We start from the raw sequence: 70,944 nt of genomic DNA, 5'->3' as shown, positions 1-70,944 counted from the left end.
GGGGCTTCGGGATTTTTTCAAAAAAAATCTTTTTATACCGGTTAAGTTGTCGAGGGCTGATTTCTTTTCCTGAGATAAAAATCCTTCTGTTTCAACCGCCAAACCTCTCAGGGGAGCATTTGCAACCGTATGGCACCATTTTTGAGTGAATGGCCGAAAGTCAGATTTTTGATGAAATTGTGACCCCGGGGCTTAGGGATTTTTTCAAAAAAAACTTTTTATACCGGTTAAGTTGTCGAGGGCTGATTTCTTTTCCTGAGATAAAAACCCTTCTGTTTCGACCGCCAAACTTCGCAGTGGAGCATTTGCAACCGTTTGGCACCATTTTTGAGTGAATGGCCCAAAGTCAGATTTTGATGAAATTGTGACCCCGGGGCTTCGGGATTTTTTCAAAAAAAAATCTTTTTATACCGGTTAAGTTGTCGAGGGCTGGTTTCTTTTCCTGAGATAAAAATCCTTCTGTTTCGACCGCCAAATCTCTCAGAGGAGCATTTGCAACCGTTTGGCACTATTTTTGAGTGAATGGCCGAAAGTCAGATTTTTGATGAAATTGTGACCCCGGGGCTTAGGGATTTTTTTCAAAAAAATCTTTTCCTTCCGGTTAAGTTGTCGTGGGCTGATTTTGTTCCCTGAAATAAAAAGCCTTCTGTTTTGACGGCCAAACCTCTCAGGGGAGCATTTTCAAGCTTTTGGCACCATTTTTAAGTGAATTGCCAAAAGACAGATTTTTAATGAAATTGTGATCCCGGGGCTTAGGGATTTTTTCAAAAAAAATCTTTTCCTCCGGTTAAGTTTTCGAGGACTGATTTCTTGCCCTGGGATAAAAAGCCTTCTGTTTCGACTGCTAAAGCTTTCAGGGGAGCATTTGCAACCGGTTGGCACCATTTTCGAGTGAATTGCCAAAAGTCACATTTTTGCTGAAATTGTGACCCCGGGGCTTAGGGATTTTTTCAAAAAATCTTTTCCGCCGGTTATGTTATTTAGGGCTGATTTCTTTTCTTGAGATAAAAAGCCTTCCTTTTTCGACCGCCAAACCTCTCAGAGGAGTATTTGCAACCCTTTGGCACCATTTTTTAGTGAATGGCCGAAAGTCAGATTTTTGATGAAATTTTGACCCCGGGACTTAGGTATTTTTTCAAAAAAATCTTTTTCTGCCAGTTAAGTTGTCGAGGGCTGATTTCTTTTCCTGAGATAAAAACCCTTCTGTTTCGACCGCCAAACTTCGCAGGGGAGCATTTGCAACCGTTTGGCACCATTTTTGAGTGAATAGCAAAAAGTCAGATTTTTGATGAAATTGTGTCCCCGGGGCTTAGGGATTTTTCAAAAAAAATCTTTTCCTCCGGTTAAGTTTTCGAGGACTGATTTCTTGCCCTGGGATAAAAAGCCTTCTGTTTCGACCGCCAAACCTCTCAGGGGAGCATTTGCAACCGTTTGGCACCATTTTTGAGTGAATGGCCGAAAGTCAGATTTTTGATGAAATTGTGACCCCGGGGCTTAGGGATTTTTTCAAAAAAATCTTTTTCTGCCGGTTAAGTTGTCGAGGGCTGATTTCTTTCCCTGAGATAAAAAGCCTTCTGTTTTGACCGCCAACCCTCTCAGGGGAGCATTTGCAACAGTTTGGCACCATTTTTAAGTGAATTGCCAAAAGACAGATTTTTGCTGAAATCGTGATCCCGGGGCTTAGGGATTTTTTTAAAAAAAATCTTTTTCTGCCAGTTAAGTTGTCGAGGGCTGATTTCTTTTCCTGAGATAAAAACCCTTCTGTTTCGACCGCCAAACTTCGCAGGGGAGCATTTGCAACCGTTTGGCACCATTTTTGAGTGAATGGCCCAAAGTCAGATTTTGATGAAATTGTGACCCCGGGGCTTAGGTATTTTTTCAAAAAAATCTTTTTCTGCCAGTTAAGTTGTCGAGGGCTGATTTCTTTTCCTGAGATAAAAAGCCTTCTGTTTTGACCGCCAAACCTCTCAGGGGAGGATTTGCAACCGTTTGGCACCATTTTTGAGTGAATGGCCGAAAGTCAGATTTTTGATGAAAGTGTGACCCCGGGGCTTAGGGATTTTTTTCAAAAAAATCTTTTTCTGCCGGTTAAGTTGTTGAAGGCTGATTTCTTTTCCTGAGATAAAAAGCCTTCTGTTTCCATCGCCAAAGCTTTAAGGAGAGCATTTTCAAGCTTTTGGCACCATTTTTAAGTGAATTGCCAAAAGACAGATTTTTGCTGAAATTGTGACCCCGGGGCTTAGCGATTTTTTCAAAAAAAATCTTTTCCTCAGGTTAAGTTTTCGAGGACTGATTTCTTGCCCTGTGATAAAAAGCGCTCTGTTTCCATCGCCAAAGCTTTAAGGAGAGCTTTTTCAAGCTTTTGGCACCATTTTTAAGTGAATTGCCAAAAGTCAGATTTTTGCTGAAATTGTGACCCCGGGGCTTAGCGATTTTTTCAAAAAAATCTTTTCCGCGGGTTAAGTTGTTGAGGGGTGATTTCTTGTCCTGAGATAAAAAGCCTTCTGTTTTGACTGCCAAAGCTTCAGGGGAGCATTTGCAACCGGTTGGCACCATTTTTGAGTAAATTGCCAAAAGTCAGATTTTTGCTGAAATTGTGACCCCGGGGCTTAGGGATTTTTTTAAAAAAATCTTTTCCGCCAGTTAAGTTGTTGAGGGGTGATTTCTTGTCCTGTGATAAAAAGCCTTCTGTTTCCATCGCCAAAGCTTTAAGGAGAGTATTTTCAAGCTTTTGGCACCATTTTTAAGTGAATTGCCAAAAGTCAGATTTTTGCTGAAATTGTGACCCCGGGGCTTAGGGATTTTTCAAAAAAATCTATTCCGCCGGTTATGTTGTTTAGGGGTGATTTCTTGTACTGTGATAAAAAGCCTTCTTTTTCCATCGCCAAAGCTTTCAGGGGAGCATTTGCAACCGGTTGGCACCATTTTTGAGTGAATTACCAAAAGTCACATTTTTGCTGAAATTGTGACCCCGGGGCTTAGGGATTTTTTAAAAAAAATCTTTTCCGCCAGTTAAGTTGTTGAGGGGTGATGTCTTTTCTTGAGATAAAAAGCCTTCCTTTTTCGACCGCCAAACCTCTCAGAGGAGCATTTGCAACCGTTTGGCACCATTTTTTAGTGAATGGCCGAAAGTCAGATTTTTGCTGAAATTGTGACCCCGGGGCTTAGGGATTTTTCAAAAAAATCTATTCCGCCGGTTATGTTGTTTAGGGGTGATTTCTTTTCTTGAGATAAAAAGCCTTCTTTTTCCATCGCCAAAGCTTTCAGGGGAGCATTTGCAACCGGTTGGCACCATTTTTGAGTGAATTACCAAAAGTCACATTTTTGATGAAATTTTGACCCCGGGACTTAGGTATTTTTTCAAAAAAATCTTTTCCGCCAGTTAAGTTGTTGAGGGGTGATTTCTTTTCCTGAGATAAAAAGCCTTCTGTTTTGACCGCCAAACCTCTCAGGGGAGGATTTGCAACCGTTTGGCACCATTTTTGAGTGAATGGCCGAAAGTCAGATTTTTAATGAAATTGTGACCCCGGGGCTTAGGGATTTTTTCAAAAAAAACTTTTTATACCGGTTAAGTTGTCGAGGGCTGATTTCTTTTCCTGAGATAAAAACCCTTCTGTTTCGACCGCCAAACTTCGCAGGGGAGCATTTGCAACCGTTTGGCACCATTTTTGAGTGAATGGCCCAAAGTCAGATTTTGATGAAATTGTGACCCCGGGGCTTAGGTATTTTTTCAAAAAAATCTTTTTCTGCCAGTTAAGTTGTCGAGGGCTGATTTCTTTTCCTGAGATAAAAAGCCTTCTGTTTTGACCGCCAAACCTCTCAGGGGAGGATTTGCAACCGTTTGGCACCATTTTTGAGTGAATGGCCGAAAGTCAGATTTTTGATGAAATTGTGACCCCGGGGCTTAGGGATTTTTTTCAAAAAAATCTTTTTCTGCCGGTTAAGTTGTTGAGGGGTGATTTCTTGTCCTGTGATAAAAAGCCTTCTGTTTTGACTGCCAAAGCTTTCAGGGGAGCATTTGCAACCGGTTGGCACCATTTTTGAGTAAATTGCCAAAAGTCAGATTTTTGCTGAAATTGTGACCCGGGGCTTAGGGATTTTTTTAAAAAAATCTTTTCCGCCAGTTAAGTTGTTGAGGGGTGATTTCTTGTCCTGTGATAAAAAGCCTTCTGTTTCCATCGCCAAAGCTTTAAGGAGAGTATTTTCAAGCTTTTGGCACCATTTTTAAGTGAATTGCCAAAAGTCAGATTTTTGCTGAAATTGTGACCCCGGGGCTTAGGGATTTTTCAAAAAAATCTATTCCGCCGGTTATGTTGTTTAGGGGTGATTTCTTGTACTGTGATAAAAAGCCTTCTTTTTCCATCGCCAAAGCTTTCAGGGGAGCATTTGCAACCGGTTGGCACCATTTTTGAGTGAATTACCAAAAGTCACATTTTTGCTGAAATTGTGACCCCGGGGCTTAGGGATTTTTTCAAAAAAATCTTTTCCGCCGGTTATGTTATTTAGGGCTGATTTCTTTTCTTGAGATAAAAAGCCTTCCTTTTTCGACCGCCAAACCTCTCAGAGGAGCATTTGCAACCGTTTGGCACCATTTTTTAGTGAATGGCCGAAAGTCAGATTTTTGATGAAATTTTGACCCCGGGACTTAGGTATTTTTTCAAAAAAATCTTTTTCTGCCAGTTAAGTTGTCGAAGGCTGATTTCTTTTCCTGAGATAAAAAGCCTTCTGTTTTGACCGCCAAACCTCTCAGGGGAGCATTTGCAACCGGTTGGCACCATTTTTGAGTAAATTGCCAAAAGTCAGATTTTTGCTGAAATTGTGACCCCGGGACTTAGGGATTTTTTAAAAAAAATCTTTTCCGCCAGTTAAGTTGTTGAGGGGTGATTTATTGTCCTGTGATAAAAAGCCTTCTGTTTCCATCGCCAAAGCTTTAAGGAGAGTATTTTCAAGCTTTTGGCACCATTTTTAAGTGAATTGCCAAAAGTCAGATTTTTGCTGAAATTGTGACCCCGGGGCTTAGGGATTTTTCAAAAAAATCTATTCCGCCGGTTATGTTGTTTAGGGGTGATTTCTTGTACTGTGATAAAAAGCCTTCTTTTTCCATCGCCAAAGCTTTCAGGGGAGCATTTGCAACCGGTTGGCACCATTTTTGAGTGAATTACCAAAAGTCACATTTTTGCTGAAATTGTGACCCCGGGGCTTAGGGATTTTTAAAAAAAAATCTTTTCCGCCAGTTAAGTTGTTGAGGGATGATGTCTTTTCTTGAGATAAAAAGCCTTCCTTTTTCGACCGCCAAACCTCTCAGAGGAGCATTTGCAACCGTTTGGCACCATTTTTTAGTGAATGGCCGAAAGTCAGATTTTTGATGAAATTTTGACCCCGGGACTTAGGTATTTTTTCAAAAAAATCTTTTTCTGCCAGTTAAGTTGTCGAAGGCTGATTTCTTTTCCTGAGATAAAAAGCCTTCTGTTTTGACCGCCAAACCTCTCAGGGGAGGATTTGCAACCGTTTGGCACCATTTTTGAGTGAATGGCCGAAAGTCAGATTTTTAATGAAATTGTGACCCCGGGGCTTAGGGATTTTTTTTAAAAAAATCTTTTTCTGCCAGTTAAGTTGTCGAGGGCTGATTTCTTTTCCTGAGATAAAAACCCTTCTGTTTCGACCGCCAAACTTCGCAGGGGAGCATTTGCAACCGTTTGGCACCATTTTTGAGTGAATGGCCCAAAGTCAGATTTTGATGAAATTGTGACCCCGGGGCTTAGGTATTTTTTCAAAAAAATCTTTTTCTGCCAGTTAAGTTGTCGAGGGCTGATTTCTTTTCCTGAGATAAAAAGCCTTCTGTTTTGACCGCCAAACCTCTCAGGGGAGGATTTGCAACCGTTTGGCACCATTTTTGAGTGAATGGCCGAAAGTCAGATTTTTGATGAAAGTGTGACCCCGGGGCTTAGGGATTTTTTTCAAAAAAATCTTTTTCTGCCGGTTAAGTTGTTGAAGGCTGATTTCTTGTCCTGTGATAAAAAGCCTTCTGTTTCCATCGCCAAAGCTTTAAGGAGAGCATTTTCAAGCTTTTGGCACCATTTTTAAGTGAATTGCCAAAAGACAGATTTTTGCTGAAATTGTGACCCCGGGGCTTAGCGATTTTTTCAAAAAAAATCTTTTCCTCAGGTTAAGTTTTCGAGGACTGATTTCTTGCCCTGTGATAAAAAGCGCTCTGTTTCCATCGCCAAAGCTTTAAGGAGAGCTTTTTCAAGCTTTTGGCACCATTTTTAAGTGAATTGCCAAAAGTCAGATTTTTGCTGAAATTGTGACCCCGGGGCTTAGCGATTTTTTCAAAAAAAATCTTTTTCTGCCAGTTAAGTTGTCGAAGGCTGATTTCTTTTCCTGAGATAAAAACCCTTCTGTTTTGACCGCCAAACCTCTCAGGGGAGGATTTGCAACCGTTTGGCACCATTTTTGAGTGAATGGCCGAAAGTCAGATTTTTAATGAAATTGTGACCCCGGGGCTTCGGGATTTTTTCAAAAAAAAATCTTTTTATACCGGTTAAGTTGTCGAGGGCTGATTTCTTTTCCTGAGATAAAAATCCTTCTGTTTCAACCGCCAAACCTCTCAGGGGAGCATTTGCAACCGTATGGCACCATTTTTGAGTGAATGGCCGAAAGTCAGATTTTTGATGAAATTGTGACCCCGGGGCTTAGGGATTTTTTCAAAAAAAACTTTTTATACCGGTTAAGTTGTCGAGGGCTGATTTCTTTTCCTGAGATAAAAACCCTTCTGTTTCGACCGCCAAACTTCGCAGTGGAGCATTTGCAACCGTTTGGCACCATTTTTGAGTGAATGGCCCAAAGTCAGATTTTGATGAAATTGTGACCCCGGGGCTTCGGGATTTTTTCAAAAAAAAATCTTTTTATACCGGTTAAGTTGTCGAGGGCTGGTTTCTTTTCCTGAGATAAAAATCCTTCTGTTTCGACCGCCAAATCTCTCAGAGGAGCATTTGCAACCGTTTGGCACTATTTTTGAGTGAATGGCCGAAAGTCAGATTTTTGATGAAATTGTGACCCCGGGGCTTAGGGATTTTTTTCAAAAAAATCTTTTCCTTCCGGTTAAGTTGTCGTGGGCTGATTTTGTTCCCTGAAATAAAAAGCCTTCTGTTTTGACGGCCAAACCTCTCAGGGGAGCATTTTCAAGCTTTTGGCACCATTTTTAAGTGAATTGCCAAAAGACAGATTTTTAATGAAATTGTGATCCCGGGGCTTAGGGATTTTTTCAAAAAAATCTTTTCCTCCGGTTAAGTTTTCGAGGACTGATTTCTTGCCCTGGGATAAAAAGCCTTCTGTTTCGACTGCTAAAGCTTTCAGGGGAGCATTTGCAACCGGTTGGCACCATTTTCGAGTGAATTGCCAAAAGTCACATTTTTGCTGAAATTGTGACCCCGGGGCTTAGGGATTTTTTCAAAAAATCTTTTCCGCCGGTTATGTTATTTAGGGCTGATTTCTTTTCTTGAGATAAAAAGCCTTCCTTTTTCGACCGCCAAACCTCTCAGAGGAGTATTTGCAACCCTTTGGCACCATTTTTTAGTGAATGGCCGAAAGTCAGATTTTTGATGAAATTTTGACCCCGGGACTTAGGTATTTTTTCAAAAAGATCTTTTTCTGCCAGTTAAGTTGTCGAGGGCTGATTTCTTTTCCTGAGATAAAAACCCTTCTGTTTCGACCGCCAAACTTCGCAGGGGAGCATTTGCAACCGTTTGGCACCATTTTTGAGTGAATAGCAAAAAGTCAGATTTTTGATGAAATTGTGTCCGCGGGGCTTAGGGATTTTTTCAAAAAAAATCTTTTCCTCCGGTTAAGTTTTCGAGGACTGATTTCTTGCCCTGGGATAAAAAGCCTTCTGTTTCGACCGCCAAACCTCTCAGGGGAGCATTTGCAACCGTTTGGCACCATTTTTGAGTGAATGGCCGAAAGTCAGATTTTTGATGAAATTGTGACCCCGGGGCTTAGGGATTTTTTCAAAAAAATCTTTTTCTGCCGGTTAAGTTGTCGAGGGCTGATTTCTTTCCCTGAGATAAAAAGCCTTCTGTTTTGACCGCCAACCCTCTCAGGGGAGCATTTGCAACAGTTTGGCACCATTTTTAAGTGAATTGCCAAAAGACAGATTTTTGCTGAAATCGTGATCCCGGGGCTTAGGGATTTTTTTAAAAAAAATCTTTTTCTGCCAGTTAAGTTGTCGAGGGCTGATTTCTTTTCCTGAGATAAAAACCCTTCTGTTTCGACCGCCAAACTTCGCAGGGGAGCATTTGCAACCGTTTGGCACCATTTTTGAGTGAATGGCCCAAAGTCAGATTTTGATGAAATTGTGACCCCGGGGCTTAGGTATTTTTTCAAAAAAATCTTTTTCTGCCAGTTAAGTTGTCGAGGGCTGATTTCTTTTCCTGAGATAAAAAGCCTTCTGTTTTGACCGCCAAACCTCTCAGGGGAGGATTTGCAACCGTTTGGCACCATTTTTGAGTGAATGGCCGAAAGTCAGATTTTTGATGAAAGTGTGACCCCGGGGCTTAGGGATTTTTTTCAAAAAAATCTTTTTCTGCCGGTTAAGTTGTTGAAGGCTGATTTCTTGTCCTGTGATAAAAAGCCTTCTGTTTCCATCGCCAAAGCTTTAAGGAGAGCATTTTCAAGCTTTTGGCACCATTTTTAAGTGAATTGCCAAAAGACAGATTTTTGCTGAAATTGTGACCCCGGGGCTTAGCGATTTTTTCAAAAAAAATCTTTTCCTCAGGTTAAGTTTTCGAGGACTGATTTCTTGCCCTGTGATAAAAAGCGCTCTGTTTCCATCGCCAAAGCTTTAAGGAGAGCTTTTTCAAGCTTTTGGCACCATTTTTAAGTGAATTGCCAAAAGTCAGATTTTTGCTGAAATTGTGACCCCGGGGCTTAGCGATTTTTTCAAAAAAAATCTTTTCCGCGGGTTAAGTTGTTGAGGGGTGATTTCTTGTCCTGTGATAAAAAGCCTTCTGTTTTGACTGCCAAAGCTTTCAGGGGAGCATTTGCAACCGGTTGGCACCATTTTTGAGTAAATTGCCAAAAGTCAGATTTTTGCTGAAATTGTGACCCCGGGGCTTAGGGATTTTTTTAAAAAAATCTTTTCCGCCAGTTAAGTTGTTGAGGGGTGATTTCTTGTCCTGTGATAAAAAGCCTTCTGTTTCCATCGCCAAAGCTTTAAGGAGAGTATTTTCAAGCTTTTGGCACCATTTTTAAGTGAATTGCCAAAAGTCAGATTTTTGCTGAAATTGTGACCCCGGGGCTTAGGGATTTTTCAAAAAAATCTATTCCGCCGGTTATGTTGTTTAGGGGTGATTTCTTGTACTGTGATAAAAAGCCTTCTTTTTCCATCGCCAAAGCTTTCAGGGGAGCATTTGCAACCGGTTGGCACCATTTTTGAGTGAATTACCAAAAGTCACATTTTTGCTGAAATTGTGACCCCGGGGCTTAGGGATTTTTTCAAAAAAATCTTTTCCGCCGGTTATGTTATTTAGGGCTGATTTCTTTTCTTGAGATAAAAAGCCTTCCTTTTTCGACCGCCAAACCTCTCAGAGGAGCATTTGCAACCGTTTGGCACCATTTTTTAGTGAATGGCCGAAAGTCAGATTTTTGATGAAATTTTGACCCCGGGACTTAGGTATTTTTTCAAAAAAATCTTTTTCTGCCAGTTAAGTTGTCGAAGGCTGATTTCTTTTCCTGAGATAAAAAGCCTTCTGTTTTGACCGCCAAACCTCTCAGGGGAGCATTTGCAACCGGTTGGCACCATTTTTGAGTAAATTGCCAAAAGTCAGATTTTTGCTGAAATTGTGACCCCGGGGCTTAGGGATTTTTTAAAAAAAATCTTTTCCGCCAGTTAAGTTGTTGAGGGGTGATTTATTGTCCTGTGATAAAAAGCCTTCTGTTTCCATCGCCAAAGCTTTAAGGAGAGTATTTTCAAGCTTTTGGCACCATTTTTAAGTGAATTGCCAAAAGTCAGATTTTTGCTGAAATTGTGACCCCGGGGCTTAGGGATTTTTCAAAAAAATCTATTCCGCCGGTTATGTTGTTTAGGGGTGATTTCTTGTACTGTGATAAAAAGCCTTCTTTTTCCATCGCCAAAGCTTTCAGGGGAGCATTTGCAACCGGTTGGCACCATTTTTGAGTGAATTACCAAAAGTCACATTTTTGCTGAAATTGTGACCCCGGGGCTTAGGGATTTTTTAAAAAAAATCTTTTCCGCCAGTTAAGTTGTTGAGGGGTGATGTCTTTTCTTGAGATAAAAAGCCTTCCTTTTTCGACCGCCAAACCTCTCAGAGGAGCATTTGCAACCGTTTGGCACCATTTTTTAGTGAATGGCCGAAAGTCAGATTTTTGATGAAATTTTGACCCCGGGACTTAGGTATTTTTTCAAAAAAATCTTTTTCTGCCAGTTAAGTTGTCGAAGGCTGATTTCTTTTCCTGAGATAAAAAGCCTTCTGTTTTGACCGCCAAACCTCTCAGGGGAGGATTTGCAACCGTTTGGCACCATTTTTGAGTGAATGGCCGAAAGTCAGATTTTTAATGAAATTGTGACCCCGGGGCTTAGGGATTTTTTTTAAAAAAATCTTTTTCTGCCAGTTAAGTTGTCGAGGGCTGATTTCTTTTCCTGAGATAAAAACCCTTCTGTTTCGACCGCCAAACTTCGCAGGGGAGCATTTGCAACCGTTTGGCACCATTTTTGAGTGAATGGCCCAAAGTCAGATTTTGATGAAATTGTGACCCCGGGGCTTAGGTATTTTTTCAAAAAAATCTTTTTCTGCCAGTTAAGTTGTCGAGGGCTGATTTCTTTTCCTGAGATAAAAAGCCTTCTGTTTTGACCGCCAAACCTCTCAGGGGAGGATTTGCAACCGTTTGGCACCATTTTTGAGTGAATGGCCGAAAGTCAGATTTTTGATGAAAGTGTGACCCCGGGGCTTAGGGATTTTTTTCAAAAAAATCTTTTTCTGCCGGTTAAGTTGTTGAAGGCTGATTTCTTGTCCTGTGATAAAAAGCCTTCCTTTTTCGACCGCCAAAGCTTTAAGGAGAGCATTTTCAAGCTTTTGGCACCATTTTTAAGTGAATTGCCAAAAGACAGATTTTTGATGAAATTGTGACCCCGGGGCTTAGCGATTTTTTCAAAAAAAATCTTTTCCTCAGGTTAAGTTTTCGAGGACTGATTTCTTGCCCTGTGATAAAAAGCGCTCTGTTTCCATCGCCAAAGCTTTAAGGAGAGCTTTTTCAAGCTTTTGGCACCATTTTTAAGTGAATTGCCAAAAGTCAGATTTTTGCTGAAATTGTGACCCCGGGGCTTAGGGATTTTTTTAAAAAAATCTTTTCCGCGGGTTAAGTTGTTGAGGGGTGATTTCTTGTCCTGTGATAAAAAGCCTTCTGTTTCCATCGCCAAAGCTTTCAGGGGAGCATTTGCAACCGGTTGGCACCATTTTTGAGTAAATTGCCAAAAGTCAGATTTTTGCTGAAATTGTGACCCCGGGGCTTAGGGATTTTTCAAAAAAATCTATTCCGCCGGTTATGTTGTTTAGGGGTGATTTCTTGTACTGTGATAAAAAGCCTTCTTTTTCCATCGCCAAAGCTTTCAGGGGAGCATTTGCAACCGGTTGGCACCATTTTTAAGTGAATTGCCAAAAGTCAGATTTTTGCTGAAATTGTGACCCCGGGGCTTAGGGATTTTTCAAAAAAATCTATTCCGCCGGTTATGTTGTTTAGGGGTGATTTCTTTTCTTGAGATAAAAAGCCTTCTTTTTCCATCGCCAAAGCTTTCAGGGGAGCATTTGCAACCGGTTGGCACCATTTTTGAGTGAATTACCAAAAGTCACATTTTTGATGAAATTTTGACCCCGGGACTTAGGTATTTTTTCAAAAAAATCTTTTCCGCCAGTTAAGTTGTTGAGGGGTGATTTCTTTTCCTGAGATAAAAAGCCTTCTGTTTTGACCGCCAAACCTCTCAGGGGAGGATTTGCAACCGTTTGGCACCATTTTTGAGTGAATGGCCGAAAGTCAGATTTTTAATGAAATTGTGACCCCGGGGCTTAGGGATTTTTTCAAAAAAAACTTTTTATACCGGTTAAGTTGTCGAGGGCTGATTTCTTTTCCTGAGATAAAAACCCTTCTGTTTCGACCGCCAAACTTCGCAGGGGAGCATTTGCAACCGTTTGGCACCATTTTTGAGTGAATGGCCCAAAGTCAGATTTTGATGAAATTGTGACCCCGGGGCTTAGGTATTTTTTCAAAAAAATCTTTTTCTGCCAGTTAAGTTGTCGAGGGCTGATTTCTTTTCCTGAGATAAAAAGCCTTCTGTTTTGACCGCCAAACCTCTCAGGGGAGGATTTGCAACCGTTTGGCACCATTTTTGAGTGAATGGCCGAAAGTCAGATTTTTGATGAAATTGTGACCCCGGGGCTTAGGGATTTTTTTCAAAAAAATCTTTTTCTGCCGGTTAAGTTGTTGAGGGCTGATTTCTTGTCCTGTGATAAAAAGCCTTCTGTTTCCATCGCCAAAGCTTTAAGGAGAGCATTTTCAAGCTTTTGGCACCATTTTTAAGTGAATTGCCAAAAGACAGATTTTTGCTAAAATCGTGATCCCGGGGCTTAGGGAATTTTTTTTAAAAAATCTTTTTCTGCCAGTTAAGTTGTCGAGGGCTGATTTCTTTTCCTGAGATAAAAACCCTTCTGTTTCGACCGCCAAACTTCGCAGGGGAGCATTTGCAACCGTTTGGCACCATTTTTGAGTGAATGGCCCAAAGTCAGATTTTGATGAAATTGTGACCCCGGGGCTTAGGTATTTTTTCAAAAAAATCTTTTTCTGCCAGTTAAGTTGTCGAGGGCTGATTTCTTTTCCTGAGATAAAAAGCCTTCTGTTTTGACCGCCAAACCTCTCAGGGGAGGATTTGCAACCGTTTGGCACCATTTTTGAGTGAATGGCCGAAAGTCAGATTTTTGATGAAAGTGTGACCCCGGGGCTTAGGGATTTTTTTCAAAAAAATCTTTTTCTGCCGGTTAAGTTGTTGAAGGCTGATTTCTTGTCCTGTGATAAAAAGCCTTCTGTTTCCATCGCCAAAGCTTTCAGGGGAGCATTTGCAACCGGTTGGCACCATTTTTGAGTGAATTACCAAAAGTCACATTTTTGCTGAAATTGTGACCCCGGGGCTTAGGGATTTTTTCAAAAAAATCTTTTCCGCCGGTTATGTTATTTAGGGCTGATTTCTTTTCTTGAGATAAAAAGCCTTCCTTTTTCGACCGCCAAACCTCTCAGAGGAGCATTTGCAACCGTTTGGCACCATTTTTTAGTGAATGGCCGAAAGTCAGATTTTTGATGAAATTTTGACCCCGGGACTTAGGTATTTTTTCAAAAAAATCTTTTTCTGCCAGTTAAGTTGTCGAAGGCTGATTTCTTTTCCTGAGATAAAAAGCCTTCTGTTTTGACTGCCAAAGCTTTCAGGGGAGCATTTGCAACCGGTTGGCACCATTTTTGAGTAAATTGCCAAAAGTCAGATTTTTGCTGAAATTGTGACCCCGGGGCTTAGGGATTTTTTTAAAAAAATCTTTTCCGCCAGTTAAGTTGTTGAGGGGTGATTTCTTGTCCTGTGATAAAAAGCCTTCTGTTTCCATCGCCAAAGCTTTAAGGAGAGTATTTTCAAGCTTTTGGCACCATTTTTAAGTGAATTGCCAAAAGTCAGATTTTTGCTGAAATTGTGACCCCGGGGCTTAGGGATTTTTCAAAAAAATCTATTCCGCCGGTTATGTTGTTTAGGGGTGATTTCTTGTACTGTGATAAAAGGCCTTCTTTTTCCATCGCCAAAGCTTTCAGGGGAGCATTTGCAACCGGTTGGCACCATTTTTGAGTGAATTACCAAAAGTCACATTTTTGCTGAAATTGTGACCCCGGGGCTTAGGGATTTTTTCAAAAAAATCTTTTCCGCCGGTTATGTTATTTAGGGCTGATTTCTTTTCTTGAGATAAAAAGCCTTCCTTTTTCGACCGCCAAACCTCTCAGAGGAGCATTTGCAACCGTTTGGCACCATTTTTTAGTGAATGGCCGAAAGTCAGATTTTTGATGAAATTTTGACCCCGGGACTTAGGTATTTTTTCAAAAAAATCTTTTTCTGCCAGTTAAGTTGTCGAAGGCTGATTTCTTTTCCTGAGATAAAAAGCCTTCTGTTTTGACCGCCAAACCTCTCAGGGGAGGATTTGCAACCGTTTGGCACCATTTTTGAGTGAATGGCCGAAAGTCAGATTTTTAATGAAATTGTGACCCCGGGGCTTAGGGATTTTTTCAAAAAAAACTTTTTATACCGGTTAAGTTGTCGAGGGCTGATTTCTTTTCCTGAGATAAAAACCCTTCTGTTTCGACCGCCAAACTTCGCAGGGGAGCATTTGCAACCGTTTGGCACCATTTTTGAGTGAATGGCCCAAAGTCAGATTTTGATGAAATTGTGACCCCGGGGCTTAGGTATTTTTTCAAAAAAATCTTTTTCTGCCAGTTAAGTTGTCGAGGGCTGATTTCTTTTCCTGAGATAAAAACCCTTCTGTTTCGACCGCCAAACTTCGCAGGGGAGCATTTGCAACCGTTTGGCACCATTTTTGAGTGAGTGGCCCAAAGTCAGATTTTGATGAAATTGTGACCCCGGGGCTTAGGTATTTTTTCAAAAAAATCTTTTTCTGCCAGTTAAGTTGTCGAGGGCTGATTTCTTTTCCTGAGATAAAAAGCCTTCTGTTTTGACCGCCAAACCTCTCAGGGGAGGATTTGCAACCGTTTGGCACCATTTTTGAGTGAATGGCCGAAAGTCAGATTTTTGATGAAATTGTGACCCCGGGGCTTAGGGATTTTTTTCAAAAAAATCTTTTTCTGCCGGTTAAGTTGTTGAGGGCTGATTTCTTGTCCTGTGATAAAAAGCCTTCTGTTTCCATCGCCAAAGCTTTAAGGAGAGCATTTTCAAGCTTTTGGCACCATTTTTAAGTGAATTGCCAAAAGACAGATTTTTGCTGAAATCGTGATCCCGGGGCTTAGGGATTTTTTTAAAAAAAATCTTTTTCTGCCAGTTAAGTTGTCGAGGGCTGATTTCTTTTCCTGAGATAAAAACCCTTCTGTTTCGACCGCCAAACTTCGCAGGGGAGCATTTGCAACCGTTTGGCACCATTTTTGAGTGAATGGCCAAAAGTCAGATTTTGATGAAATTGTGACCCCGGGGCTTAGGTATTTTTTCAAAAAAATCTTTTTCTGCCAGTTAAGTTGTCGAGGGCTGATTTCTTTTCCTGAGATAAAAAGCCTTCTGTTTTGACCGCCAAACCTCTCAGGGGAGGATTTGCAACCGTTTGGCACCATTTTTGAGTGAATGGCCGAAAGTCAGATTTTTGATGAAAGTGTGACCCCGGGGCTTAGGGATTTTTTTCAAAAAAAATCTTTTTCTGCCGGTTAAGTTGTTGAAGGCTGATTTCTTGTCCTGTGATAAAAAGCCTTCTGTTTCCATCGCCAAAGCTTTAAGGAGAGCATTTTCAAGCTTTTGGCACCATTTTTAAGTGAATTGCCAAAAGTCAGATTTTTGCTGAAATTGTGACCCCGGGGCTTAGTGATTTTTTTAAAAAAATCTTTTCCGCCAGTTAAGTTGTTGAGGGGTGATTTCTTGTCCTGTGATAAAAAGCCTTCTGTTTCCATCGCCAAAGCTTTAAGGAGAGTATTTTCAAGCTTTTGGCACCATTTTTAAGTGAATTGCCAAAAGTCAGATTTTTGCTGAAATTGTGACCCCGGGGCTTAGGGATTTTTCAAAAAAATCTATTCCGCCGGTTATGTTGTTTAGGGGTGATTTCTTGTACTGTGATAAAAAGCCTTCTTTTTCCATCGCCAAAGCTTTCAGGGGAGCATTTGCAACCGGTTGGCACCATTTTTGAGTGAATTACCAAAAGTCACATTTTTGCTGAAATTGTGACCCCGGGGCTTAGGGATTTTTTCAAAAAAATCTTTTCCGCCGGTTATGTTATTTAGGGCTGATTTCTTTTCTTGAGATAAAAAGCCTTCCTTTTTCGACCGCCAAACCTCTCAGAGGAGCATTTGCAACCGTTTGGCACCATTTTTTAGTGAATGGCCGAAAGTCAGATTTTTGATGAAATTTTGACCCCGGGACTTAGGTATTTTTTCAAAAAAATCTTTTTCTGCCAGTTAAGTTGTTGAAGGCTGATTTCTTTTCCTGAGATAAAAAGCCTTCTGTTTTGACCGCCAAACCTCTCAGGGGAGCATTTGCAACCGGTTGGCACCATTTTTGAGTAAATTGCCAAAAGTCAGATTTTTGCTGAAATTGTGACCCCGGGGCTTAGGGATTTTTTAAAAAAAATCTTTTCCGCCAGTTAAGTTGTTGAGGGGTGATTTCTTGTCCTGTGATAAAAAGCCTTCTGTTTCCATCGCCAAAGCTTTAAGGAGAGTATTTTCAAGCTTTTGGCACCATTTTTAAGTGAATTGCCAAAAGTCAGATTTTTGCTGAAATTGTGACCCCGGGGCTTAGGGATTTTTCAAAAAAATCTATTCCGCCGGTTATGTTGTTTAGGGGTGATTTCTTGTACTGTGATAAAAAGTCTTCTTTTTCCATCGCCAAAGCTTTCAGGGGAGCATTTGCAACCGGTTGGCACCATTTTTGAGTGAATTACCAAAAGTCACATTTTTGCTGAAATTGTGACCCCGGGGCTTAGGGATTTTTTCAAAAAAATCTTTTCCGCCGGTTATGTTATTTAGGGCTGATTTCTTTTCTTGAGATAAAAAGCCTTCCTTTTTCGACCGCCAAACCTCTCAGAGGAGCATTTGCAACCGTTTGGCACCATTTTTTAGTGAATGGCCGAAAGTCAGATTTTTGATGAAATTTTGACCCCGGGACTTAGGTATTTTTTCAAAAAAATCTTTTTCTGCCAGTTAAGTTGTCGAAGGCTGATTTCTTTTCCTGAGATAAAAAGCCTTCTGTTTTGACCGCCAAACCTCTCAGGGGAGGATTTGCAACCGTTTGGCACCATTTTTGAGTGAATGGCCGAAAGTCAGATTTTTAATGAAATTGTGACCCCGGGGCTTAGGGATTTTTTCAAAAAAAACTTTTTATACCGGTTAAGTTGTCGAGGGCTGATTTCTTTTCCTGAGATAAAAACCCTTCTGTTTCGACCGCCAAACTTCGCAGGGGAGCATTTGCAACCGTTTGGCACCATTTTTGAGTGAATGGCCCAAAGTCAGATTTTGATGAAATTGTGACCCCGGGGCTTAGGTATTTTTTCAAAAAAATCTTTTTCTGCCAGTTAAGTTGTCGAGGGCTGATTTCTTTTCCTGAGATAAAAAGCCTTCTGTTTTGACCGCCAAACCTCTCAGGGGAGGATTTGCAACCGTTTGGCACCATTTTTGAGTGAATGGCCGAAAGTCAGATTTTTGATGAAATTGTGACCCCGGGGCTTAGGGATTTTTTTCAAAAAAATCTTTTTCTGCCGGTTAAGTTGTTGAGGGCTGATTTCTTGTCCTGTGATAAAAAGCCTTCTGTTTCCATCGCCAAAGCTTTAAGGAGAGCATTTTCAAGCTTTTGGCACCATTTTTAAGTGAATTGCCAAAAGTCAGATTTTTGCTGAAATTGTGACCCCGGGGCTTTAGGGATTTTTCAAAAAAATCTTTTCCGCCGGTTATGTTGTTTAGGGGTGATTTCTTGTCCTGTGATAAAAAGCCTTCTTTTTCCATCGCCAAAGCTTTCAGGGGAGCATTTGCAACCGGTTGGCACCATTTTTGAGTGAATTACCAAAAGTCACATTTTTGCTGAAATTGTGACCCCGGGGCTTAGGGATTTTTTCAAAAAAATCTTTTCCGCCGGTTATGTTATTTAGGGCTGATTTCTTTTCTTGAGATAAAAAGCCTTCCTTTTTCGACCGCCAAACCTCTCAGAGGAGCATTTGCAACCGTTTGGCACCATTTTTTAGTGAATGGCCGAAAGTCAGATTTTTGATGAAATTTTGACCCTGGGACTTAGGTATTTTTTCAAAAAAATCTTTTTCTGCCAGTTAAGTTGTCGAAGGCTGATTTCTATTCCTGAGATAAAAAGCCTTCTGTTTTGACCGCCAAACCTCTCAGGGGAGGATTTGCGACTGTTTGGCACCATTTTTGAGTGAATGGCCGAAAGTCAGATTTTTAATGAAATTGTGACCCCGGGGCTTCGGGATTTTTTCAAAAAAAATCTTTTTATATCGGTTAAGTTGTCGAGGGCTGATTTCTTTTCCTGAGATAAAAATCCTTCTGTTTCGACCGCCAAACCTCCCAGGGGAGCATTTGCAACCGTTTGGCACCATTTTTGAGTGAATAGCCAAAAGTCAGATTTTTGATGAAATTTTGACCCCGGGGATTAGGTATTTTATCAAAAAAATCTTTTTCTGCCAGTTAAGTTGTGGAGGGCTGATTTCTTTTCCTGAGATAAAAATCCTTCTGTTTCGACCGCCAAACCTCTCAGGGGAGGATTTGCAACCGTTTGGCACCATTTTTGAGTGAATGGCCGAAAGTCAGATTTTTAATGAAATTGTGACCCCGGGGCTTAGGGATTTTTTCAAAAAAATCTTTTTCTGCCGGTTAAGTTGTCGAGGGCTGATTTCTTTCCCTGAGATAAAAAGCCTTCTGTTTTGACCGCCAACCCTCTCAGGGGAGCATTTGCAACAGTTTGGCATCATTTTTAAGTGAATTGCCAAAAGACAGATTTTTGCTGAAATTGTGACCCCGGGGCTTAGCGATTTTTTCAAAAAAAATCTTTTCCTCAGGTTAGGTTTTCGAGGACTGATTTCTTGCCCTGTGATAAAAAGCGTTCTGTTTCCATCGCCAAAGCTTTAAGGAGAGCTTTTTCAAGCTTTTGGCACCATTTTTAAGTGAATTGCCAAAAGTCAGATTTTTGCTGAAATTGTGACCCCGGGGCTTAGCGATTTTTTTTAAAAAAAAATCTTTTCCGCGGGTTAAGTTGTTGAGGGGTGATTTCTTGTCCTGTGATAAAAAGCCTTCTGTTTCCATCGCCAAAGCTTTAAGGAGAGCATTTTCAAGCTTTTGGCACCATTTTTAAGTGAATTGCCAAAAGTCAGATTTTTGCTGAAATTGTGACCCCGGGGCTTAGGGATTTTTCAAAAAAATCTTTTCCGCCGGTTATGTTGTTTAGGGGTGATTTCTTGTCCTGTGATAAAAAGCCTTCTTTTTCCATCGCCAAAGCTTTCAGGGGAGCATTTGCAACCGGTTGGCACCATTTTTGAGTGAATTACCAAAAGTCACATTTTTGCTGAAATTGTGACCCCGGGGCTTAGGGATTTTTTCAAAAAAATCTTTTCCGCCGGTTATGTTATTTAGGGCTGATTTCTTTTCTTGAGATAAAAAGCCTTCCTTTTGCGACCGCCAAACCTCTCAGAGGAGCATCTGCAACCGTTTGGCACCATTTTTTAGTGAATGGCCGAAAGTCAGATTTTTGATGAAATTTTGACACCGGGACTTAGGTATTTTTTTAAAAAAAATCTTTTTCTGCCAGTTAAGTTGTCGAGGGCTGATTTCTTTTCCTGAGATAAAAAGCCTTCTGTTTCGACCGCCAAACCTCTCAGGGGAGCATTTGCAACCGTTTGGCACCATTTTTGAGTGAATAGCCAAAAGTCAGATTTTTGATGAAATTTTTACCCCGGGGGATTAGGTATTTTATCAAAAAAATCTTTTTCTGCCAGTTAAGTTGTGGAGGGCTGATTTCTTTTCCTGAGATAAAAAGCCTTCTGTTTTGACCGCCAAACCTCTCAGGGGAGGATTTGCGACTGTTTGGCACCATTTTTGAGTGAATAGCCAAAAGTCAGATTTTTGATGAAATTTTGACCCCGGGGATTAGGTATTTTATCAAAAAAATCTTTTTCTGCCAGTTAAGTTGTCGAAGGCTGATTTCTTTTCCTGAGATAAAAAGCCTTCTGTTTTGACCGCCAAACCTCTCAGGGGAGGATTTGCAACCGTTTGGCACCATTTTTGAGTGAATGGCCGAAAGTCAGATTTTTAATGAAATTGTGACCCCGGGGCTTCGGGATTTTTTCAAAAAAAATCTTTTTATACCGGTTAAGTTGTCGAGGGCTGATTTCTTTTCCTGAGATAAAAATCCTTCTGTTTCGACCGCCAAACCTCCCAGGGGAGCATTTGCAACCGTTTGGCACCATTTTTGAGTGAATAGCCAAAAGTCAGATTTTTGATGAAATTTTGACCCCGGGGATTAGGTATTTTATCAAAAAAATCTTTTTCTGCCAGTTAAGTTGTGGAGGGCTGATTTCTTTTCCTGAGATAAAAATCCTTCTGTTTCGACCGCCAAACCTCTCAGGGGAGGATTTGCAACCGTTTGGCACCATTTTTGAGTGAATGGCCGAAAGTCAGATTTTTAATGAAATTGTGACCCCGGGGCTTAGGGATTTTTTCAAAAAAATCTTTTTCTGCCGGTTAAGTTGTCGAGGGCTGATTTCTTTCCCTGAGATAAAAAGCCTTCTGTTTTGACCGCCAACCCTCTCAGGGGAGCATTTGCAACAGTTTGGCATCATTTTTAAGTGAATTGCCAAAAGACAGATTTTTGCTGAAATTGTGACCCCGGGGCTTAGCGATTTTTTCAAAAAAAATCTTTTCCTCAGGTTAGGTTTTCGAGGACTGATTTCTTGCCCTGTGATAAAAAGCGTTCTGTTTCCATCGCCAAAGCTTTAAGGAGAGCTTTTTCAAGCTTTTGGCACCATTTTTAAGTGAATTGCCAAAAGTCAGATTTTTGCTGAAATTGTGACCCCGGGGCTTAGCGATTTTTTTTAAAAAAAAATCTTTTCCGCGGGTTAAGTTGTTGAGGGGTGATTTCTTGTCCTGTGATAAAAAGCCTTCTGTTTCCATCGCCAAAGCTTTAAGGAGAGCATTTTCAAGCTTTTGGCACCATTTTTAAGTGAATTGCCAAAAGTCAGATTTTTGCTGAAATTGTGACCCCGGGGCTTAGGGATTTTTCAAAAAAATCTTTTCCGCCGGTTATGTTGTTTAGGGGTGATTTCTTGTCCTGTGATAAAAAGCCTTCTTTTTCCATCGCCAAAGCTTTCAGGGGAGCATTTGCAACCGGTTGGCACCATTTTTGAGTGAATTACCAAAAGTCACATTTTTGCTGAAATTGTGACCCCGGGGCTTAGGGATTTTTTCAAAAAAATCTTTTCCGCCGGTTATGTTATTTAGGGCTGATTTCTTTTCTTGAGATAAAAAGCCTTCCTTTTGCGACCGCCAAACCTCTCAGAGGAGCATTTGCAACCGTTTGGCACCATTTTTTAGTGAATGGCCGAAAGTCAGATTTTTGATGAAATTTTGACACCGGGACTTAGGTATTTTTTTTAAAAAAATCTTTTTCTGCCAGTTAAGTTGTCGAGGGCTGATTTCTTTTCCTGAGATAAAAAGCCTTCTGTTTCGACCGCCAAACCTCTCAGGGGAGCATTTGCAACCGTTTGGCACCATTTTTGAGTGAATAGCCAAAAGTCAGATTTTTGATGAAATTTTGACCCCGGGGATTAGGGATTTTTTCAAAAAAATCTTTTTCTGCCAGTTAAGTTGTGGAGGGCTGATTTCTTTTCCTGAGATAAAAATCCTTCTGTTTCGACCGCCAAACCTCTCAGGGGAGGATTTGCAACCGTTTGGCACCATTTTTGAGTGAATGGCCGAAAGTCAGATTTTTAATGAAATTGTGACCCCGGGGCTTAGGGATTTTTTCAAAAAAATCTTTTTCTGCCGGTTAAGTTGTCGAGGGCTGATTTCTTTCCCTGAGATAAAAAGCCTTCTGTTTTGACCGCCAACCCTCTCGGGGGAGCATTTGCAACAGTTTGGCACCATTTTTAAGTGAATTGCCAAAAGACAGATTTTTGCTGAAATCGTGATCCCGGGGCTTAGGGATTTTTTCAAAAAAAATCTTTTCCTCCGGTTAAGTTTTCGAGGACTGATTTCTTGCCCTGTGATAAAAATCCTTCTGTTTCGACCGCCAAACCTCTCAGGGGAGCATTTGCAACCGTTTGGCACCATTTTTGAGTGAATGGCCGAAAGTCAGATTTTTAATGAAATTGTGACCCCGGGGCTTAGGTATTTTTTCAAAAAAATCTTTTTCTGCCAGTTAAGTTGTCGAGGGCTGATTTCTTTTCCTGAGATAAAAAGCCTTCTGTTTTGACCGCCAAACCTCTCAGGGGAGGATTTGCAACCGTTTGACACCATTTTTGAGTGAATGGCCGAAAGTCAGATTTTTGATGAAATTGTGACCCCGGGGCTTAGGGATTTTTTTCAAAAAAATCTTTTTCTGCCGGTTAAGTTGTTGAGGGCTGATTTCTTGTCCTGTAATAAAAAGCCTTCTGTTTCCATCGCCAAAGCTTTAAGGAGAGCATTTTCAAGCTTTTGGCACCATTTTTAAGTGAATTGCCAAAAGACAGATTTTTGCTGAAATTGTGACCCCGGGGCTTAGCGATTTTTTCAAAAAAAAAATCTTTTCCTCAGGTTAAGTTTTCGAGGACTGATTTCTTGCCCTGTGATAAAAAGAGTTCTGTATCCATCGCCAAAGCTTTAAGGAGAGCTTTTTCAAGCTTTTGGCACCATTTTTAAGTGAATTGCCAAAAGTCAGATTTTTGCTGAAATTGTGACCCCGGGGCTTAGGGATTTTTTTAAAAAAATCTTTTCCGCCAGTTAAGTTGTTGAGGGGTGATTTCTTGTCCTGTGATAAAAAGCCTTCTGTTTTGACTGCCAAAGCTTTCAGGGGAGCATTTGCAACCGGTTGGCACCATTTTTGACTGAATTGCCAAAAGTCAGATTTTTGCTGAAATTGTGACCCCGGGGCTTAGGGATTTTTTAAAAAAAATCTTTTTCGCCAGTTAAGTTGTTGAGGGGTGATTTCTTGTCCTGTGATAAAAAGCCTTCTGTTTCCATCGCCAAAGCTTTAAGGAGAGCATTTTCAAGCTTTTGGCACCATTTTTAAGTGAATTGCCAAAAGTCAACAACAACAACAACAACAACAAATCCGTTTATTGTGAGGACCATGCCTGTACACAAACATCAACACAACAATAGTTAAAAATATTAAAATTCATTAGATACTATGCCAACAAAACCTTCATCCCACAAAATAGAAAGAGAGGAAAAACAAGCAACGAGTTAAACAGACGATGAAGGGGTCTTTACATTGTCATCCATAAATCTTTCCCTGGCTTTCATGGCCTTCATCACAAAAACCGCTACCACATGGGTAATACGTGGGTTTGCATCAACTAACAAAAATTTTACTCTATCTTCAGGATTGGTTATAGAGTCGGGTATAATTTGCAGCAATGCGTCTCTAAAGCCCGAATAGATGGGGCAATAGAGGAGGTAATGTGTAAGATCCTCTTTAATTTTCATAAGGCAAGGGCATAAACGATGTTCTACTGGGGTTTTTGTGAATCTACCGGTCAGATATGCAGTTGGCAATGTTTGAAACCGTGCCATAGTGAAAGCTCTCCGAAGGGTGGGATCAGTGATCTCCGCCAAGTAGTTGGCACAGATTTTAACTGCTTTTACTCGGGGAAACCAGTAGGAAAACCCAGAGTTCTTTATCTTTGTGGAGTCCAAGAAGGCGTCTTTTTCAAAGATCCATTCCCGAACTTTATCTGGGCTCCACAATTTGAGGGTATTAAACTCATGTAGATTGTATCTGGATAGGATATCTAGTAGGTTTTTACGCCAAGTAGTATTATTTTGTAATGATACAAAGGCTTGTTTAGCCAATAAGGTGTTCGGGGCATCTGCGAGGTTGGTGAAAAAACGCAGGAATCTTAAGTGGGCCCTGGCAGACACAGAAGGTAATCCTACTTCCACTCTTAGGAGAGCTGCCGGAGTACTCTGAGGGAGGCCTAGAATTCTTCTGAGGTAAAAATTTTGGAAGATTTCAAGCCGTTCTAACAGCTTCTGATTCCATCCCCAGAGTTCTACTCCATACAACATCTGGGGAATCACTTTTCCAACAAAAGCTTTTAGTGCCGGGATCACCAGTTGCCCTCCCCTCGAATAAAAAAAGCTGAGCAGAGCACCGATTGTCCTACGTGTTAGAAGGGCTACAGTCTTGAAGTGGGCAAGCCAGCTAGATGTAGCTTGGAAAGTGATACCAAGATATTTAAAAAAAAGACACTGTTCAATTTTGTGTTCATCTAAAGACCATCTAAATGTGTGGCGAGCTCTAGTAAATACCACAATTTTTGTTTTGTCATAATTGATCTTTAGAGAGTTTTGGGAACAATAAGCTGCGAGCCCCTCCAGCATGCTGTGTAGGCCCCTTCGAGTGAGTGCCATGACAGCCATGTCATCCGCATATAGCAATATATTCAGGTGTTTGCCTTCCAGGGCAGGAGCTGATGACTTATACTTTGCCATATGTTGAACAATGTCGTTTATATAGAAATTAAAGAGGAACGGCGCTAACAAACAGCCCTGTTTAACCCCTTTCCCCAGTGGCAGTGGGTCAGTATAGTTGCCTGACATCCCAGTTCTAATTTTAACTGTGGTGTCTGAATGTAACTCTCTAAGTATTTTGAGAAGTCGTCTATCAATATCTGTTTCATATAGTTTTTGCCATAATTTGTCCCTACAGATTGAATCAAAAGCGGATGTGAGATCTACAAAAGCCACAAAAAGTTTGTTCTTATGTACCTTTGTATACTTATCTATCATTGTCTGTAGTACCAAACAATGGCCTGTTGTACTATGGCCCTTTCTAAACCCTGCCTGTTCCGGGTTAAACAAGTTAGAGTGGTCAGCCCAGTCAACCAGTTTATTTAGCAGGTAGCGGGTATAAAGTTTATACACAATGTCCAGGAGACTTATGGGGCGATAGTTTGAGGGGTCTTGGGGGTCTCCCTTCTTATAGATGGGGGCTACCAGGCTCAGTTTCCAGTTTTCTGGGATTTTGCATGTATCATTTATTACCGTAAAAAGTTGGGCCAAAATAGCAGCCCACCACTGGGCATTTAGTTTAAACACCTCAGGAGGAATCATATCCTCACCGGGAGCTTTGCCATTCTTGAGTGTTTTAATTAGCTGTAAACATTCTGATTCGGTAACAGGATCCCAGCCCATTAATAGATCGTTTTTAAGTGGAGGAAACTGGCTCGGTTTAGCAATGTTTGGAGCTGTATATAGCCGGGAAAAATGTTGGTACCATAAATTAGATGAAATATTGTTGGTTACAATTTTCCCTTTGGGTGAAACTCCCTGAGCAATTATTTCCCAGAACTTTTTGTCGTCCCGCAATTTGATCGCTTTGTCAAGTGCCTCCCATTGTTCCTTTCTGTAGAGGGATTTCTTAAATTTTAGAGTATTTTTATAATGAGAACGCCACCTGTGCAGGTTTTCCACTGAGGACAGGGTCCCTTCCTGTTTTACCTTGTTTTGTAATTTCCTAAGCAAAGATCTTAGGTTCCTACAGTCTTTGTCGAACCAGGCCCTCGAATTGTTTTGTTGTTTGGGAGGGTTGGAATTCGTAAGTAGTGGGAAGAGCGACTCTGAGACCTGCTGAAATGTTGAAAAGGGGTCAGAATTAGATGAGATACACTGGTCTCTCAAGGCCAGTAAGTCTGGTGAATGCAGGTGTAGTTTGATTTTAGATTCCAGGTCGCTGTTCCATTTACGCCTACGAAGGGCCAGAGTTGGAGGTGGGTCTGCACAGTGATTCCGGTATTGCGGATCCTCCAAACCACGGGGAATTAGTGAAATTGATATAGGAAGATGATCACTCTCAATTCTATTGAAAGTCCTGAAGCCCTGTGACCTCTCCAAGAGTTTTGGGGAGACCAGGATATAATCAATAACGCTCGCACCTCTAGGTCCAAGAAAAGAAAAGAAACCCCCTGACTTGTCCATATGGGTGCCATGCAAATTATACAAATTATGTTTGAAGGCAGTCTCCATTAATGTAATGCCTGCCTTATTCAAGACCCTATCTTCAGAGGACCAGGGAATAAACCAATCTGCCTCTGGCAGGAACTGAGATTTAGAGCAGTACGTATTAATGTCATTTCCTATCCTGGCGTTGAAATCACCTGCCAGCAGGATATCCATGCCAGGGAGTTCTAGTTCAGCCTTCTCCAAACATAGCTCTAAATCTTCCCAGATTTGTGACGACTGGGGAGGGGTGCCTATGGGAGGGATATATATATTAAAGCAAAGGAAATCTCCTCCTTCACTGCTAGAAATAAGTAAGATTTGTAAATTGTTACTCTTCACCCACTGCTGTTGCCGGGCCTTGCACTTTAGCTTGGTAGAAACAAAAGTGACTAAACCACCACTAGGTCGGCCTCGGGAATTTGGTTTTATCGCAGGGGTAGCAAAGGCTTCGTATCCCTGTAAAGAAGGGACATGGAGATCTAGACACCATGTCTCCTGTAGACATATAATCTGAAATTTTGTAAGGAAATCCAGAAGGTCGACGTCACCCTGCTTAGATAGCCATCCCGCCACATTCCAGGATAGAATGTGGAAATAGGGTGATGGTGGAAATAGTGGCAGTCAATCTCTTTTCCGGTGGTTTGAGCCTCCTGAGTTAGGCTCCTCCTCTTTCTGCCCTGCTTGGTGGTTCCAGGTTTGAGGTCGCTGGTCCCTAGGTAGGTGTGATAGCTTTAACTGAGGGGCCAATAGGTTGATTTGGCCCAGAGGATCTTCGATGACACCGTTACAAATATCATGTTGTTCAGCTGATGTATCATGATGTTCAGCTGGTTTTTGCAGAGCAGGGGTTTTGCCGACCCGTATAGGCTGTACAGGTAGCAGGTCAGCAGCTGCATCTTGCGTCGGTACTGCTAGCGGGTCAAAATTTGACAAAAGCTGTGGATCTTGATTGCGTATTGGGCTTAGAATAATGGAAGCCTCCAATTCTGGCATCGAGGCATATGAGGACGAGAGCATTTCAGACTGGTCTTGCTTGGGTAGTCCTATGCCAGGCTCGTTGCACGTAGAGACCAGGGTACCAAGCGGGGGGTGTAGGAAATCAATTAAGTCATTTGCGGGCAGGCTTGCCACTCCCTGTGGGGTAATAGATCCCGGCTCCATTCCCCCGTCTGTTTGTTCTTTATGGCGCACAGGCCCAGCATCAACACGGACAGCACCTATCCTGGTGCATAGCGGTGTACGGGTCAGATTGGTGAATACCCTTGTAAAATAGATGTACCATTTTCTTGTACGGTTTCTTAATTTTAGAATCTTTGCAACGAAATGGGCAGATCTAAAGTTAATAACCATACGTCTCATATAAGGTCCAGAAGGCAGCCATGAGATGTCCACGATATCTACGGGGCGTAATGTCTGCCCCAGCAGTTGGGACAGGGAATTTGCGACCGAATGTTTATCCGCCCATTTGTTATAATTCAAGGGGTGGTTTCCCACCAGTACTGCAAGTTTGCTGTTCTGGAGTTGCAGACTTGAGTTTTGTACTTGGTTGGGCAGGCATCTCACTTGTTTTTGTGCAAGGTTGGCCTGCACACTTGGGCAGGGGTGAGCGGAGTTTGCAATATTGTTAAGCTGAGGAAGTGAGGGGGGGCAACTGAACAAGCCAAAGACTTTTTCAAGCTTCTTTTCGATCCCATCCAGCCTTTTATATAAGTTGGTGATGGTATGTGTTATCAACTCAGTCTGGCAGATTAGCAGTTCCAGTGCCTCTCGGTCCTTGTTTAACTGGGCTGGTGATTGGGATAATTCAGGTGAAGTTTTTTGCAGGGACTCAAGAGTCTGTTCCATCTGTTCCTTCATACACAGGCTCGAGGCTAGTTGTGGGCCATCCACAATGTCAGCAGGCTCCTCATGAGTAGTACTGGGAGCAAGGACCTCATAGCTGTTTGCTGTAGGGAAGTTTCTACAGATCTCATTTAGGTCATTGTCAGGCAAGAAGTCCCTGATATTTGTCTGTTTTTTGGCAGTGCTCGTAGCTTCATTGGAATGGTGCCTGCGGCGTTTCTTCCCTCTCATGTCGGCAAGAAAATAGGGAGAAAATTTCTCAAAATAGCAGGGTCAGGGCAGGTTGTGTTGTTAATGAGCCCTACTCCCTTTAACAGTCTTTATCTGCCGCGTTTTCTTGCAGATTTATGGGAGAAGTAGAAATAATCTGAACCATAAAACTTCTAAAATAAATGCCTTAAGGCATCTTAGAGCCCTTAGAACCCGTCAAAGCAGATAGTAAAAACATAGCTTTACCGAGCATAAGACAAGGCTGCCGCTCACGTCGCCATCTTGAATTCCCGCCAAAAGTCAGATTTTTGCTGAAATTGTGACCCCGGGGCTTAGGGATTTTTCAAAAAAATCTTTTCCGCCGGTTATTTTGTTTAGGGGTGATTTCTTGTCCTGTGATAAAAAGCCTTCTTTTTCCATCGCCAAAGCTTTCAGGGGAGCATTTGCAACCGGTTGGCACCACTTTTGAGTGAATTGCCAAAAGTCAGATTTTTGCTGAAATTGTGACCCCGGGGCTTAGGGATTTTTTCAAAAAAATCTTTTCATCCGGTTAAGTTTTCGAGGACTGATTTCTTGCCCTGTGATAAAAAGCCTTCTGTTTCGACTGCTAAAGCTTTCAGGGGAGCATTTGCAACCGGTTGGCACCATTTTTGAGTGAATTACCAAGTCACATTTTTGCTGAAATTGTGACCCCGGGGCTTAGGGATTTTTTCAAAAAAATCTTTTCCGCCGGTTATGTTATTTAGGGCTGATTTCTTTTCTTGAGATAAAAAGCCTTCCTTTTGGAACCGCCAAACCTCTCAGAGGAGCATTTGCAACCATTTGGCACCATTTTTTAGTGAATGGCCGAAAGTCAGATTTTTGATGAAATTTTGACCCCGGGGCTTAGGGATTTTTTTAAAAAAAATCTTTTTCTGCCAGTTAAGTTGTCGAGGGCTGATTTCTTTTCCTGAGATAAAAAGCCTTCTGTTTTGACCGCCAAACCTCTCAGGGGAGCATTTGCAACCGTTTGGCACCATTTTTGAGTGAATGGCCGAAAGTCAGATTTTTGATGAAATTGTGACCCCGGGGCTTAGGGATTTTTTCAAAAAAATCTTTTTCTGCCGGTTAAGTTGTCGAGGGCTGATTTCTTTCCCTGAGATAAAAAGCCTTCTGTTTTGACCGCCAACCCTCTCAGGGGAGCATTTGCAACAGTTTTGCACCATTTTTGAGTGAATAGCCAAAAGTCAGATTTTTGATGAAATTTTGACCCCGCCGGGGCTTAGGGATTTTTTCAAAAAAATCTTTTCCGCCGGTTATGTTATTTAGGGCTGATTTCTTGTCCTGTGATAAAAAGCCTTTCTTTTTTGACCGTCAAACCTCTCAGAGGAGCATTTGCAACCGTTTGGAACCATTTTTAGTGAATGGCCGAAAGTCAGATTTTTGATGAAATTTTGACCCCGGGGCTTAGGTATTTTTTCAAAAAAATCTTTTTCTGCCAGTTAAGTTGTCGAGGGCTGATTTCTTTTCCTGAGATAAAAAGCCTTCTGTTTTGACCGCCAAAGCTCTCAGGGGAGGATTTGCAACCGTTTGGCACCATTTTTTAGTGAATGGCCAAAAGTCAGATTTTTGATGAAATTGTGACCCCGGGGCTTAGGGATTTTTTTCAAAAAAATCTTTTTCTGCCGGTTAAGTTGTCGAGGGCTGATTTCTTGTCCTGTAATAAAAAGCCTTCTGTTTCCATCGCCAAAGCTTTAAGGAGAGCATTTTCAAGCTTTTGGCACCATTTTTAAGTGAATTGCCAAAAGACAGATTTTTGCTGAAATTGTGACCCCGGGGCTTAGCGATTTTTTCAAAAAAAATCTTTTCCTCAGGTTAAGTTTTCGAAGACTGATTTCTTGCCCTGTGATAAAAAGCGTTCTGTTTCCATCGCCAAAGCTTTAAGGAGAGCTTTTTCAAGCTTTTGGCACCATTTTTAAGTGAATTGCCAAAAGTCAGATTTTTGCTGAAATTGTGACCCCGGGGCTTAGCGATTTTTTCAAAAAAAATCTTTTCCGCGGGTTAAGTTGTTGAGGGGTGATTTCTTGTCCTGTGATGAAAAGCCTTCTGTTTTGACTGCCAAAGCTTTCAGGGGAGCATTTGCAACCGGTTGGCACCATTTTTGACTGAATTGCCAAAAGTCACATTTTTGCTGAAATTGTGACCCCGGGGCTTAGGGATTTTTTCAAAAAAATATTTTCCGCCGGTTATGTTGTTTAGGGGTGATTTCTTGTACTGTGATAAAAAGCCTTCTTTTTTCGACCGCCAAACCTCTCAGAGGAGTATTTGCAACCCTTTGGCACCATTTTTTAGTGAATGGCCGAAAGTCAGATTTTTGATGAAATTTTGACCCCGGGACTTAGGTATTTTTTCAAAAAAATCTTTTTCTGCCAGTTAAGTTGTCGAGGGCTGATTTCTTTTCCTGAGATAAAAATCCTTCTGTTTCGACCGCCAAATCTCTCAGGGGAGCATTTGCAACCGTTTGGCACCATTTTTGAGTGAATGGCTGAAAGTCAGATTTTGATGAAATTGTGACCCCGGGGCTTAGGGATTTTTTCAAAAAAATCCTTTTATACCGGTTAAGTTGTCGAGGGCTGATTTCTTTTCCTGAGATAAAAACCCTTCTGTTTCGACCGCCAAACTTCACAGGGGAGCATTTGCAATCGTTTGGCACCATTTTTGAGTGAATGGCCGAAAGTCAGATTTTTGATGAAATTGTGACCCCGGGCCTTAGGGATTATTTATTTTTTTTAAAAAAAACTTTTTCTGCCAGTTAAGTTGTCGAGGGTTAATTTCTTTTCCTGTGATTAAAACCCTTCTCTTTCGACCGCCAAACCTCTCAGGGGAGCATTTGCAACCGTTTGGCACCATTTTTGAGTGAATGGCCGAAAGTCAGATTTTTGATGAAATTGTGACCCCGGGGCTTAGGGATTTTTTTTTTTTAAAAAAAACTTTTTCTGCCAGTTAAGTTGTTGAGGGCTGATTTCTTTTCCTGAGATAAAAATCCTTCTGTTTCTACCGCCAAACCTCTCAGGGGAGCTGTCAGGGAACTGACATCGGAGCAGAGGGGAGAGGCGGTACTTCCCGATTCTGCAGAAGAAGGAGCGAGTAAGGGTAGAGAGAGAACGTCATCTGGGGAAGAATGTCCAGGTGACACCAGGAAGAAGGAAGACGGGGAAAGCATCTTGGAGGAGAGGCTCCGAGACTCTGGCACTGAGGGCAGTGAAGAGAGTGGAGGGCCACCCCTGGGCACGCCCACTCTGCGCAGAAGGGTTTCGCGCAGAGAGGGGAGGCGGAGATTATCCGTCAAGGAGCTTCTATGCTGGAGGAAATTTAGAGCACGCCCACTCACGGATTCGTCGAGCGACTGAGCAGCAGCAGCACCCAGGCTGCTCAGTCAGGGAAAGACACAACCCACCCCTAGCAGTTTGGAACCGCTAGAGGTTTACACACAAGCAACCCCAATTCCCGTGACAGCAATCCATGAGTGCCTTACGTTGCTTGTGTGCAAGAGCACTGGGGAACAGTCATGAATCAAACAGAAGGAGCAGGCGCAGGAGAGGGAGCCAGAGGTGGGCAGAGTCTTGAGGAGAGAAACCGAGACCTGGAGCTGCAACTGGCTCTGCTAGCGGCGCGGCTGGATGAGAGGAAGACACATGACGCCCAGGGGAAGATTACCCCCATCGCAAGAAAGGTACCGGGACTTGTGCAGAAGTTTGGGGGCAACCCCAGAGATTACAATGCTTTTAAGACAGAAGTGCAGTATGCGTTGGACCTGCAGTACGATGACTTTACCGACGATGGGGGGAGAGTTGCTTTCATGGTGGGGCACCTGGAGGGGCAAGCCAGAGATTGGGTTCGACCCTTAATGGCAGCAGAGAACGCTGCCTTGAAGGACCTGAGAAAGTTCTTTTCTGCGATGGACCACATGTTCTCGAGCGATGTGGAATTGAGTGTGACGCGCAAAGAACTGATGGGGTGCAAACAAAGAAACCAGTCAGTGAGAGAGTACTGGTCGAGATTTGCTATGTTGATCCATAAACTTGGGTGGGATCTGAGTTCGGAACCAGTTCAAATGTTGTTTGAGGAGGGGTTATCTCCTTGGGTGAGAGACGAACTTTCCCGCTCACCCCGCCCGCAATCGATGGACCAGCTGACCAAGTTGGCGCTCGCTGTGGGAGTTCGACAAGAGACGCGCTTTGGAAAGGCGGGAAGGGAGAGCAGAGCATTGGCATGACAACCGGATTCCAGACATGCCAGCGTCGGCAGTGCCACCCAAGGAGCCAATGGAGATCGGAGGAGTGAGCGCGCACGGGTTTTCAAACTCCAGCGAGGTGCGTAAGAAGGAGGGGGAAAACAGTAAGAGGTGTTTCCTATGCCAGCAGCCGGGACATTTTGCCAGAGCATGCCCTCAGAAGAAGGCTGGCAAGGAATGGTGGGGGCAGTGGGGTGTGAGGAGAAGAAGGAGGAGCCGGGAAACGGCAAGGCTTGGCTGCAGGAAGGAGGGCACAGCAGCCAGGCGAGCAACCAGTAGAAGTGCCCAAACCAGACACCCCCCCCGAGCAGCCACTGCAATAGAGGTGGTGCTAGAACTCCCAAACGGACACCCCATCAAAGTGAAGGCGCTTCTGGACTCAGGCAGCTCTTGCAACTTCTTTAGCAAGGATTTTGCGCTAGAACACCAGCTCCAGGTGGTGCCTTTGGAACATCCCCTGCAAGTAACCACGATAGATGGGAGAGAACTTTTGGGAGGGGAGGTAACCCACCAGACCCCTCCCATGAAAATGACAGTTTCCAGACATACTGAAACCATTGCCTTCCATGTAGCCACCCTAGCAGGACCACCCATCATACTGGGAATGAGTTGGCTGGCACTACACGACCCAGTAGTAGGGTGGCACCAGAGGACAGTCACTTTTGGGTCAGCTCGCTGCGTAGAGCATTGCCACGGAGGGGAAACCTCGAGGATGGCAGTAGCCAAGGTGGCAGGGATGGTGGTGGGAGAAAAAGGGAGGGTACCACCTCAGTATGCAGACCTGGAAGAAGTCTTCAGCGAGAGAGAGGCGGATAGACTACCCCCTCACCGGCCCTTTGACTGTCAGATCAACCTACTCCCAGGGGCTCAGTTACCAGTGGGTAAGCTGTACGCCATGTCAGACAGGGAGATGCAGGAGTTGCGGAAGTTCATTGACAAGAATCTGAAGAGGGGCTTTATACGTGAATCAAGGGCGGTGGGGGGCAGTCCAGTGTTCTTTGTGGACAAAAGAGACTCCAAGGAACCCCGCTTAATCGTAGATTACAGGTCCGTCAACCGGGTGTCGGAACCAGTGACCTTCCCAATGCCCAGGATTGATGACATTTTGGCCAGGGTAAGGAAAGGGAAGCTTTTTACCAAGTTGGACCTTCGAGGGGCGTACAATTTGATAAGGATGAGGGAGGGGGATGAATGGAAAACCACGATGTTCACCCCTCTGGGGGCCTTTGAGTATCTCGTTATGCCCTTCGGATTACAATCAGGATCCAGCACATTTCAAGCATTCATGCACCACGTGCTGGGGTCCCTGCTGTACAAGAATTGCGTGGCCTTCCTGGACGACGTGCTTATCTACTCAGAGAACGAGGAGCAGCATGTGAAAGATGTCAGGGAAGTGCTGAAAAGGCTGCAGGAGCATCAGCTGTGGGTCAAACTGCAGAAATGTCAATTCCATGCCCGAGAGGTGGAGTTCCTGGGCTACAGGTTGTCAGACAAAGGTCTGGCAATGGACCCAGGCAAGGTGCAGGCAGTACTAGAATGGAAGGCTCCTAAGACCCGGAAGGACATGCAGAGGTTCCTGGGGTTTGGCAATTTCTATAGAAAGTTCATCAAGAACTTCGCCCACCTGACGGCACCCATAACTGATTGTCTCAGCAAGAAGAAGTTTGAATGGACAGCAGCAGCTCAGGAGTCTTTTGAAAAGCTAAAGAGGGTGTTTGCTTCGGAGGAGCAACTCTTACATGTGGATCTGCAAAAGCCTATGAGGGTGAAGACAGATGCGTCAGACAGAGCGATCGGAGCCGTGCTGCTCCAGCCAGGAAATCGATCAGAGTGGAAGCCGTGTGCTTTTTTTCTAGGAAGCTGAACAAGTCGGAGCAGAATTACACAGTGTATGACCGGGAATTACTGGCAATTCATGAAGCCTTTCGACGTTGGAGACATTTCCTGATAGGCGCGAAGCACAAGATCCAGGTGTGCACGGACCACAAAAACCTGGAATATTGGAGGACTGCTCGAGTTCTCAACCAAAGACAGGTGCGATGGGCACAGGAGTTTTCCAAGTTCTTCTTTGAAATTCAGTATGTGCCCGGTAAAGAAAACGTCAGGGCAGACGCCCTCTCCCGTAAACCAGAGTACGTGGAGGGAGAGGGAGAGCCAGAAGCACAACATGTGATACCCGAGGACCGATGGGTGTGGGGGGGGTGTTGATAGGGAGACAAGAACTAACCGGGTTGACAAGGAATGACGAGTACGCACAGACTAAAATCAGGGAGTTACGAGACGCAGAAGAAAATCAGGGGGTTTTGAGGAAAAGGAGGGGGTGCTGTACTATAAGGGAGCATTGTACATACCAGAAGGGGACTTGAGGAGAAAAGTACTCAAACAACTCCATGATAACTCCACGGCGGGACATTTTGGTCAACACAAGACCATGTTACTAGTCACCAGGCAGTTCTGGTGGCCAAGAGTGAGGGAAGATGTTCGAGAATACGTAAGGGGGTGCGAGCGCTGCCAGAGGGCTAAAGGGGAGAGGGCACCACCCGCGGGGTTACCGGAGCCCTTACCCATCCAGGAAAGGCCATGGGAGGTGGTATCCATTGATCTTATGACCGATTTACCCAAGTCCAGGGGGGAAACAGCAGTCATGGTGGTAGTAGACTTGATGACCAAAATGTGCCATTTTATTGCTTGCTCGCATGCGGTGACAGCAGAGGAGACAGCTAGACTGTTTATAGATCATGTTTTCAGGTTGCATGGGACACCCTTGAGGGTTTTGTCCGACAGAGGCAGACAATTTACTTCCAGGTTCTGGAAGAAGCTCATGGGCCTGCTGGACATCGAAGTGAGCTTCTCGACGGCCAGACACCCGGAGACCAATGGACAAGCAGAAAGAGCTAATAGCGTACTTCAGCAGTATCTTCGATGCTACGTCAACGAACGGGGAAACGATTGGATGGAAAAGCTATCGCTGGCCGAATTTGCATACAACAACGCTGAACATGTGTCCACGGGGATGAGTCCCTTCATGGCCAATTACGGGTGTCACCCCAGGGCCTTCCCAGGGGAGGGGAGGTGGAGTGTGCCGGCGGCCGAGCAATTTGTGGAAGAAATGGAAGCTTTACACCAGCAACTTAAGGTTAACCTGGAGAGGGCTAAAGAAGTATACAAGAGGCAGGCAGACAAGCACCGAAGAGAAGGGGAGACTATAAGGGTGGGAGATCAGGTGTGGTTGTCAACCAAAGGGTTACCGTTCAAAGGGGGGTGTAGGACGTTACAACCGAGACGACTGGGACCTTTTGAAGTAACGCAGCAGGTTAACCCGGTAACCTTTAGACTGAGATTGCCCACCAACATGAAGCTACACCCAGTGTTCCACAGGTCCTTGCTCTCACCGTACATGGAGGGGTGGGAATGGCAGGGAGGAGAAAGAGAAATCCCCAGGCATCCACAGGTGGAGGAAAGGGAATTCAGTGGGCAGGCAGCAGAAATCCTCGATTCAAGGTGGAGAGGAAGAAGGGTGGAATATTTGGTGGCCTGGGAAGGGGAACCAGAGTCGGAAAACGCTTGGGTTCCTGCGGAAGAGATCAGGCATGAGTACCTGCAGGAGGAGTTTCATAGCAGGTTCCCAAGGAAGCCCAAACCCCTCGGTAGGTTCTGGAGAGAGCAATTTGGCACCACGGAGGATGAAGAAGAGTTTGAGGGGTGGCCAGCCTCAGAAGAGGAGGAAGGAGGGGAAGCCGAGGAAGAGGAATCCGACTGGGGAGATTGGGCAGCGGAAGGAGATAGCAACAGATGGAGAGCGGTGTTTGAATCCTCTGAGGAAGGGGAGAGCTCCTTCCAGGGGTTTCCCGCGTCGCCGTCCGAGGAACGGAGGGGAGAGGGGGAGGGCCCTGGGAGGGAGGTGGATGTCAGGGAACTGCCATCAGAGGGAAGAGGAGAGGAAAGTCGCTCCAGTGATGCAGGGGAGGGAACTAGCAAGGAGAGAGAGAGGGTTCCCACGGGGGAAAGAAATCCAGGGGACACCAGGGAGAAAGGGGAAGCCGAGAGCAAAGCGGAGGGGAGGCTCAGAGACTCTTCCAGTGAAATCAGCGGAGAGAGCACAGGACCTCCGCTTGGCACGCCCACGCTGCGCAGAAGGCTTCCACGCAGGGAATCTAGGCGGAGACTTGGAGTCAAACAACTCCTATGTTGGCGCAAATTTAGGTCCCGCCCACTGACAGATTCTGCCAGTGATTAAGACAGTCGCGTTTCAAAGGGCTGTCAACCGGGGAAAGTTTTAGCTACACGGCTAGCTTGGAGCAGTTTGCAGTTTACGCACAAGCAACCCCAATTCCCATTACAGCAAGATTCAACACCTTCCCATCGAACGTGCTGAGAAATAGATTTTCCAATGGACAGATATCGCTCTTATGTGATTGTAATTGTGGGGCACCGGAATCGTTGCATCACATAATTCTTGATTGTGCTTTTCACTCATCGGCCAGGAGCAAGTTTCTTGCTCAATATCTAAAGGGAATCGCCAATGATACGAATGAAGCCAAACTGAGATATCTATTAAATGATGAAGACCCCCTAAGATCACTCACGGTTGCCAGATTCTTGATCAGCGTCCTATCCCTAAAGAAGGAAAATGGACTCCTGTGCGGCTCGGATAACCCTTTTAAACCATGATCTATGTTTTAGGATGCAATTAGGTGATATCACCATTGATGTCTTTTATTAATTTATGAGCAGAGGGCGATGTTTATGTTGCAAATTTATTGTAATGTATGATGTTGGTCTTTTGTTTTTGTTTTGCTTTGGTTCTTGTCTGTTTTTTGTAAGTTTTGGCGGTTTTAAAATTGAAGGTTTAAGTACATTATGTGTGGTATGGGAAACTGTCATGTGGCGGGCCAATGGCCGTAATAAATATCAATCAATCAATCAATCAATCAATCATTCAATCCCCTGAAAGGTTTTTCGGCGGAAACAGATGGGTTTTTATCATCGGAAACAGAATTAGCCCTCGACGTCTGAACAACTTTTTTTGAAAAAATCCCTAAGTCACAATTTCAGCAAAAATCTGACGTTCTGCAATTCACTCGAAAATGGTGCCAAACTGTTGCAAACTATCCCCTGAAATGTTTTTCGGTAGAAACAGATGGGTTTTTATCATTGGAAACAGAATTAGCCCTCAACGTGTGAACAACTTTTTTTGAAAAAATCCCTAAGCCGCGTGGTCACAAATTCAGCAAAAATCTGACGTTCTGCAATTCACTCAAAAATGCTGGCAAACTGTTGCAGTTGATCCCCTGAAAGGTTTTTCGGTGGAAACAGATGGGTTTTTATCATCGGAAACAGAATTAGCCCTCGACCTCTGAAGAACCTTTATTGAAAATATCTCTAAGCTGCGCGGTCACAAATTCAGCAAAAATCTTACGTTCTGCAATTCACTCAAAAATGTTGGCAAACTGTTGCAAACGATCCCCTGAAATGTTTTTCGGTGGAATCAGATGTGTTTTTATCATCGGAAACAGAATTAGCCCTCGACGTCTGAACAACTTTTTTTCACAATTCCAGCAAAAATCTGACGTTCTGCAATTCACTCCAAAATGGTGGCAAACTGTTGCAAACGATCCCCTGAAAGGTTTGTCGGTGGAAACAGACGGGTTTTTATCATCGGAAACAGAATTTGCCCTCAACGTCTGAACAACTGTTTTTGAAAAAATCCCTAAATCACAATTTCAGCAAAAATCTGACGTTCTGCAATTCACTCAAAAATGTTGGCAAACTGTTGCAAACGATCCCCTGAAATGTTTTTCGGTGGAAACAGATGGGTTTTTATCATCGGAAACAGAATTAGCCCTCGACGTCTGAACAACTTTTTTTGAAAAAATCTCTAAGCCGCGCGGTCACAATTTTAGCAAAAATTTTAGCAAAAAAATTAGACTGCCGGGTAATGCTAAATCATAAGAAAATATAAATATTAATATTTAATGTAATATAACCACAAGTATTTGGCAATGATTTTGAATTATTTCTGCGCAATTTTGCAAACGTTTTACTTACCAAGCAGACTAAATTATATTAATTTAACCGAAATATATTCTAATTTCCCAAGTCACATTACAACTTTTTAGCGCCCCTCATTTTTGGAAGATGAAAAATTAAGCACACCCCTCATGCTGCAGGTATTCATCTCCACCATTTTATGTAAGTTACAACTTAAAGGAATAAAAATAAGAGACGAAACAGCTGAAGTGCAATGTATGATGGAAATGTATTTTAAGTTTTAATGTATGCTACAAGTAAAGCTGCTCTCTCTCTCTCTCTCTCTCTCTATATATATATCTCAATGCATAAACTGTAGGGAGAAGCAGATTGTGCCAGAGAAAACATTCTCATTTAATAATGTTTGAATATAGAGCTGTGATGCCATTTGTAGCAGGGCAGCGAGAAAAACCCACAACTAATCCTTCATAGCAACTGTCTGAACTCTTGGTTGTCTGCCATCCTTTAAACAGCAACTTCATTTTTCTGGTGGCTTGAGGGCTGAATGACCTAGTGTGGGGAATTTTAAGTTACATGCTAAAGAAAAGCCAAGTCAAGAAATCATCTAAGGAGTTTTGTAAATCACAGCTCACATCCCAGCAAACCGGCATTCTGTATCAACTGTCTTCAGTGCCTTCAGTCAAAGTATTAAAATAAATAAGCAGCTTTTAAGTAAGGAGGTGGGTTTTTTTAATTACCTTACCCCAACCTAGAGAGGTTTTAATACCTTTCACTTCTCTTCTCTGTTCTGGAGTCAGTTCAAGTATACAGAAACCAAATGTGTATTTTCTGACGTTTAAGCATAAATCTATTTGTTAGATTAGGATGCGTATATGATTATGTTTAAGCCTTAATTTGCTTCCCTTGCCCCACAACTATGCTCCCCACATTCACTTTGATGCAGCTTTTAGGTACACCAACACATCAAATGGGTAATACAATATTTTTCAATACTTCTTTTTTACAGAGCAATGAAATTACAGTTTATATTTAAAAAATATGCATGTTTGAACACAGTATTTAATTTGCCTTTTAAACTTAGCCAGTTTCTTTCTTTGTGGCTTCCCATGGAAGAAGCACACATACTGATCATGACATTCCACAATGTAATAAATTTAATCATATACCACTATTAGTAAGTGCTCACGAAAACCACAAATGGTGGAAGATTGCGTACCAGAACATTTGGAGGAGCAGACCACTGGAATACTGATGCAGCATTGCAGTCGTCGTCAAAACATAAAAAGTGAGAACAATATTATGGAACATGCAGTGACAATCACATCTGACCATGCAGAATGAGAGAGATTGGTACAAATCAACCAATTAACAGTAATAAAAGCGGGTGATGATCCAGATGTCAGGAAACGAGCAATATATTGTATCTGGGAATATTTTACAGTTTCCGCAAATAGCATTTTAAATTGCTGTTGTGCTTGCGGCGTGGAATTTGTGAGAGTATCAAGTACACGCGTTTTTGAAAACTCATGAGAAACAGCACAATTTTCACCTCGACATCTTTTTGTGAGCATTCTGTGGAAACCTTCAGTATACTTCTAAACAATGCACAGGGAACAGTTTCCAAGTAGAGGTGTATAGGGGGTTGCTGGATGTGATCTGACTTTTCTTAGGCTTTTCAGTGAAGTCAATTCATACATTCAGCTGCTTATTATGTTGTAAGTATACAAATGCAAAGCAACATGCATGCCTGTGTGAATTAGACTTTGGATAAGCATTCCATGCCCAGGGTACATTGTAACATGTTCTTTTAGGGTAATTTATCCACTATAATTGGCCTAGTTAACCCATAATGCTAAGCTGGAATTTATTAAACCATGGTTTGTTTAATCACCCTCACCCTGCCCAGTATCTTAGCAATGGTTTGTTTATGACCAACAAACCACAGTTAAAAGCCATAATTTGTTGTTGGTTTATGGACCTTGGTTTCTTGTAACTATGGTTTGGTGTAGGGTACAAATCCAGCACCTTTCCTTAAACTTGGTATCTTTGGCCACCCCACCTCAGATACCTGCTAGACCATAAAAGTACAAGGCAAGAGCAGCTGGAAAACAAAACAAGTTTGGGAAAAGCAAGCCATCATTGATTGTTTGATTGCCTGTGGCACAACTTGTAGCTTAACATTACATATGAACTATGCCATTGAATCGCTGAAGCTTCCAAGAAATCAAAGATTCCATGGAATACAATTTGAAAACCACTCCTGTAAGTAACTCCTCCTTTCCTTCTGGTCTTTCCTAACCTCAGAGATATGTATTCCTTCTCTTACCCCTCACCTCAGCTTGGTAAAATCTGTTACATTTCAAGGTAGCTGATGGGTTGAATGCAGTCATCTTACTAAAATTATTTTAAGTCACTTTTTACATGGCTATCCTTTTGTTAATAGCTTCCCAATATGTACATAGATAAACAAACAACATCCTGGGTACAAGATATAAACAGATGCAAAAATATTACAAATGGAACTAGCTAATCATCTAATAATAACGCTCCTTCATTTCTTTCTCGACAAGAGATTTGAAGGATTGGTATTTCCACAAACATTTTGTTTTGGTTTTGTTGAAAACACGCAGCATATGCATATAAACATGACCATTTCCCTTTCTTGCTCATTTATTTACATTTTCTTCATAAGCTTCCTGTTAATGTATCTCTTTGGCCTTTTTGTGAGTAATATAAAGAATTTTGCCTAAGAATACTGTACAATTTGCGCAAAATATCTTTCCATTTTTTACAATCTCATTGCCGGAGCATAATATTAAAGGGTTTTAGTGAGCATTATTTCATTTAAGAACATGATGCAGAGTTGAGTATCTTAATTTAAAGCCCAGAGCATTTCCTGTTAAATCACAGAACAAGTTTAAATCAATTTAAGCAGTATGATTTCATACCAGCTTCGTATGTTGACCACAATCAAAAGTCTTCTTCCCCAAGCGTATGTCTTCCATTGTCATCTGTGTCATATGGAGTTCTCCAAGTATATGAGACTTAGGTTCTAACAAACGCACTTTCCTTTAACTCAGTGGGTCTTACTTCCGAGTTGACCTATTTAAGGTCGCAGTGTTATTTTCATTCTGCAGTCTGCAACTTGGAAATCTCCCAAGATTGTAGCAAGCATATACATTTTAGAGGTATTGATGTTAATTGCATGGCATTGTTTCAGAAGTACTTGGAGCAATATTGAAATTGAATGACAGGCCGAGAACTAAAGTGAGAGGCTCTCCCCTTCCTCACTTTGGAACATTCCTCACAGTCAGTCACAATATTTCATCTATCTAATTAAGTAAAAAATTGCAATAGGCTCAGGTTTGTGGCATTCCTTCATGGCAAGGTGGAATAAAACTGTTTAGATCAGTTACAAACAAAATGGGTTTTTTTTTTGCGAAGCCAGTGCAGGACAATAGAATTTACAATGACAGACATTTAAGAAACATAAGATTATATTCATAATTTTTATTTGTATATCATGCTGAAAACATTCCCAAATTAGTAGTAGAAACTCCCCGCCCCCGCCCAATGTCTTCTGCTAGATGAAATGGTAAAATTGGCCATGCATGCAGTCACCATACCGAAGATATTTTTGTTCTTTTTGTGCATTCACACATAACATTCACAGAACTATTTATGTATTGCTGCATTTGCAGCTGCGGGTAACTGCATATTAATAATGGGCACTAGTATATGCTTTCAGAAGTGGGTTCAGCTTCATTTTCTTGGGCATTTTGTTGGTGTCTTATAATAGTCATCAATATATTAGGGGAAATAATGACTTGCAGCATGAGCCTAACCATGTCTACTCAGATGTAAGTCCTACTGAATTCAGCAGGGCTTAAGGTAAAGTAAAGGGTAAAGGGACCCTTGACCATTAGGTCCAGTCGTGGCCGACTCTGGAGTTGCGGAGCTCATCTCGCTTTATTGGCCAAGGGAGCCGGCGTACAGCTTCCAGGTCATGTGGCCAGCATGACTAAGCCGCTTCTGGCGAACCAGAGCAGCGCACAGAAACGCCGTTTACCTTCCCACCGGAGCGGTACCTATTTATCCACCTGCCCTTTGACGTGCTTTTGAACTGCTAGGTTGGCAGGAGCAGGGACCGAGCAACGGGAGCTCACGCTGTCGCAGGGATTCGAACCGCCAACCTTCCGATCGGCAAGCCCTAGGCTCTGTGGTTTAACCCACAGCGCCACCCATCCCTGGTAAATGGAGTTCAGGTTGCTGCCTTAGCCCTGGTGTGACTTTTGAACCCATCTTTAGTCTGTCATGGGACGACATCTTTAGCAACAGTTTAGTATGTTGTCCACATCAGAACTTTGCCCACTCTAAACCGACCCAGATTGAACTAAAGAATGGAAGTTTTCACTTTCTATTAAATAAGATGGCAAGTGCTCTCCCAAAGACCATGCGCTGTTGGCTGCATAATTAATTATTTATTAGACACCCAATTTCATTGCAAATATTGCATTGCCCTAGGAGGAAAAGAAAACCCTAAATATTCTTTGATAGTTTGCAGGCAAAGTGGTGTGAGATCTTCTGTCTACTTCTTAAGAGAGTACTTTTATAGAGTCCAAGAGGCCTGGGTGGAATACTGACAGTGTTGGTTTATTTTTAAACATTAATGATGTCTAGTTGTATAGCATTGATTAAAGTCCATTCAAACATGATCCTCTCTGTGTCTATGCTCACCTACAGATAGAAAAAGGACTCTTTTTTCTAGATATTAAAACAACTAATAAAATCCAAACAGCTCAATAATGTCATGTTTCTATCTAACAGTCCATTGTGATCAGCCCCCTACACACAATCTATTGAAGGGTAGAGCTGCTATAGTACAAATCCACTGAAATAAACTGGAGCAGTGGTCAAACAATGCAGATAGAAAAATTCTATCTGTAAATCCATAGAACGTGACAAGTAACAACTGTCTATGTGTTAATCTATCCTTACCTTCAAAATGGCAAAGAGTTCAAATAAATCCCCTCCACTTTGCACACAGATTATCTCCCTGTTCTACAGAGCTTCTTTCAGATGTGTCATTGGGCTGTGTGACCCGTTTCAACACAGCAGAGAGAATAATTGCATTGACATTTTTAATGCAAGAAGCAGGTACTGTAAGTCCATCCTGCCATCTTAAGGGATTTGATGTGTCAGTTGTCAGGTGATGGTCTTGCCATTTGACTAGCTTGCATCTAGGATAGGCACTACACACTCATAAGAAAACTCTGTCCAGCATGTCTGTCACAGACTACCGATTTCAGAAAACCAAGTCACTGCCTTATATGTACAGTCATCAAGAGATAAAATATGTTTCTGTGAATCAGCCCTGGCAATCCTCAAGGTGGTTAAAAACTATAGATATCCAAATTAATCCCGATACCACAGTAAGTTGTGATTTCAGTTAGTGAAGGTCCTGGTGTTCCATACACAGGTCTTCTTTCTGAACTAGTGGAGATTAGTATCCATTTGTTCGGTCAGTTTCCATGTCTCTCCTCCATGCATTTCTTTCCAATAATAATGTATATAGCTAGGTTAGACTTTCTGCATTTCAATCTGTTGCAGCTGGTGCCTAGCATGATCTTTCCCATTCAACTTATAAACAGAGGTCTTCTGTTGCCGTTTCTTGAAGCACCACACTGCCAAGATCAACGCAAGCACAATTAGGCATACAACAGTCACCCCAATGGCTATCATGGGATCTTTATCAGAACTGGAACAACTTGCTCCCACACATGGTTCAAAAGTGCTCAAAGGCTTCCCACTAAGTCCATAGGTCAAAGCTTCTCCCTCAACAACATCTGGTGTATCAGTAAAGCTATTTTGAGAAGGTATAGTAGTAACTACTTGCATGGAGGAAGTCATCAGATCTACTTCCTCTGGCAAGGGAATGGGGTCAATGAGATGGAAAATTGTAGAAGTCTCCAGTGTGGCCAAATTCAAGCTCGTGGCTGTGGTTACGGATGACAACTCTTGTGTGATGAGTCCCATAGGTGTCGTTGAGACATATCTGGTGTTGTCATCTTTGCTTACACTGACGTTCTCTGGAACAATGGTTGGTGTTAGTGTCCCTAGTATTCTTTTGCTCCCACCAGAGTGTGTCAGTGACTGGACTGTCCCAGCCTGCACAAAAACCTTTTCTGGGCTGCTGCCTGTCTTCCTGACATCAGCATGGTTCAGTTGGTCAGTGGTAATGACATATTCCATTCCCATAGATCCATCAATCTTATCCCCTTCCTCCTCGTCGATTTCTTCTGCAGCTTCTTGAGTAACTGGGTAACCATCTAGCCAGGACTCATCTGTATGAGAGTCTGTACTTTTTGTTGCTTTTGTATCATTGTTCACAATGGCAGGTCCAATGGGGAAGTCCTCACCTTCGTATATCATTTTGGTGCCTTTCTTGTTATATGCAGTTTTCATGCCAATGTGGTTGTCGTCTTCAGCAAACTGGGTCTTCTTCTCATCATGGGTGGCTTTCTCTTGCTCATTTTCCTTCTCCTCTGCCTCTTTGGCATTGTGATCATGTTCTTCGGTAGAAATAGATCGGTCATCGGGGAAATTGTCTTCATAATCGATATGTCCCTCAGTTTCATCTGAAAAGGCAAAATAACAATTTAAGGGGGCTGGGTTTCTGGCACCAGATTATCACAAAGCTCTTTCACCAGCTCACATCATAACAGAATAAAATTATTTTTAAAGGCTTATGAAGGCTGGGGGTAGAAAATGATGTGAAGTGTCCTTTCTCCAGGTCTCACATATGCCTGTTTCAACTGCTGCTCTTGGGAGGTTGCATAGGGAACAATGCCCCAGCCCCTCCCCCAGCATGTGTGCTACCTAGCAACCCAGTGTTATGAAATGTGGTCCTGAATACAGTAGACAGGCAATGCCTTATATGGCACAGGAGGTGAAACCAGAAGTATGACTGAATCACAACTGAGGTGCTTCTGCTCCAGAGACTAGGATCCAAACCAACAGATCCAAGTTACAAGAGACTAAACATCAGGAAGGACTTTCTGACAGTCAGAGCTGTTCAACAGTTCAATGGACTCCCTCAGAAGGTGGTGGGCTCTCCTTCCTCAGTGGTTTTTAAGCTGAGGTTGGATGGCTATCTGTCGTGTATGATCTTGTTGAGATTCTTGCATCGCAGGGGATTGGACTCGAAGACCCTTGGGGTCCCTTTCAACTCCACAATTCTATGATTCTGGGTCTGCATTAGTGAGTATGGTAGGATGGTTGAATAGTCACTTTTAGACAAGTGAAAATAGCTTCTGGTAATGCAGTTTCTGGCATTCATGAAACACACCAGGGCCAGGTAGTGCTAGTTGGCTTAGGCCCAGGGACGATGGGACATCTCCTCACATGTACAATTGGACTGATTGCATCTCCTGGCTTTTCCTGATGATGGAAAAGCTGTGGGGGCAGTTGAATGCTCTGGGAGGAGGATAGCGGAAAGTGTCCATTCCCTGCTGCTATTTCCAGGTTGTCCTTTGTCTCCAAATCCTACTTTCTAAGTGTTATTCCAAGTGCCAAATTATCCCCAGAACCCAACTGTACAATCAGGTCTCTGAACTAAAATGCACAAGCACCAAACCAAAAGCCTGTAGGAGTTATGTAACTTATTTAGGCAGCAGGAATAGTATGCTTTCAATCCCTTCTTTTCCCCACAAGTGTTTTCTTATCCAGACTGTTTCCCTCCTAATTAATATTACAACTCATCTTAATAATTACCATATAACTTCTAACTTATTCTTTTTCATCTCGCTTGTTCTTTTTTCATCTATTGATCCGGATTTGTCGAAAAAGGTCAAACAGAAGACATGTGCAGAGAGTATTAAACATCTTTGCTTACAGTTTTCCAGCTGGCATTTATGTGATCCTGCCCAGAGGGTTCTCCTCTTCACCATCCCAGAGGGATGACAGGAGAGGAAGGGGAATTAGTATCCTTTTATGCTAGGGATGTGAGGGATGTGGGTGGCACTGTGGTCTAAACCACTGAGCCTAGGGCTTGCCAATCAGAAGGTTGGCAGTTCAAATCCAGGCGACAGCGTGAGCTCCCATTGCTCTGTCCCAGCTCCTGCCAAGCTAGCAGTTCGAAAGCATGTCAAAGTGCAAGTAGATAAATAGGTACCGCTCCTGCGGGAAGGTAAACGGCGTTTCCGTGCGCTGCTCTGTTTTCACCAGAAGCAGCTTAGTCATGCTGGCCACATGACCCGGAAAAACTGCAGACAAATGGCTCCCTCGGCTAGTAAAGCGAGATGAGCGCCGCAACCCCAGAGTCGTTCACGACTCGACTTAACTGTCGGGGTCTTTTACCTTTACCTTTTTATGCTAGGGATATACCACTCTGGCAGTATGGGGTTTTTCTGGCTCCTGCCTTGTCTTGCAAGGAAAAAATGTGGGTAGGATTTGTACTAGGATGGTTGCACTTCATTTACTCCAGACATTTTTGCATTTAGTAGTAAATATCAGTGAAATACTGAGTGTGATGCGGTTTGCTTGTGAACTGTTGTGGATAAAGTGATGTGCATCCCAGAGTCATCTAGATGAGACCTCCAGTCTGAATTGGCAATAACCAGTGCTTTTTTTCTTTAAAAAAATGTTTAGGGGTACTCTCATTTTGACTCAAGGAAATCACCATTTTATAGTTCAAATCAGGGAAAATAAATGCAGTAAATGGATGAAAGTACAAAGAACATGCATTACCTCATGATGATGAAAAATAGTTAATAATTTCCCTACTCATATTGAAATACTGCCCCTCAATGAGGCCAAGCTGTCATCACTAAAACATCACACATCCACATTCCACACTACTTCACACATTAAACGCTTGCTTCCGTCTGAGACTCGGGAAAGACTGGGAAAGGAAAGGAGACCGCCATCGGTGGTAGCAACGGAACTGACGATTCACCGTGCTAGAGAAGAAACTAAAATTTTTAAGTTTCTTCTCCCGTTAGATTCACAAAATGTTTAGGGGTATGTGTACCTTTGCGTACCCCCAGAAAAAAGCACCAGCAATAACTCTCCCATTTCATTGCAGTTCACAAGACAGTAAGTTGTGCATATATCTGGATGAACGCTCAATAAATAGGTCAGCTGGAGGAGGTCCCTTGTTCAGATTACATCTCTGGTCTGCCATGATCTTTCATAGAGGCTCTTCCATTTTGTGATCACAGAAATGATCAAGGAATTTGACTGCTGTGAAAGGAAGAGCCAGTGTCTGAAAGAAATCTAGCCTGGGGAGAAACACCCAGTAACTGCTTCATGATCAAAATATCTCAAGTAATAAGTAATTGTTTCTGTGTCCTTGTAACCAGACCCTGAGCTGTGCTTTATTTTCATCCCACAACACCATTTCCCCAGTCTTTCCAGTCTTTATTTGCTGGACGTTTGAAAAACAAAACCCACAATTGTACAGTGCTTTTGGCATGGTATAGTCCAAAAAACAAACATCATACAATGGAAACCTTAAAGCAAAAACACAACCTAAAACCAGAATAGCAATATAATAGTATATACCGGTAAATGTGAATAAAACATAAATTCAGAGGATTTAATGTTAGTCCTAGCAGACACACAGAAAATAACAGACATGACTAATTTAGTCCATTAATTTCAACGGGTCTACTTTGAATATAACTTAATTGGATACAACCCATAGTTTGGTTGCTGAATTTCATATTTGGGAAGTAGAATTTATACAGAACAGAATTAATAATGAGCTTTGCAGTTGCGGTTTAACCCTGGAATAACCAAAAATAGGATTTTTATTGTGGTCCCTCTCTCTTTTTTCCTGTTAACCTGAAACATTCTAGTCCAATAAACTCTCCAAGCGTCTTATATCCTGAAGCAACCATTCTCACAAATGCACACTTTCATTCCTTTCCAAACTGTAAGGCTTGTTCTGTTTTCCTTGTCTTGGTTGTATCATGGCTACCATAATTTTTCCCCCCTGAAGAAGACAGAAAGTTCTGCCAGAAATAACTTTTTAGAGGTCTGATACTTTAGAAAAAATACAGTGATGTTGACAAGGAAATTCTAAAATATACTATTTCAATCCTAGACTTTAGCGATTGAACAGCGTTGTGCACCGTAACAGAAATAGAAGGGAAAGCAAAGGAACTCTTATGAAAGTTATTGTGTCTGCAAGTCTAGTCACTGTACCATTTGGATTAAGTTATTTTTATGTTTCTTAGAAATAAATGCTGGTATCAGGATGTGGCTTTATAAGGTCATTTCTTAGCTGGCATGTGTTGATTTGGTTCTGCTGAGGCCAAAACCTACACTGATTTGGCCTACTATTTTTGAAGCCACAGACTTCCAGAGCAAAAGACAGGAAACAGGACTAAAAATTGCTTTCATAATTACATAAATCTAATTTAAAGGGCTATTAGACCGCTAAGTGGAATGACTAACTCAGCCCTTCTTAACAAGTATTGCCTGCTTTGAGGTGCTAGGGAGAATGTCAGAGTTCAGAGACAGTTCTGAATAACTTCCACATGTTCACCCCTATTAAAATCTCACTGAGGTATTATATAAAAGCAATGTGAAACTATGCCAGCCAGATTTCACTCTAGGCTGTAACTCACGTAGCTGCCAGGGACTCATCCTTTCTTTACTCTGAATGTAACAAATACTTTACTTAATACTAGAAATGTTGGGGATGGCAGCAACAGTTGGTGTTGATTCTGATGATGATTTAGCCATTGGTTACCTCAGAAGATATCGGCGCAATTTGCATTAAAAAAATTACCATAAAGGAAAAATAATAGCCATATAAAACATGAATATTTTTAACAAAATAAAAAAATTCCTTCCAGTAGCACCTTAAAAGGTAAAGGTACCCCTGCCCGTACGGGCCAGTCGTGTCTGACTCTAGGGTTGCGCGCTCATCTCACTTAAGAGTCCGGGAGCCAGCGCTGTCCAAAGACACTTCCGGGTCACTTGGCCAGCGTGACGAAGCTGCTCTGGCGAGCCAGCACCAGTGCCACACACGGAAACGCCGTTTACCTTCCCGCTATAAAGCGGTACCTATTTATCTACTTGCACTTAAGGGTGCTTTCGAACTGCTAGGGGAGCAGGAGCTGGGACCGAACAACGGGAGCTCACCCCGCCGCAGGGATTTGAACCGCCGACCTTACAATCAGCAAGTCCTAGGCACTGAGGTTTTACCCACAGCGTCACCCGCGTCCCTCAGTAGCACCTTAGAGACCAACTAAGTTTGTTATTGGTATGAGCTTTCGTGTGATGCACACTTCTTCAGATACCTGAATATTTTTATAATTCAGAGCAATACTCCCACCTCAACAAGAAGCTTTGTCAGTACACTAACAATAAAACATAATCAACTCAGTCCATCAAGGGTAAGGTAAGTTTTTACCTGGCACCAGAAAGACATCAGTGAAGGCGCCAGGCGGGGAGAGCGTTCCACAAGACAGCTACAACTGAGAAGGCTCTCTCCCTCACCATCACCCTCTGAGCTCCCTCAGAGGAGGGACCCAGAGAAGGGCCTCAGGTGAAGATCTAAGGGTCCAGGTAGGTTCATATCAGGAAAGGAAACTATTGGGGTCCCAAGCCATAACGAGCTTTAAAAGTTAAATGGGCTAAAAAACATAGAGAACATAGAAAAAGCAGTGTTTTCAAAAGCACATTGAAATAGTCTAATCTTGAGGTTACCAGGGCATACCTCAAGACTGGTGGAAGGCACTCTGCACTGCTAACTGTGCCTCAAATGACAGCAGTTGTTCCAGGAGAACCCCCAAACTACAAACTTGATCCTTTAGCGGGAGCCTGCACATCACTCAGGTGGATAGAAGAACCACCCACTAACTCAGTCTTGTATGCATTAAGTTTCATTTGTTGGCCTTCATCCAGTCCATTACTGAAACTAAGCACAGATTTAGCACATCCACTTTCTCACCCACAGGAAATGAAAAGGAGAAAGAGTGGTGTGTCATCAGCATACTGGTCACAACACGTTTGAGAATTTGAGAACACATGACCCCATTCAGTAGTCTTATGCAAGTGTTAAACAGCATGGGGGACAGAATCAATCCCTGGAGAACCTATAGAGCCAAACAATACTCCCCAAGAACCACCTTCTAGAACTGGCCATCCAATTAGGAGCAGAACAACTGCAATGTGTTGACCCTGATATCCAGCTCAGACAGTTGCCCCAGAAGGTTATCATGGTTGGTGGTAGCAAAAGCCACTGAGAAATCAACAGATTCACACAGGTCATTATACAAGGTGACCAAGGCAGTTTCCATACTAAAACCAGGCCTGAATATTGATGGAAATTGATCTAGATTTTTTTTGTCCTCCAAGGGAACCCAGTTCTGATTGGCAACCATCTTCTCAAGAACCCAGACGGGGCATTTGACGGTGGTCTCAGAATTGTTAATTGCTCAGAATTGCTTGTAGGAGATGGCTTTGACCACTAAATACGCTGTCTAATAAATAGTTTCTGTCTGTCTTTCTCTCAGTCTGTGGGCGTACCTTGCTTTAGAAATGCACCACTGATTACAACAAGATAAACTGGAATCCTGGTTGAATGAGTAAGGCAAACACTTTCAGTGCAGAACTAGAATAACTCCAGCTCACGTAAAAATTAGAACAGGAAAATTGACAGAACAAACTACAGAGTGATTCTGAAATTAAGTACTCTAACGCAAAGATGGAAGCACCAGGCATTTTTATAAAAAATAGTATCCTGTCCAGTTTGAGTGGAAATTCCAATTGATCCACACTCACTTAGGTTTGCACATTGACACGTAATATATGCATCTCTATTTCAAATGGAAGTGTCAGCCGCCGGTCAATTCCATTGCCTTATCCACACACAAAAAGTAAGACACTAAACTGGTTTTTGCTTTCCACACAGCAACTAACCAATGAGTTTTGGTCACACATCCTGACAGGGCTGTCTTAAGCACATGCGGCACCGGGGTGCAAAGATCCACCCAGCTCCGCCCGCCCCCCAGGTTGCCCAGTCCACAGGTGTGCAGGAGGGCGGAGCCAGCCAGCCACCTCAGCGTCTCGCTGGCTCAGTCGCCCCCAAACTCACGGCACAGAGCCCTTGGCCTGGTGCCCCTGAGAGGCTGGCGCCTGGGTGCCCCGCACCCCTAGCGCCTATAGGTAAGTTGGCCCTGCATCCTGACACCTATATGAGGACAACATGGCAGATCCAAAACAATATCTTGCCCCTTATTCATTCATGCCTTGTCCTCAAATTTTTCCCTTGTGCACTATATATTTTATATTCAGGATCAATTATACAATCTCTTCTCTGAACTTTTTCTGCTCCCTTTTTAATTTCCTCCTTCCCAGAGCCGTGTTCCTCCGCTGCCTAATATAGAAATGTTCTGGATACCCTCTAACTGTCGTTTGTCAAGGAAAGTGCTCCAAGAACCTGTATTCATGCTTCGCAACTTGTGACGCATGAGGCATTTGGCTTGAGCCTAGGGACTGCGTTCTGGAAATAACACACTGCCCAACCAGTTAGAGAGGCTTTCCTACACAGCAGTGTGTCAGTGAGCTAAGCACCTGCGACATTGCTGATCCCTGGAAACATCAGGTACCATCTCTCAAGAGACAGGATACCTTCTCCACACTAAGGCTTTCAGCTGCTTAAGGATGGGCCAGCTCAGTTGTGTTTTGCATGATAATGCTTTTCAGTGCATGGTGAAGAGCTGGCACAATCCATATCTCATGTCAAGATCTGTTATTTCACTTACAAGTGTCATTGTTTCTCACAAATGCTAACAGGGACTCACCTTTCTGCGTGAGACAACATACTAGAGTCCTCTTCACGTTGCCCCTTTTCAGTTACTTGGATGCTATGTGATTATGCTGTCCTAAAGATCACTTGTTAAAAGAAAAAGCTTGAGCCATGGTGTAAATACCACATTTTTTGCCCTATAGGGCGCACTGGCCCATAGGGTGCACCTAGTTTTTTGGGGGGAAATAAAAAAAATTATTTCCCCTCCCCCAGCCGCGGGGCTGGGGAAGCCCGAGCTTCCCCCGACCCCAGCCCCCAGAACAGGCTGCTATCTGCACGCCTTGCGAGCCCGGCGGGAACTGCCACTGGGCTCGCAAAGCTTGCGGATAGCTTCCTAAAGCCTGGTGCTTCGGCGAAAGCCTGAATTAGCCCCATAGGATGCACACACATTTCCCCTTCATTTTTGGAGGAGGAAAAGTGCGTCCTATAGGGCCAAAAATACGGTAAGTACTGAGACTAGTTGACCACCACAACACAGGGGAAGCCCTCTGCGGTGTCTAGAATAGGCTGTCTTCTTCCCCCAGCATATGGTTTCTAACATGGGTTGCAGCCTTGAACACCAGGTTTCTGGGTCATTTGCCCAGCCCTTAGAGAGGACAGAGGACAGGACTCCCAGCATGTATAGCAGGGATGTAGAAACATGTAATCCTCTAGATGTTGTTGGACTTAGAATCCAATCAGCCCCAGCCAGGGTGACCAGTGGTCAGGGACAATGGGCATTTGTAGTTTAACAACTTCAGGAGACATTATGTCTATGGTATATACAATTTTAGTCTCAACCTTCCATATACAGTGGTACCTCGGTTTTCGAACATCTCCATTAACGAACATGTCAATTTTCGAACGCCGTAAACCCAGAAGTAAATGCTTTGGTTTTCAAACATGCCTCAAAAGTCAAACATGCCACACAGCTTCCACTGAGTGCAAGATCCTCAGGCCTAGCTGTTGGTTATTGAGTTTTCGGTTTTCGAATGTTTCAGAACTTGAATGGTCTTCCGGAACGGATTAGGTTCAAAAACCAAGGTACCACTGTGTTCACATACCTGTGGTTTATCTGTTTTAGTTTTATTTCATGTCTTTATTTCTTCAACAGTGATTGCCCTCCCTGTGGAATGCCCTCCCTTCAGATGTCAAGGAGATAAAGAATTGCACAACTTTTAGAAGACCTCGAAGGCAGCCCAGTATTGGGAGGTTTTTAACGCTTGATGTTTTTATTATGTTTTTTAAGCTGCCCAGAGTTGCTGGGGAAATTCAGCCAGATGGGCGGGGGAATAATAATAATAATAATAGAAATTTGTATATGGACTATGTACATTGTCATCAGCTCCCGTTTGATAACGCTGTACGTGGAGATCCACTGCAAGTTTGCATTAGGACATTGAAGTACAATAAAAAAATAAGATATGATAATCCTGAATCGATAGAACTCACCTTTGACACAAGCTTGGACTTGACCAAACCATTCCCCACAGGTGTGACAGAGCAGAGTGAAAGCAGCATCTTTGTTACTCATGACATATCCCTGAGCACAGACATAGTGCAGCTCGTCACCCATTTCAAACCCGGTGTGGCCGTGGAGAACTGTGTGAGGAAAGGAAGGGGGGTCCCCACACGGTTTGCCTAAGGAGATAAACAAGCAGGAAGCAAACACATTTAAGTATCTGATTAGCTGAAGGGCTTGAGGAATGTAAAAAAGGGTGGGGGGGATGACTAAAATGCCTGACTCAATGGACTCGGTGCTGCAATCTTTTAGTTTCAGCTCCCATTTGTATACTCTATGGCACATTTTCATCTTATTTTTTTAAATAGGAAATGAAACATGGGAGAAGTGGGGTTTCACAGATTTTTGTAGCTGATGACATCTTGGGAGCTAAACTCCTCCAAAGTGCAAGTCCAGACAAATAAAGCTCATCTCGTATACCACTGATGACAAAATCAATCTAGGGCTAGTTCGAATAACTTAATTTATGACTTTACTTGATGTTACTAGATAATTGGAAATTCACTGTCCGCTAAACTCAATGCTCAAAATCGGCGGGAGAAAATAAAAATTGCAGAAACGAAAGCTGTCATGGGAAAGCCTTACGAACAGTCTAGCATTGTACAGAACAAACTCGGTTCTGTTTGCTATTTTAGCCTAAATTCATGTGGTTTATGTTTGTATTTAAAAGCCCCTGGTGATTCTCCCCCCCCCCCGCCTCTTTTGTTGCTAAGAGAAGGCCAGGTTACATAATCCGTCATTTTCTGATGAGGAATTTGTGCCAGACGTTCACCTGGCAAAATCCGAATTTCCATTCCTGGGCTAAACCACTGCATTTTCTGCAATAGTAACAAGTTGCAGTCAACTTGTGGAACAGAGACTTGTTTGTCTTGCAGCCAATTGAATCACTCAAACACGGAGGGAATAAGGAAAGTTCAGGCGATCGGTGCAACAAGTCTTTCCAAAGTTTATTTCTAAGAACAATTACAGCGGGGAAAAGATATACAGAAAAGTTAAGGAGCAGGGGACAATGTATCTTCAGTCTAAATGTCCACTCCTGGCTTTCTCCTTCGGTGCTAGCAGACCTACAACAAGTTCTGAAAGGGGAGAGACAACCACTTTTAAGATTTATAGATGGAGTCTGGATTTGGTTTGTTCTGTGAAACAGCAGACTCGGTGGCTTGGAGGTTCTAGTCAGGGAAGAAGGGCAGTTAACTGTCAGTTAGACAGTTAGACGTTAGAAAGTTAGACGTTGGGACTTAGCTGTCCTGTGAGAGAGAGTTTTGGGATAATCAGATACTCTTGGGACGTCATAAACTGTCATCGAGCACATTTAAGACCCAAATGTAAATATTAGTACAGTCATATCTCGGGTTAAAGACGCTTTGGGTTAAATCTTTTCAGGTTGCGTCCCGCGGCGACCCGGAAGTAACAGAACGGGTTATTTCTGGGTTTTGCCGCTCACGCATGCACAGACGCTCAAAATGACACCACGCGCATGCGCAGAAGCAGCAAGTCACGACCCGCACATGCATTCCTCTCAGATTGCGAACGGGGCTCTGGAACGGATTCCGTTCGCAACCAGAGGTAACCACTGTATTTCCTTTTGTACATAATATCCCTATAATAATCAATATTAGTTCAACCTTTCTTCTGTGCTGGTGTCCATCTCAATACTAAGCCTATTGTACCAAGCAGTGACAGGAAGTCTTTAAAAGTGTTCTAAGGGAATAGTAGCAGTGGGGAAAAGTTTGTGTTGATGAACTCACAGAGCTTTTAGAGTTTGCTGGATTGATTTTATTGCTTTTAGAGTTTCTGTGCTTTATTCTGTTTTTACCCTGTACACCATTTCTATGGCTTTATGCTGTGAAGTGGTTTATAAACTTGTTGAACAGAATAAAATGAATCAAGAAACTCAGAGATATTGTGGCAGGGAGTTCCATATCCCGGAAACATAAAACTTAAATAAGCACATAGGCGTACCCTGTATTTATGCAAAGTGAGGCTGAGAGAACACTTACACTATGCCTGTCTAGACACCCAAACATACGTTACTGATTGGTGATGTTTTCAGAAATTAGGCCTTTCATCTTCCAAAAGCTCCAATGAAAGTAAGAGTTTAGCAAAATCTTGTTCTCTGCTTAGTGCCACAATGTGATCTGGAACACAGGCTGGCCTGTGAGCGACTGCTGGCTTGTAGGGCTGGAGACTCCTCTCTGCTTCTAGATTATATTTCCTTTTCTTTTTTTATGAACACAACAAATATTCTAGCAAGAGCCTGCACTCAGCTGAGAAGAGGCAATTTGTTTCCATGCTATTTCATGCCCGTGGCAAATTATTCCTTCCTAATTGTTAATGGACATTTCAGAAAGAACAAGAAAAAATATTTGATTTGGCTTGCCGTAGTGATTATTTCTGTGGTCCACCAATGCTGACCTTCAACTTTCACACAAAGAGCATCGTATCTGCCACTCGGAGAGGGATCCATTTCAATCTGGACATCAATAATCTTCACGCTCTGCGGCTTGCTGCCTGTCCTGTTGCACACAGTTGTCCTAAAACAGAAGAATGAGACAAAAAGATGTTTAGCAGCTACGCTAGTAAGGCTCTGAATTGTGTCCAGTTCTCCATAGACCACACCTGACAGGTGGGCAGACGATTGCTATGAATTTAAACTGGGATGACTCTGGTCTGACGGCCATCACATATCATACTGAGCTACCAATAGCCAAGGCGTGGCTGGCTCATGTGAAAAGTGCCGCTGATGTAACATGCAAGTCTCTAATAAAACTTTTCTTAAGTTGAATTGTTCAAAATTGTTCGTAGGCAAAGCAGCAGTGGGGCTCTCTGAATTCTCTCGCTTGGTAGCATCTAGGAAGAATTATTGAGTATGTTAGCACCTGTCTGATTGAAAAATCCTCAGGCTTAAGCAACGTACTCTACACCTTTTTTAAAAAAAGAAATATATTCTGCAGCAAGGTAACCTAAATTCTGTACTAAAAGTTGTAAGATCTGTATAAATGATGCAAATAAACCAATATGCATGATTTTAAAAAAATAATAATTATGCACAATTTGTTCTAGCCATGAAGAAGGCCTAGGAGCTCTGCTGGGGCACTAAAGCCCTCAGATGCAGCCGATGGAAGCATTATTCAGTGATCCCTCCGGCTTCTGATTCTTCAGTTCCCAGTGTTTACATATTTTCAAGTGTTAGATTGGAGCTATTATTATTTTATTATTATTTATTACATTTGCATACCGCCGTATACCCGTAGATCTCAGGGCAGGTCACAACACTGAGCTAGAAGCTAAGTGTTCTTTGGGTTTTTAAAAACAAATAAAAGCTGAGATTTGCAAGCAGCTGGCCTTTGTGCATAACGCCACATTCTGTGGGGTTTTCTGTGCTCCTTCTGAATTATAAGAAACACATACCATCATGCTTCAGGCTGTCTTTCTCTCTACATCTGAGCAGGAGACATTATTAGGATGACCAGATGCAAAAATGGAAAGGACTCCCACACCTTTAACAATGGCAACTATTAAAGGTGCTTACGCCCTCTTACGCTTTTGCATCCGGACATCCAGGGAAACACCCATTTAAAAGTCATTCTCTCTCTCTCTCTCTCGCTCTCTCTCTCTCTCTCTGTGTGTGTGTGCTGAATTCTGATCTCCCATGATTTGGTCAGCCTTTACGAAACTTCCCTAAGACTCCAGGTTCATCAAAGCATGGCGATATTGAAACACATTTTAATATGGTAGATAATGAAATTATCATTTTTTCCAGTTCCTTTATTGGGAGTGTTATTCTGCGTCATACCGCTTAGCTCCATCTTTGCCCTGGTTATTAAATTTCGAGCACGGTCGAATTTTGCCAGAGAGGTGACACTTTGGACACAAGAGCAAAAAATAAATGCATCTGCAAGGACTCTGTTGGAATGCGTAAGTGAAAATATATCATTCAGTGAAGAGTGTGGTAGCCTAAAGTGTTTTGCTTTTTCAGTGCGGTAGGGGAGATATGTCAAGCAAGCGAAAACTCTCAGGGTACTGTTAGAAATATTTCCCCCCATTTGAAGCAACGTACCTTCTTTTGAAGCACAGTTGCACTTCAAACCCCTTTCCTTTTTAACATCTGACAGTCAAATTCATAAAGCACCTGGCTAATAGAAGCAAATAGGGCTTATAGGCCATATTCAACATAATTTGCAAGGTTGAACATTCAGACAAGTCTGGGGTGGAGGAGGGCAGCAGCAGGTACCTAGAGTGGCAAAACGCTCTCTTGAAAATCAGTGTTTCTTAGTTCTCCTATTACAAAGTCAAAGGCGGATTTAGGGCTGTGTGACCGTGCTGGGTGCCAAGCCTACAACTATGAGGTGGTGAATTGAGCTGAACGAAAGGTGAGATGGGGCTGGGGGTGGGGGGGGGCATGTCGAATTCTGGCCTCACACAGGGCACCGCCGAAATTTGAAAGGCCAAATTCTGCTCCTGACAAAGTAGCTCAACAATTTTATTTGGAGATAAGTCATGTGTGTTGGTTAGAGGAAATTTCACCGTTTCACCACCTCTCCTGGTATGCCCCGCAGAGGACCTTAAGGTCCATGACTAATAATAGTTTAGAGGTCCCGGGCCCTAAGGAAGTCAGATTATCCTCCACCAGGGCCAGGGCCTTCTCAGTGATGGCTCCGACCCGGTGGAATGCTCTGTCCCATGAGACCAGGGCCCTGCAGGATTTAACTTCCTTCCGCAGGGCCTGTAAGACAGAGCTATTCCACCTGGCTTTCAATTTGAACTTAGCCTGGTCTTTTATTCCCCTTCCTTCCCTCCCCCTCCCCTTTTTATGAAGATTACCTGCTCTGGGATCCCACAGCTAATTCTCCCCTGGTCTCCTCACTGGACCAAATAGGACTAACTTAGCCATCTAGCCCTGGTGATCATCTAATTTTATTGGATGGATTCCCCCCCAAATTGATTTTTGAATTCTGAATTTACTGTTATTTGTGTTTTATACTGTATTTTATGCTGTTTTTTGTTGCATCAATTAAGTATTTTAAATTTGTTGTTAGCCGCACTGAGCCCGGTTTTCTGAACCAGGAAGGGCGGGGTATAAATAAAATTATTATTATTATATTATTTATTTATTTTAATGCTCCTTACCCAACTGTGCCATCCGCCAGCCAGCCCCTGGTACACACAGCAAAAGAACAATCTCTTATGGCTCTCCTTAGTTCTTCTCTGCTGGCTAATCGAGCTCCTACTGCAGCGCATGATTCGTGAGCCATTGCTAAGTCCAGACTCTGGGAGCCGTTCCTGGGACCAAGGGCAAACAATTTCCCTGCAATTCAAAAGACACAGCGCAGCATGTGATGACATGAGATGGCTTGGTCTAACTGCATTTTCTGCTTCCCTCTCTTTCTCTCTCTCTCTCTCTCTCTCTCTCTGTGTGTGTGTGTGTGTGTAAGGATAATGGCTGCCGAGAGAGACTTCTCAGGAAACCGCTGAAGACAGCGTGGGTTTGCGTAATCTGTCTGAAGTGAAACAGAGGAGATCCCTGAACATTAATAGGGAGAAACCCGACCATGAGATTGCAAATATGTTCTTCCAAGTTATATGTTTATGAAAGTAGTTTTTAAAAATACAGTCATACCTCGGGTTGAAGTTGCTTCAGGTTGAGCACTTTTGGGTTACGCTCCACAGCGACCCAGAAGTAACGGAACACGCATGCGCAGACGCTCAAAATGACGCCATGCGCATGCGTGGAGGTGGCGAATCGCGACCCGCGCACGTGCAGACATGGGTTGCGTTTATTTCAGGATGCAAACCGGGCTCTGGAACAGATCCCGTTCGTATCCCGAGGTACCACTGTATAAAGAGTCTGGGCAGTGCATATCCTCAGAATGTATTTTGATACATACACACCACAAGCAAGCAGTAGATAAACTTTGCTTTTTAAAAAATAAGAGAGTCCATGGAGCTGGCTAGGTGCATTGAAATGTAATGTTAAAAGGAAAAGGTGGGGCTCCAAACAGCTCCAGATTACTCCTTTTCAGAGGATCTGGCCAGAGCCAATAGGCTAGGATTACCAGATGTCCCTGTTTCCCAGGGACAGTCCCCGGATTTGTGAATAAGTCCCTGGACAAATTCCATCCCCGGAATGTCCCTGGATTTCATCTAATGTCCCCGAGAAACGCAGCAGCGGCAGTCTCAGCAGCCCAGAGCAGTTGGCTCTGCTGGCTTCAGGAGCTACTCGGAAGTCCCCGTATGATGGTGGTGCAGGTGCTCAAAGATGCAGCTTCCGGGCTGCCTCCACCTTCCCTGACCCCAGCAACTAAGCTGTGAAGGGAGGCTTCATGCTGCCTATCGGAGCAGCCTCCCAACTCCTACTTGCGTGCAAGCAGGATCGGGGCAGGAATCTCAGTTAGGCAATGGGAAGCCTCCCTTCCCAGGTGAGGGATCCCCCCCTCCTGCTTGCACACAAGTAGGAATGGGATTAGGGCTGCTCCGATGGGAAGGTCTCTCGGCCCTCCTTCTCCACCTTCCATGCCTGCGCACTGCTTCCCCACCACCATTGAACAACCAGCAACTCAGGTGCTGCCCAGACTCATGGAGAAAGGAGATAGAAGCCTTGGAGGAAGCGGAAACGTGGCAGTTGAGGTCAAGGTGGCGGCCGCCCCTCTGCCACCGCCATCGCTGCAGCATCAATGTCCTGAACGTGTAGTAACTAACTAACTAACTACCGTATTTTTTGCACCATAACACTCACTTTTTTCCTCCTAGAAAGTAAGGGGAAATGTCTGTGCATGTTATGGAGCGAATGCCTGCGGGTGGCGGGGGGGATCTGCTGCAGTCATGAGCAGAGGATCCATGGTTCCCCTTCCTTTCCTCCTCCGTGGTTACAAAGCATGGATCCACATGGATCCTCAGGATTTTTGCATTGGGCTACTCCAAACTCACTGTCAGATCACATGTCTGTGGCCACAGCATGAACCACAAAAATCATATATCCACTATTTCATTTAGACTATTTTTTTTTGTTTTCCTCCTCTAAAAACTACGTGCGTGTTATGGTCTGGTGCGTGTTATAGAGCGAAAAATACGGTAACTAACGTGTCCCTGGATTCATTCAAAAAAATCTGGTAATGTTACAATAGGCTGCAGCCAGGGAAGGTGGTTGCCCAAGATGACTGATGGTCTGAAGTATTGTAGCACTTACTACTACTACTACTACTACTACTACTACTACTAAATTTTATTTATACCCCGCCCTCCCCAGCCAAGACCAGGCTCAGGGCGGCTGACACCAGGTATAAAAGCAATTGATTGAAATACAGCTTAAAAACAAGATTAAAATATGACATGAAAACATTAAAATGCAGCTTCATTTCACCAGGGATTCCTGCTTCAACCATCCAACCACTCTGAGGTGTTGGAAGAGAGCTGAAAGGAGACTGGGGAAAACAAGAAGCCACCACCTTTTTTCTACTCAGGTGCCTAAAACTGCAGTGTAGTTGCTGGATCTCTAGTGGCATGCCTTTTCTAAACTTAGGATGTGGTTGGCAACGGGGCAAGCCCAGTGAAGATGTCTTCACACACCCTCATGGATTGTCAGGGTCAATGTGTGTTTGCGCACAGTGATATGCATGAACTGATATGCATGTTTTTCTCTCTGGTATCGGCACAGTTATAACAACCACCTACTACACCTAGATTCTCAAAGTCAGGTTCTATTTCCATTTGTTTCATTATTCCATTTGCCCCGGCAGAACAGTATATGCAATTTATATGACTCAGAACAATTATGACTGTCATGACATAATTGGAATAACTTTTTATGACCTTCAAAAGACTTAACATGTGTTTATTGTCTTGGGTACATAAGCAAATCCCCCTGCACAGAAGTAAGACTATGAAGCCCATTCATAAAAATTCAAAAGTCTGGCATTTCACTATAAATGTCCTAAGAGAACAGAATTTACAGTCCCTACAATTTTATTTCACACTCATATTTTTTTTAAAAAAACCCCAACTCTGTAGTAACCTCCCGCAAGTCAGCCAAGGCTTACCATAAAACTTTATAGCACGATAAGTGAAAGAAGAAATAAGTCTTTAGAGAACCCATCTGTCTCATCCTTCTATAGATACCATTAACAACTTCACATTATGCTTATAAAAACCTTTCAGTTTGGAGGATGTCTCTTGCATACAACCTTATAGACTGCAGTTGTAACAGAAGAATTCATGCATCATAAAAGGACATATTAAAACAAAAAGTTTTATGAATCTAGAAATGTACTTTCACCTTTTCCATTCACGCTTTGTGAATTAAATAAATCTGCACCCTAAAGGAAATATATTCTAACTAGATAGAAGCTTTTATTTAGTGCTTGTATAACAGATAACCCCTAAGTGTGTTTCATTGCATACAATGAAAATTACTCCCTGATAAATGCGATAAGGACAGCAGCCAGAAGTCGCAATTCAAAACATGCAAGAAAGCCCCACTGAAATCGATAGATTGCAACTGGTCCTGTTTCTTAGCATATCTATCTGGCAGATTCTATGGGAATTTACTTCCATGTATTGGGCATAGCATGCAGAAAATGTATTAAACATCAGAAATGCAAATTACTAAGCAGTCAGAAAGGGCTAGAGATATAGCGACTTGTAGCAATTTGCACTCCTGTTTGTCTCTAAGGCCAAACCAGACAGGAAGAGGAAGAGCCGTTAAGAAAATAACCTACCATTTATTTATTTTTATGTTAGCAAAAGTTGTGGGGAATCCCAGTTTATACTGGGAGGAGGGATGACCATGCTATTTTCCTGTTTATAATTGCCCCCCTCAAAACTTATAGTTGCCCCATCCGACAAGAGTTATGTAAAACTTGGACGACGGCCTACTCGGACATTAAACTCAGGGTCTTTCCCACAATTACAATTTATAGTTGCTGTTTGATCTGACATTTTTAAGAGTGAATTTGTCACGGAGTGTCTGCACCCAATGTTCCCATTATGAGAGAGTGGCTCATAGGATTGTAGATTTGAAAGGGACACCCAGGGTCATCTAGTCCAGCCCCTTTCTGCACCAATGGTGGTCTGTGACCAAACTGAGAAAAGGCTGTAGCGACACCCCTAATGCACCCTCATGCTCCCTCAGCTGATATATTGGAGTTATGAGCATGCACATGAGCATAGTCCTTTCGTGACTTCTTAAATTAATTACTGCCTAGTGCTCTACATTATTGAATTTGTGGAGATACAGGAGATTAGAAGAGGTGTCTGCCTGAGCTATGGCAAGCCTGGTTATTGTGATGACATTTTGTCTGCAGTACCGTATCTATCTGTCACATGTCTCCTCTGAACTGGGCTCATAAACTGACACCTCGCTGACAGTGGCATGAATCAGTTGTCTCTCAAAGACAACTGAGCCAGTGTCTTTGAATCCGAGAGCCAGTGTGGTGTAGTGGTTAAGAGTGGTGGACTCGTAATCTGGTGAACCGGGTTCGCTTCCCTGCTCCTCCACCTGCAGCTGCTGGGTGACCTTGGGCCACTCACACTTCTCTGAAGTCTCTCAGCCCCACTCATCTCACAGAGTGTTTGTTGTGGGGGAGGAAGGGAAAGGAGAATGTTAGCCGCTTTGAGACTCCTTCGGGTAGTGATAAAGCGGGATATCAAATCCAAACTCCTCCTGTAAACTGATAGACAGTGTGTCATCAGAGGTCTATACGCCTTTTGTATGCTTGTCTCCATCTTCTTCAGTTGGAAAAATAAAAGCAAACAGCCTGCCTACTGGTATGAACTTGGAATTTAAGTACCCTGCAACCGCCACTCAAAGGAGGAGGATGCTTGTACAGAAAGGAGAATTCTGAGGATCCATTCTAGATCGTTCACAAAAGCCAGTAGACTAAAAAGAAAGTTTTTGAGCACATCACTCTGGAATACTAGCTGAATTATGCTGCCTTTGTATAGTAACATACCCCAAAATTCAAGAAACGCAGGAACTATTCTGCTATAAATGGTAAGTTTGGAAAGACCTTAAGTCAGTTGGGGCTAATCAGTAGCTACCAGTATCTACTAAACAACTGAAAACAAGCATTTTTAGATCATTAATTTGATTCAGCGTTGGTCAGTTGTTCCATATTTTATAATTTGGTGATTTTAATCTACACCACCATGATATTTTTTTTCCTAATTACTTAGTTATATCTATATAGTCACACACCCACAAATAAAAAATAGATAGAAACAGATTTTAAAATAGATTTTAAAAATTGGTAAACGGTTGAGTTGGGGCGAAAGACATGATGACTTTGGCATCAAAAGTTCAGACCCCACACTCAATTTTGAGCGGCAGAATGAAATTCCCAAACGTGAACATGACATGCCTTGCCACTGATTCTAATTTCCCTGCGCAGTTCCGTCAAATTAAAAGGAGAATTGAGGGGAAAGAATTTGCATTTCTGTCTGAGGGACTCAGCCTAAGCAAACCTCAAATTCACACACCTTCCCAGTGAAATGCTCTGGCCAAAAAACTCTGCTCTTTCCCTGTGGGATACTCCCCTCCCCTCCCTTCACCTCACACAGCAACCGGCAAATAAATCCGTTAGGCAGTTTGAATATGAATATATATATATATATGCCTGGACCGTTAATAGGGGTTGGGGAGTGTGAGGGAGGGAAAATTATGCCTGTCCATCAGAATGGCTGCAACACCATCACATTGTGGGTCCTTTTCTTCCATTCAGTCTTATCCCAAGTATATCAGCAAAGACAGGAGGTGAAACTGACAGGAGAAAGCCTAAAGAGGAATACGCTGCTAATATTTGGACTTTGTGTGTGTGTTTTTTTTAAAAAAAAACCCTTTCATAAATGCATCTCAATACTATGCGACCCCTTCTCTTTCTTCCAAAAAGCAATGCGAGTAAACAGTACCACACACTGATTTGTGTCTCCACCCCCTTTCCCTGCAATAACCCCCCCCTCAAAAAAAAAAAAAGAAAGAAAGAAAACCAGCATCCCAAATGCTTTTTGCAAATCAATGTGCAAAAGCCAAAGCTGTAGGGAAACATTTCCAAATCTAGCATCAACCCTGATGCAGAATTGCATTATAAAGTTTTGATTGACTTTTCCCACAGGGCATTTAAAAAAACAAAACCCTTTTGCATGATCAATCCTATCTTAGCCTTTGAAAGTCTTTTGCTTTTGGCGACGTGCGACGTTGACTGCAAATCCTTTCTCCCGATTCCCCCCCCCCTTCCCCCCGGCAGTGATCCGATCCACAAACCCTTAAGCACTCTGGGGATGGCAGGAGAGCGACAAGCGAGGGCTGAGCAGGACTCACCATCCGCTTCGACAGAGGCGTCTTGGAGGAGGAGGAAGAGGAGCGCGGATCCCACAGCCTGGGCAAAAGTGGCAGGAGATCTGGTAGGAGCTGGAGCCATGGCAAGGAGAGGAGGGAAGGTCGCCCGCAAATAGGTCCCTCTGAGCTTGAAGGATCCGGAGGTGGAGGGATCCAAGCTGCGAGATCCTGGCGCCTTGGGGATGGAGCGACAGAAGGAGGAGATCTCCCTAAGGCTGCCCCGGGCAAGAAAGGGGGAGCGCGCGAGTTGATCTGCCAGCTGAGGTGTTTTTTTTTTGGAGAGAGCTTTTCTCCAGCCCATGGAGAACCGGTGTGAAAAGTCACGTTGCCCTGTCAGTAAATGTTGCATACATCAGAGGGGGAAATTTTTATTTTTTAAAAAAGAATTTGAAAAATAATAATCAAACGCATATAAGGGAAAAGAGAGGGAGGGTGGAAAGGGGTGACGAAGGGAGCAGCTGGAGAAAAGTCCCAGCCTTAATCCGGAATGAGCCGTTCACACGCGTGAATTGAAATATTCGTGTCAAAAGGGGGGGGGGTTACTTTACATAGGGACCCCAGCTGATCTTTCCATCGTTGCAGCTGCTGAAAAAAACGTCCAGCCATGGTCACGGCCTCTTTCTGTGTTACAACGTACCCCAACCTACTTATTTATTTACAGTGGTACCTCAGGTTAAGTACTTGATTCGTTCCGGAGGTCTGTACTTAACCTGAAACTGTTCTTAACCTGAAGCACCACTTTAGCTAATGGGGCCTCCTGTGCTGCCACGCCGCCGGAGCATGATTTCTGTTCTCATCCTGAAGCAAAGTTCTTAACCTGAAGCACTATTTATGGTATCTGAAGAAGTGTGCATGCACACGAAAGCTCATACCAAGAACTAACTTAGTTGGTCTTTAAGGTGCTACTGGAAGGAATTTTTTTATTTTCACTATTTATGGGTTAGCGGAGTCTGTAACCTGAAGCATATGTAACCTGAGGTACCACTGTAGTTATTTCCCTCCTTCTTCTTCAAGGCTCTCGCCCTCATCTAATCCACACAACAACATCTCTGTGAGGTAGGTGACCAGTCCATGACTGAGTAGGGATTCGAACCCTGGTCCTGGTACGACACTATAACCACTACAGCACACTGGCAAACTTTGCACTAACTTTGCACACCCCCACCCCCATGAGACTACCTGTGTACATGACCACAGGTAAAGGTAAAGGTAAAGGGACCCCTGACCATTAGGTCCAGTCGTGACTCTGGGGTTGCGGCGCTCCTCTCGCTTTATTGGCCAAGGGAGCCAGCGTACAGCTTCTGGGTCACGTGGCCAGCATGACTAAGCCGCTTCTGGCGAACCAGAGCAGCGCACGGAAACGCCGTTTACCTTCCCGCCTGAGCGGTACCTATTTATCTACTTGCACTTTGACGTGCTTTCGAACTGCTAGGTTGGCAGGAGCAGGGACCGAGCAACGGGAGCTCACCCCGTCACAGGGATTTGAACCGCCAACCTTCTGATCGGCAAGTCCTAGGCTCTGAGACTCTTATTCTCAGGCTCGTGGGTTTGAATCCCACATTGGGCAAAAAGGTTTCTGCATTGGAGGGGGTTGGACTAGATGACCGTCAGGGTACCCTTCCAACTCTACAGTCAACTCTTTGAGTGCACATCTGGCAACTAAAGTATGGAATGTTTTGGTGGACATGCCCGAAGATTAAGGCTTTCTGGGAAATGATTTATAATGAAATGAAAAAGGTACTTAAATGTACTTTCCCTAAAAAACCAGAGGCCTTTCTCTTGGGTATTGTCGGCCAACTGGTGTCAAAGAGGGATAGAACTTTCTTTATGTATGCTACAACAGCAGCAAGAATACTCATCGCAAAGTATTGGAAGACACAAGATCTACCTACTCTGGAAGAATGGCAGATGAAAGTGATGGACTATATGACACTGGCCGAGATGACAGGCAGAATCCGTGACCAAGGAAAAGAGACGGCGGAAGAAGAATGGAGAAAATTTAAAAGTTATCTTAAGGACTATTATAAACTTAATGAATGTTAGAGTGTTGTGGTTTTCAGGAACAAAGGGATACAGTGATATAAGGTCAGAATACAGAGATGACTAAGATGACAGAGGTTGGAAAGTAACATTTGGGAGTTGCTATAAAATTATGGACATTGGGATGCAGAAAGGGGGGGTATGGGGAAGTCCCAGAAAAGAGGTTTATGAAAATATGTTATGAAATTATACGTGTATGTTTGTCTTTTTAAGTGTTTGTTTGTTTTCTAAAATTTTGTAAAACCAATAAAAATTTTATAAAAAAAAAAATAAAGTATGGAATGCACTCGGGTACATAATGCACATGTGAAAAGTACAGAAGTAAATAATAATAATAATAATAATAATAATAATAATAATAATAATAATAATAATTATTTATTTATTTATACCCTGCCCATCTGGCTGGGTTTCCCCAGCCACTCTGGGTGGCTTCCAACAAAACACTAAAATGCAATAACCTATTAAACATTCAAAGCTTCGCTAAACAGGGCTGCCTTCAGATGTCTTCTAAAAGTCTGGTAATTGTTTTTCTCTTTGACATCTGGTGGGAGGGCATTGCACAGGGCGGGCGCCACTACCAAGAAGCCCCTCTGCCTGGTTCCCTGTAACTTGGCTTCTCGCAGTGAGGGAACCGCCAGAAGGCCCTCAGCGCTGGACCTCAGTGTCCAGGCAGAACGATGGAGGACACTCCTTCAGGTATACTGGACCGAGGCCATTTAGGGCTTTAAAGGTCAGCACCAACACTTTGAATTGTGCTCGCAAACGTACTGGGAGCCAGTGTAGGTCTTTCAAGACTGGTGTTATATGGTCTCTGCAGACGCTCCCAGTCACCAGTCTAGCTGCCGCATTCTGGATCAGTTGTGGTTTCCAGATCACCTTCAAAGGTAGCCTCACATAGAGCACATTGCAGTAGTCCAAGCAGGAGATAACCAGAGCATGCACCACTCTGGCGAGGCAGTCCGCAGGCAGGTAGGGTCTCAGCCTGCGTACCAGATGGAGCTGATAAACAGCTGCCCTGGACACAGAATTGACCTGCACCTCCATGGACAGCTGTGAGTCCAGAATGACTCCCAGGCTGCGCACCTGGTCCTTCAGGGGCACAGTTACCCCATTCAGGACCAGGGAGTCTTCCACACCTGCCCACCTCCTGTCCCCCTAAAACAGTACTTCTGTCTTGTCAGGATTCAACCTCAATCTGTTAGCTGCCATCCATCCTCCAACCGCCTCCAGACACTCCCGAATCACCCCTGAACCTATGAGTAACCATAGGTACATATATACAACCTTATTTATTTATTTATTTACCTTTATATACCTTTATATTCCACCTTTTTCTTGAGTGGGGATTTTAACCCTTGTCTCCCAGCTCCTAGTCTAACACTCTTAACCATTATGCCACAATGGCTCTCACACCTGGCCACGGGAAGGGGTTTTGTTGAGGTGGGGGCACAAATTTGCCAACAGGCCAGACTTGGTGTGCGGCGAGAAGAAGCAATTGCTAGTTCTAGTAGCCTCTTTTCTAGATCTTCATTCTCCGAGATTTGACTTTTCTGCTTCCCTGCGCTGACTGCCTTTTGCCCGAAGGAAAACCCCCCTCATGAAAAGGAAACCTATCCTGACTTCTGCCAGAATCCTTTTGGTTAAAACACGCGGACCAAATAAATGGCTGTTTCTGTTGGAACTCGGCAGAGCTCGGAAATAATGTTTTTCATATTCCCCTCTGTCCTTGCCACGGCTTCTTTAGAGTTTTCTTCCCCCTCTAAGAAATGTGAGGTTGGCAAGGAATGTGTGAGCCTTCGAGAAAATCCGAGAGGGCAAGGAAAGGAATAACAACCAAAAGCAGTAGCTGACTTCATATAGAGAGCGCCTCCTTCCAAATCCCAGACTATTCAAGTGTTGGTTCTTTTGATAGACACCCAAATATGGAGAAAGTTCGGCATCCTTGGCTTTAAGGCTGTGTACACAGTCCCATTTATTCTGCATATAGCGCTCTTCCGCAGCTGGTTAGCCAACATCTGTATTGTTGTGAGTTTTTGGGGGGTTGTGGGTTAGGCCGTATGCCTTCTAATTCTTGGATCCAGCAAGGATTCAATTGTTGGAATAGCTTCTTGGTGAATTAATGGCCCCTAAGTATGGGCTGTTAAGGTAACAAAGGTAGTGGCTCTGTGCCAGATGGCAACTCCCCCCCCCCCCAGCTAGCTAGTAGTTAGAAGGACGAAAGCCAGAGCAGAGTTGTGTGAGAGAGTGGAGCCAGAAGGAGGCTGAAGGCAGAAGCCTGAGAGGAAGAGACATGCTTGATTTCTGCTTGAATCCAAGGATATATATAGCTAAGGGAGAAGGAAGACCTTCTGGGGATGTTAGTGCTGTGAGCCCCTCCATCATCAGGTATGATATATGTGCAAATAAGCCATATATCATAAAGACACCACAGTCATTGCTGTTCCTCATTCTGAGGAATCCAAACCACGGAACCTCTGGAATCTTGCACGTCTCAGACATCAGGGTGGTGCACAACAGTATTTAACCTGTAGTTTCCTAGAAAATACTATATATTGATGAGTTTTCCCACAGACCAGCTTCAACAAACCATAGTTTTTTTCTGTTTTGTCTAACCCCAGCAAACTATGGTTTGTACAAACCAGAGTTTGCTCTCTAATGATGATCACAAACCTACTTTTCAGCATCTTGGGAGGTTCACCTCTTTGGGTTGCATTTCCCCCCCAGCGATGTTATATCTGAACCCAAAATGATCTCTTAAGGGAAAAGCAGCCCCAAAGAAAATATTAGCTTTCATCTTTTCACAGAGGAATGTCTCTTGATGGATCTCCTTGGAAAAGGCATTCAGTAATGTAGGTCCTAGCATAGAAATGGATTGTTTCAGGTCCTCATTGATCTCACATCAGTAAATGATCATATATTATAGGACAGATGTGAAGTAAGGTTAGACAAAGGTACTTCTGAGCATGTACAGACTGTTGTTCCTTTAGTGCTGAACTACAGCCTGCTCCAAGTGGCTTAGAATTAAGAACAGGTGGATTTCAGCGTCCTTACTATGTATAAAATACATATTGGACACATACTGATTGCAAATTGAGACACTTATTCATAGTTTCTGACTGATCATTTCAGAATGCTTGATTAACAGTTTACACTGACAGCATCCCCACATTGCTCAACCAACATGCACCGAACACAACTTGAAATGAAATACTTTGCCAAATATTTTGGAGTTATGTGCATAGAAGTATCAAGCAAAATATGTGTGATTGACCACAATACACAACTGCACTGCGATTATTACATTTTAGGGGTGTTTCCCTGCTCTGGTATTCGGGGGGGGGGGGAATGATATCTAGATCCACTTTCACAGAAGTCGGCTACTGGTCTTGGTGAGCAAGTGGTTGTATTTCTGATCAGTAAATCTAATGTAAATGGAATTGCAATAGCCAAAGACAGTGAAACATTTACCTAGAGCCCTGCAACAACTTGGGGAGCGGGTGGCGCTGTGGTCTAAACCACAGAGCCTAGGGCTTGCTGATCAGAAGGTTGGCGGTTCGAATCCCCACGATGGGGTGAGCTCCTTTTGTTCGGTCCCAGCTCCTGCCCACTTAGCAGTTTGAAAGCATGTCAAAATGCAAGTAGATAAATAGGTACCACTCCGGCGGGAAGGTAAATGGCGTTTCTGTGCGCTGCTCTGGTTTGCCAGAAGCGGCTTAGTCATGCTGGCCACATGACCCGGAAGCTGTCTGCGGACAAACGCCGGTTCCCTCGGCCAGTAAAGTGAGATGAGTGCCGCAACCCCAGAGTCATCCGTGATTGGACCTAATGGTCAGGGGTATCTTTACCTTTACCTTTACTGCAACAACTTGCTGGCTTTCCTGCTGTTTTCTGGGAAATTTGCACAGATTACGGAAGTGGGTCAACCTTGACTTGCTCTATCAAGGCACTTCTTCAGTTCTTAAGCAAGAATGCACGCTCTGGATCCTCTGACA

General features: G+C 43.1%; 1 protein-coding gene and 2 long non-coding RNA genes across 4 annotated transcripts; 2 read left to right on the top strand and 1 right to left on the bottom strand.

The window, feature by feature from the left end:
• Nucleotides 1-38,503: 38,503 nt before the first annotated feature.
• SUSD5 (sushi domain containing 5) lies at nt 38,504-65,716 on the bottom strand. The gene is made up of 5 exons (XM_081164603.1): nt 64,892-65,716; nt 58,711-58,888; nt 55,996-56,114; nt 53,511-53,699; nt 38,504-44,892 (listed from the first exon to the last, which is right to left on the bottom strand). The coding sequence occupies exons 1-5, from the start codon at nt 65,256-65,258 to the stop codon at nt 43,835-43,837; spliced, it is 1,911 nt and encodes a 636-aa protein (XP_081020729.1). The 5' UTR covers nt 65,259-65,716; the 3' UTR covers nt 38,504-43,834.
• On the top strand, nt 53,870-59,141 carry LOC308570245. 2 transcript variants are annotated; one of them, XR_014001030.1, is made up of 4 exons: nt 53,870-54,905; nt 55,966-56,538; nt 57,344-57,498; nt 59,016-59,141. It is a non-coding gene; the product is annotated as an uncharacterized lncRNA (long non-coding RNA). The 2 variants fall into 2 exon arrangements; XR_014001031.1 differs by having other exon boundaries at nt 55,928-56,538.
• On the top strand, nt 63,442-65,266 carry LOC308570253. Its single transcript, XR_014001044.1, has 2 exons — nt 63,442-63,568; nt 64,859-65,266. It is a non-coding gene; the product is annotated as an uncharacterized lncRNA (long non-coding RNA).
• Nucleotides 65,717-70,944: the final 5,228 nt, after the last annotated feature.

The sequence above is a fragment of the Podarcis bocagei genome (assembly GCF_964188305.1).
Source record: "Podarcis bocagei genome assembly, chromosome: 12".
Taxonomy (NCBI): domain Eukaryota; kingdom Metazoa; phylum Chordata; class Lepidosauria; order Squamata; family Lacertidae; genus Podarcis; species Podarcis bocagei.
This window is presented reverse-complemented; position numbering and strand designations above follow the sequence as displayed.

What these genes read in the sequence shown, in the direction of transcription:
- SUSD5 (XM_081164603.1), bottom strand. Translation starts at nt 65,258, where the DNA reads ATGCAACATTTACTGACAGGGCAACGTGACTTTTCACACCGGTTCTCC. An exon ending in TCTTTGTGTGAAAGTTGAAG is followed by an intron (nt 53,700 to 55,995) that starts GTCAGCATTGGT and finishes TTATCTCCTTAG; the next exon opens with GCAAACCGTGTGGGGACCCC. An exon ending in AGTCCAAGCTTGTGTCAAAG is followed by an intron (nt 44,893 to 53,510) that starts GTGAGTTCTATC and finishes TTGCCTTTTCAG; the next exon opens with ATGAAACTGAGGGACATATC.